Source organism: Drosophila ficusphila, unplaced genomic scaffold, assembly GCF_018152265.1.
Source record: "Drosophila ficusphila isolate 14025-0441.05 unplaced genomic scaffold, ASM1815226v1 contig_128, whole genome shotgun sequence".
Lineage (NCBI taxonomy): Eukaryota > Metazoa > Arthropoda > Insecta > Diptera > Drosophilidae > Drosophila > Drosophila ficusphila.
The window spans coordinates 672174-744262 of NW_025064017.1; the positions used below are offsets into that span (position 1 = coordinate 672174).

Below are 72089 nucleotides of genomic sequence, written 5' to 3' on the forward strand. Positions count from 1 at the left end.
GACTCCCAAATGCATACTACACTTTTTTTTAAAGCGTAACTGACAAAAATTATCAGGCAGGCTCCGGTTTTCACTTTCACAAGATTCTCTCGTTTTCGTTTTTGAAAACGAGAATTGGTGCTCCCGTTTTCACTTTCACAAGACTTTTTCGTTTTCAAAAACGGGCAAGTTTTTTTTGTCGAAATGAAAAGTAAATGCCTTTTTCTACATTAAATCGGTTCTTAATTGCAAAAGGAAAAAAATAGTTGACTCCTTGGTCTATTGATGTTCATTTCACATCATCAGTAGGTCAATCTAATTCGTATTTATTTTTTAAATAATTATTTTCTGACCCCACCTTGATTTCATACATAAAATTTTTGCCGTCGGCAACAACAAATTTCGTTTTGCTAAAGGCTCGATAAATCTATTGCCAAAGTTATCGTTAATGCTGCCGTACTTGTAGTGGAACGAAACAACCACTTAAATTGAAAACGAAGAAAAAATATTTGTAAAGAATAGTTAAATAAGCTTCTTATAAATAGATATGATTAATTTCTTAAATGGTAAAAGTGCAGTAAAAAGTTGTTAAGAATAGTGGAATGAAAACTGCAAAAAGGTGGCAGCCCCTTATTATGGAAAACAGCTGATTTCTGATGGTGGCTTATTTGAAATTTTTGAAAATGTAAGTAAGACAACTTAATTTACCGATCGTCAGACATATTAAAAACACATGTGTTGCATCTAAGATGTCTCGATTTTCTTAAATAAATCAATTTCTGCCTTCTTTTGGCTTCAAAACAGGCAATTGAAAATATAAAAGTCATTTTTTCGCGTTGTTTACTTTTGACCAAAAAAAGTCAGCTGTTTAAACAATTCCGATAACGAAACGATGACAAAAAGTTTGTGAAAACCGGAGCACCAAAAACGAAAACGTACGTTTTCGCCCAAAAACGAAAACGAGAAAAAAAAGTGAAAACCGGAGCCTGCCTGTATATTTATTAAACACTTAATTTTGGTTAAAAAATTAACAAAAGATAACAAAAAACGATGATTAACATAAATTTAAAGTAATATAAAAGTAATAAAAAATAAATTTTTCAATATATATTAGAAATGGTTACTCTAGAAAATCAAAAACTGATGAAAAAGAAACGAGGTACTCGTCTTCTTTAACAGATTCTGAACGGATTCGCAGCTATTCGCAGCTGATTTTCACAGATAATACTAATTAAATATTGATTAATATTTTTAAAAAAATTTCATTATTGAGCAGTTTTGGGAACACAACTTTTACCTTTGCAGAATATTGATGTTTAGTTCTGCAAAACTTGTAAAATTGCGGTGGATAAACAATTATTTTCACAGTCACATATAGCATGCAAAATTAATAAAAAATTATAAAACCACAACCTACAAACCTTCAACTTTAATATTCATTTCACTTTCGGATATTAAACGATTGTTTTATATTTTTTTTAAATTATTAACTTAACGCTTTCAAAAGACATGCGCACGCTTTTGAGTTGATCGCTGGGTTTGCGCGCTCACTTTGCGCCCCAATTTCTCCGCAAATATGTGGAGCAAGAGAAAACTAATACTTGCTTTTAAAGCCTTGTTCTATTGATAAACAGATGCGCCAAACTTGAAATCAAAATTCCAAAATTGATTTTTTGATTTTTGGCTATGGGACCGACCACTGTGCGTTTTGTCGTCAATTATTAACCTCTTTGTTAACGTACTCTTCTGGCACTCACTATACTACGACCGGTGCCGGCGTTAGCCAACGCGAGGCCTTCGTGATTGAGAATAAGTTTCAGCTCAATGTTTCACCTCTAGTAACATTTGGGAAGAATTTTTGTAGTAATACTGCGATTTCTATAAATGATTATCAATTTAATAGTGCTGTTATTGTATTTCACAATCTATTCTCTATTAAATGGTCCAACATTAAACACCAAAGGAAGCAGGCGAAGCACCTACTGGTTACTTACCCGATAATATAAATCTAAAAAAAAATGAGTTAAACAATTGCATTGCATTTATTTATTTACAAGATATATTTATTACATCATGTTTTAAAAGTAAAATATTATCAGAAAGTTAATTAAAAGAAGGTAATGATTATGTTTGAAGTGTATCATCTAATTCTTCTTCTTTTATAATAGGCTGAGGCGCTACACGTTTTAAAACTTTTGTTACTACGTCGTTCAATGAGTCTCTGGCGCCAGACTCTAAAAGGTCTAAAACTTTTGAAAAAGTTGCGTCGTCAGATCTTAACCTTAAAATAGAAATTAATGCTAACTCGGAGTTTGATTTTACATATCCATTTTTTTCCTTAGTGCCATTCACTAACATCGGAACCAAATACTTCAAAACATCAAGATCAATTTGATCAGCCGTCAAACTTTTAGAAAGGTGGGTACAGCTTTTTGCGACCAGTTGTTTGACATCATTGCTAGAATGATTCATAGACCTTGCAAGTGGAATTATGACATTGAAAGGAAGTTCGTAATTATTAACAAGGTAGTGCTCCAAGAGATAAGTTGCGGCCCTTATGGCATTGCATGCAATTGGCACTTTGTCTGATAACATGTTGGTTAAAATAAAAGATGTAATTTTGTCATGCAGATTTGTGGTTAGTACTTCGTGGGGACATTCTTTCAAGGCAACAAATAGAATGACCGTGTGTCCATGCTTTAATGCTAAATCGTCTATGTTATCTGTAAGAATTAAATTATTAAATAAATCATCGACTTGACCAGCCGCCATGTACTTTAACATGGCTCCTACGCATCCGCCAACCGATTTTCGAGTGACATCTTCTGGGTGCGCGATTAAACCTAATAACGTAACATAAATTTGTTTTTTTATAGGTTCAGACATTTTATCTCCAGATCGGGTAACAATACTACGAAGAGCGTGAAGCATTGTTTCTCTAACAGAGGAATCATCTGCATTTTTTATTCCATTATGAATTTCATTAAATAATGGATCTGCTCTTGAGTGAATTGCAACTAATTCTGAAAGAGCTTTTCCGGCTTTCATCCTTACACTTCTGTTTTGATCATGCAGCGCTTTAAGAAATGTGGTCTGAAGTTGTGGTAAGAACTGTTTTAATAAAACACCAACTTTATGAAGCAAAATTGACAAAGTTTCCAATACAGCAGCCTTAACCGCTGAATTAAAACGGTCGCCCAAAATTCGTATTAATGGACCAGTTATGTGGACTACAGAAGGCTGCAAAGATTGTGCGCTAGTAAGAAAAATAACTTCACCAAGTCCTTGTGCTGCGTTTTCTTTCTCCTCTGGCAGCCCATTTAAAATAGCTTCTCGAAAAACGGGTAATAGAGGAGTTATTCCTTTTGGCAAACAAAATCCTGGAAGCTCCGGACTTTTCAACTCGCTTGCTGCAAACCTAACTGCTTGGCGGACATCAGAAACGTGAGAGATTTGCTGAGTGGCATTCAGGCCTTTAATTACAGCATTGAGAGCTTCCCATGATTTCTGCAAAATATCTTTATCGTTATCAACTAACAGTTTAAGTAGGCATCTTAAAAGCTGAGGTATGTATTGTGAATAATTTCCTGGTGAATGAATACAAAATGCAGAAAGCAGACTTGCTGAGGACTTTCGAGTGCATAGGTCAGAGGAATTTGCTGAAATAAGTAAAGTATCCATTATCGTTCTAACTCCAGTTTCATCTGTTACTGACAATATAACAGTTTGGCAATATTCAATCTCCTGCAGTTCATTCGGAGATCCATGAGCGTCTGATAAAGCCTCCAATAACGCAGCTAATATTTTTGGCAAATATTTTGTTAAAGCTTCACCAGCAACAGAAACGAGAATAGACAATGCTTTTGTATTTACTGGTGGAGAAGTTAATTGGGGCACAAGATACGGCAGCACCACTCTCGATTTAATAGACATTACTTGTCTAAGTCCGTCCAATGTATTTTCAGCGATAGATGGGTCCGGGTCTGACAGACCTTCAAGCATAAAAGGAAGAATATCATCCAAAGCTCGAGAGCCTACTGTGCTATGCAAAGACTCAAAAGTTTTTGCTGCTGCTTCTCGAACTTCAGGCAAGGGATCGCACAATGCCTTGCGGACTGTGGGAACTAGACTATGTACAAACGTTAGAACCATTTCTTTTGATGTTGACGCCATTATTTCAGATAAGCCTATGCAGACTCCTTGACGTTGATCGGGATGATCAGAGTTTAATCCATTTTCCAGGATAGGAATAATTTCTGGTAAGACTCTTTCCCCTAGTTTTCTTACCAAATCTCCTAAAGTTCGGGCAGCCACTTGTCTTTTATCATAACTAGTGCTTGCTAAACATCCTAGAAGTAAACCAAATAATGTCGGAAGGATTTCGCGTAAAGTCCTGGGAGTATTTGTCACAACGACCTTCCATACATGCAATGCTGCCTGACGAACCATTAAGGATACATCGCTTCGTCCCATGTAAAGTCCGGATAAAACTCTGTTTCGACGTTCATCGCCTAAAAAGCGAATAATGGCTGCATGTGAATGTTCGGTACCAAAATTATCGTCTTCACTAGCTGTTTCCGTAGTCATCTTCCCAGAAACTCCAGATATACGATATAACAAATCTCCTAGTAATTGAACTGAACTATATCTTATCCTCCAATTATCATCAAACAGTCCTTTTTCAAGCTCGGGAAGTAAGAGTGCCACAGCAGTTTCTGCATATAAATTAACAATTCGCTGACCTGCCTTTAAGGCAGTATCACGAACATATTCGCTTTCATCTGCTAAAGCTTTTAAAATCGGATTAATAATTTGGCCGATGTATGGTGTAAATTCTTCTGGAAATGCTCCAGGCATGTATATAAACATCATTATGTATCCATCCTTTACGTGTGGTGCAATATCAACTCTTTCAGCAGTTAAAATAATTTCAGGCATAAGTTTATGCATTTTTTCGACACCAAGTCCACCTACTACCTCGGAGAGTCCTTGTGCTGCTCCACTGCGATCCACACTGCTTGACTCAGAAGTTAAAGTTTCCATTAACCATGGTAACAAATTTTCAAATGAACTTTCACCCATACCCTTCACCATTGCACCGAGCGCTCGAGCTGATACAGCACGCACTTCAGGAACTGGATCTAATAAAGATGATTTAAGGCCAGGAATTATGCTTGGTAAATATGGCGCTAAATCCTTCTGGTCTGTTAATGAATACATATTACCTATTATTTGTGCCGCCATTTTTCTAGTTTCTGTTGATCGGTCCATAAAGGCACGTTGGACTACTGGCATTATTAAGGCCAATGAAGGGGCATCAATAAAATGAACAAACTTTGTTCTAAGTAGGCTTTGAAGACAATTTGAAGTATTGTTTGAGGGATCTTCCAATGCAGCCAAAAGCACAGGCACTATTGCCTGAATTTCCGGATTTTTAATCACAGATCCTATTACTTTAAGAGCTTCTGCACCCGATTCTTGAACTTTAGTGTGAGAGTCTCCCAAAACTTCAATTAGTTTTGGAACTATACTAGGTAGGCAGGATGAAAGCTGTTTTGGTGCACAAAATGCCATTGCACCTAATAATTCAACAGATGCCGTTTTTGTTCTCCAAGAATCTTCATCAAGAGCTTCTAAAAGGGATGGAAGCACAAGTTTAACTCCATGTGCCGACAATTTACCCATGACTACTTTTGCTGTGTCATCGGCTGCCTGTCTGACATATTGAGAAGGATCACCAAAGCACTGTAACAAATGTGGCAGTACATGAACTATGTAGGGTTCAAATAGTCGACCAAGAGTTGTACATAAAACTTCAAATGCAAACAAAGCTCCTTCTCTGGATCTATAATTTTTTTTTTCTTGAATATATGTTGTCAGTTTTGACATTATGTCTAGTTGTTTCAAAGATAAAATACCAAGACCTTTGACTATTCCAGCGATACCATAAGCAGCTCCACGTCTTTCACCATATTTGTCTGACTTAGCCAGTGAATGTAAAAGCTTTTTTATCATTGCAGGGGCCTCATCTTTTACAGATGGCATAAGATGAGGTAAACAGTTTGATACAGCTTCCTGAACTTGTTGGGACGGAGTAGACAGTGCTGTTAATAGTCTTCTTACAATTGGATCAATTCGCTTGTCTTCTTTTTCTAAATGTCGTGCTAACGAACCCATTAAAATAACAACAGCTTGCCGAATGTTGTCATAACTTTGAGATTTTGGTGCTTTATCGAGAAAATCCTCAAACACAGGTAACAAATTAACTATGGTTTTATTACCGTGTAAATCGACTATTTTTAATGCAGCTGCTAACATTTCTTTGTGTACGATATCCTCTCGATCTCCAAGTCCTTGTGATACCATAAAATTCATGATAACATTAATATCTTCAATAGATAATAAAGGGGCAATAGTGGAGAAAGCAATAGCCACACCCCTTCGTGGTTTCCATTGATCGGTGGCCGGTTTAACTTCCCGGTCGAATTGATCCAACACAGCTGGTATTAGCGACAACTTTTCAGTGTAAATAGAAAACAATTTCTTTATTACACTCTTTATTAAGGTTTCATTATCAGCTATAAGAGGCATTAAAGATTCAGCAGCTGATTTTTGAATACATAGTTCGGGATGCATCACATCATAAATTATGTCGTCAAACACAGGGTAAGGTAGGTTTGCCTTATTCCAAATAAAGACAGCCAATTCTCTGTTTTTTTCTTCTACATCATATTTGGCTATCCAAAATCGTTTTACAATACTTTTTTCGAGGTAATTATCAATTTTTATATGATCTACAATTCCATTTACCATTAATTTTAACGATTGTAAAGAAACGTTTCTTACGGTATCAATATTGTGTTGTAAGGCTTCTAGAAATAGGGTTATAATTTTGTTGTCTGGGCTTGCACAAGAAACACCCCCACTTGAAGATTTTGCAACTTCTAAGATAGCATCAAAAATTTGTGCTTCCAGTATTGGTTTGTTTCTAAAAAGATGCAATAAAATTTCAAATATACCAAATCTGGGCATCAACTTTGGATTGCAATTAATTGTTGCGCTTGTATGCATTGCAATTATTTGTATGCCTTTCGAAATGAGTTCTTCATTTGGACCGTTATTTAACAATATTAACGCTCGCTTAAGAAACTCAAAAGCATAAGAAAATGATGGAGAGTCAAGTAAGTTTGAATTAACATAACTTTCAAGATCATTAATAATATTTTCTATAGCTTTGTCAATATTTATAGCATCAAATTCAATTTTTGAAATGTACGAAGGGTTCTGAAGCTTTATTGTCACAAGTCCAATGTCACGCCCAAGGTTTGGCTGAGAAATAAAGCACAGATGATGCAAAAATAAATAAAGGTCTGTAAGAACCTCTGCAGTTAGAGGGCTTCTTGAAGCTTGCAAAATATCGTCCAATAAATTGTAAAAATGTTCGGCAATTTTTTCTCCATTGCCGGAACATGATGCTTTCAGCAAGCTTATTTTACAAATCAGTGTTTGGTAAAGCGTGTGCATTCTTAATTTAACTTGTAGTTCCTTTTCCATTTGATTTTTTATCTGTTCTTCTTGTTTTTGAGTATACTTTATAGTTTTAATTTTTCCTTCCCTTTCCCTTTTTTCATCAATTTCACGACGAAGTTGAATCTCTTCTAATTGTTCCTTGTAGCTGTATACTTTGTTCTCTCTTTTAATACGAACTGTTTCATATTGAGAGTCTATATGCGGTATAACACTTTTATCAAACAACTCTCCTTCAGGAGTCAAATATGTTAAATATTCCTCATCAGAAGCATGATAATTGGAAGTGTCACAAAGGTAGTTTTTTAAATGTGCTACAACTAATGAAACTATAGGATTGGGACAAATTCGAACCAGTGCTGATATGGTGTTTTCGTATTGGGCACTTGCTTTAAAATTTTCAATGTATTCAATAACTATTTCATTTTTTTTACCTAATATTAAATGTTTTGGATCTAAATTGAAATTTTGCTGGATGGTCTTTTCCCAAAAATATGCATCATTAAACACGATTGCCGGATGATGTGAAATAAGCAATATATCCATAGCAACATCTACAGATTCTTCACATGTAATATCGCCTAAATTTGTCAAAGTTAATAATGCGTCTACATACGCTAGAGTAGGAGTTCCAAATTGATCAATACAAATGTCTCCCTCATGTTGAATGTTTACCAAATTAATACGTTTTCCAAATTCAAATAAAGCTAACTTTACGAATTCTATTCCTTTCGAAGCACTTAATATTTTTTTGACCTCTTTGGATGTATGCTTTCGAACTTTTACTGAACTACTACATAAGTTATAAACTAACGTTCGAACTAAAGGTTCTAGCTCCCCTTTAATTTTATCAGGATATAAAATAAGTAAAAATCTTGCCATCATCGATAAGTTGCATAGTGTCTCAGCCGATGCTATTGCCGTAAACTTTTCATTAAAGAAATAATTTTTGGTCATATCAAAAACTGAAGACCAAAAAAAGTTGTAGTCTTCTGACGGCTTTTCTAACGTAAGCATTATACAGGCAATGCAGGCTGCCTCGGATAAATTAGACAATTGTGATGAATTTTGCAATGCTTTTGTGTAAAACGAAACAAGATCAGGTAGAATAGCGATGTGGTTATTAGTTTTGGTATTTTGAATTGATAAAAGAAACCATTCAAGATAACTTTGCCGAATTATTTGGTTTGTGTTTTTCAACTGGATGCCAGATTTAAAAATAGTAATAATTACACTTGGTAACTCATTACTAAATTTTTGAGTCCACAAAGCAAACATGTCCAAGGTACAGCATATTACTTTCTCCTGGGTCTCGCATTCCAATGATTTCGAAAATAGGGCGACGGCTTGATCCAAAATGTTGGGCAAATCGTTTTGGCTTAAGTTGCTCAAGCTCAAATATCCAGCTCCCTGAAAAAGAAACACATAAGAATCACTGAATTTTTATATATAAAAAATTCTATAAATTTTTATATATAAAAAATTCTATATAGCAATCGTTTGATTTTTGGTAGTAAAAAAAAGTTAAATTCAAAACCGCTTTAATAACACAAATCTTTAGTAACTAGATTTTTTTCTATTGTTTTCTATTTTGAGTTTGAATTTTTAGTGCGAGTTTGCCATTATTTTCAAATCTTTTCAAATTGATAGACTAGTTTTAATAGAAACAGAGAGACGGTCGGACGTACATGGCTAGGTCGATTTAGATGGTGATGATGAAAAAGAATACATATACTGTATGGTGTCTACGCTGTCCTCAGTGCGTTGCAAACAACTGACTTAATATAATTATTATTGTAAATTAGTATTAGAGAATTACTCAATAAGCCCGTGACAACTTATACACATTAAAAAATTAATGATTTTTCCATGTCTCTGAGTTCAATCAGAACTTACCATGCAGCACAAAACAATTAAGGACCATAAAAATCCTTTACAGAAAAATAAAAAATAAGAAATGGCTTTTGCCTAGGGTCAACGTTTTGCAAACTTCTTATATATTATACTATACTCGTATACCGTGCAGCAATAGATCGCCTTGGAACTATTTTAATTCCTATATTACTCCTAATTTTCACACCACTATGGAGGTAGAGGTTTCTTTATAAACGACATGTTTGCTGACGGCATAACTTTCAAACAGGCAATGTTACTGATCATGAGAACCAAAAAGGAAGCTAGCTTCGGTAAGCCAAAGCTTATATACCCTTGCAGACATCAAATATGTCGAACAAAATACATAAAGGCTAAACAGCATCGATGCTATGACGATTTTTCTATTAATTTTCCATATTGTTCATATGACAGCTATATGATATAGTCGTCTGATTTTGATGAAATTTAATTTGTAACTCAAGACTCATTAGAAAACTCTATATTCCAAAAATCATGATTGTCTTTTTTTTATTTCCGTTATTTCATATAGATGTTTCGATCTTTCCTATGGCAGCTATATGATATAGTACTCCGAAAATTAAGCCCACAAGCAGCAAAAATAAACAAATGCATCAAAAGTTACGAAGAAAGTACCAAACAATGCACAACAAGAAATCGATTTTCTGTTCTGAGTGACCCAAAAGAAGATAATACCGTTCAAAAACCTCAAAAACCACCAGCAATTTTTGTATGTCAGGCAAATGTTCCGAATTGGTAAAAAAAAAAAAAAAAACTAACCAAATTGGAGAAAACCATTTTTATGTTATATCCTTAAAAAAGAGTAATATAAACGAAACAAAAATACAATACACCTTGGTAACGGAAAAATAAGTTACTATTAAAGAAATCGAACCATTCTGCTTAAAAATGTAGTCATTGTTGGGGAAACCCCACTGCAAATTACAGGAGTTGTCCTGTCTATAAAGAGTTGAAAAGTCGACTAGGCCAATACATAACTGCAGCTCGAAATCCTGGAACCCGAAACATTTCTCCATTTATACGACCACGATCCCGGGAGTCTTTTTTGCACAGTAACAACAACGAGACGAACGCCTCAGTATCTAAGCAGACAGGTTAGCAAACCACTGCTGATACAGTGCGGCAACAAACATTGAACCAGATTCCAGAAACTACTGATCAACATTCCAATGCAAACACACAATTGCCTAATGGCGTAGAAGCAATGCTGGCAACTATAGCCAACACAATGGTTGCAATACAGGGCCTGTAACTTTTGTAATATTTCAAATTTAGATCTGAAATTTTTTGAGAACATTTTTGGAACATATATCTATACGATAAGCCAAAAAAAAATCAATTTTTTTTTGCCACAAGGTGAGAACCTGCCTTAAGATCTAACCAAATATGTCCTACAAACCTGATATCGAAAACTTAATTAAACAATTTACGGAGCCAATGTACACTACTGTCTGAAGAAACACACGCCTAAATAGGCAGATTGAGTCGCCTACAGGAATTGCGCCTAATGGCAAGTCCACCGGTCTCCGGCTTCCGAAGAAAGACTTATATCAGCGTCCCATATATTAAGGGGTTATATACCTTTTTCACCAGAGAAATACAGGGTTTTTATTTATTTTTTTTTAGCATGTTACCATTGTTTTATTTAAATACAATATAAATTTTATCAACGTACGTGTCCTTAAGTAAATTCGTATAAAATTTCGACTGAAACTATTCATAATTGTGGAAGTTATAGTCCTTGCCGCAGAAGTCCTTTTTTCAGTAGTGGCTCACGGTGAGCATGAAAACAAGGAAACGGCTCAACAGAAAAAAAAAATAAAAAAACTACGTTAGTTTATAGTGTTACCTAGTTCGTGAACGAAGGATTTTACGAAAAAAAATTTTTTACAGTTACAGTGATTATTTTTTCAAAAAAACTGATTTTTTGAGGTCTAATAATTTAGTTTTTCGCCCCAAAAAAATAGAAAAATTTGTCGAAAATAAAATTCCTTCGTTCACGAACTAGCTATTGTATCTACAAACAATCCCCAAAAATTTCAAATCGATCGATGTAGTGGTTACCGAGATATCGTGCTCACCGCAATGACCTTTTCTCAAAAATGCGATTCCGAGATAATCGCGTTTAAAGTTTTAGCTGGACATTAGGTAGTCGTGTACACCGTGCGCTATGAACGGCTGTATCTTGGGTTCTAGTGCCCCGATCTCTAAAAAATTTTGCAGAAAAATTGTTGAAGGTATGTACATAAAAAAAAATCATAAAATTTTTTTCGATTTTTTGATTTTGAAAAAGGTATATAACCCCTTAAGGGGCACAACTAGTGTGACGGCCTAAAAAAAAGGTGATTTTTGGGAATTTTTATAAATAAAACTACTTGATCAAATAATTCAAAATGACAAATTCTCGTTAAACTAGATGATATTGTCTATACCATGAACTACGATAAAAAAAAAATAAAAAAAAATGGACAAAATGGAGGCGTTTTAAAAAAATATCGAATTTTACCCAAAATTTTGGTCGTTTTTGCCTGCCAAAATTCGATTCTTTATCGGATCAAAAAACCGGTAGTTCATGGTACAGAACTATATATAGAACATGTAAAAAAAATTTGATAGTGATCGGATCATTAGTTTTTGAGTAATCACTGCAGCAAATTCGGAAAATGCTGTTTCGAGAAAAACGCGTTTTAAGATAAAATGATCGTTTGCATTGTTCTGAAAGCGGGTGCTCTTTAAATTGTTAACTTAAAAACTATTTGGATATCGATTTTAAATTTTAATATGTTATTTTTAAAAGTGTAATCTACCGAAATATGAAAAAATTTTTTTTTGATTTTTTTAAAACTACACTAGTTGTGCCCCTTATCATAGACTTTTAAAAAACAAATAATCTAAGATCAACGTGCCTACATAGAAAAATTTCTCCCACCTGCAACAAATTTCCGCTCTGGGAGCTCTCCTTGACTTACAGCCACCAGTCGAAGCCGGTATGTCTTTAAGGGGGTCTTCCTATGTGATGAGTTGAAAAAATCGATTTTTTTTTTTTTCATAAATTGCTCCCTTAACATGTCTAGAATACGGTAGTAAAGCGATTTTAGAAAATTCGAAGTCGTTTTAAAGATACAGCAGGTAAAAAGAAAGAGCGGTTCGGAGCGCTGAGTTGGCAGTTAGAAACTTTAAACGCGTTTTTCTCAAAACTGTGTTTTTCAAACTTTCCTCCATTGTATCTCAGAAACGGCTGGACCGAATTACTTGAAATTTACAGGGCACACTCAATATATGTAAACGCATGGAATGAACTATTATCAATCGAAAATTTTCAAAACTTCGATTTTTTTATAAAAAAAAAAAAAAAAAAAAAACGCCAAATTTGCAACTTTTTTTTCAAATGTCTATCAAAAATCCAATTTTTTTATATTCATTTGATTGTAGTTCATTCCGTGCATTTAAGCCTACAAATTAAAACGCCGTTAAGTTTTTTTTTATCAGATCAGCCGATCAGCCGGAATCGTGGAGGAAGTGGGAGATCTTTTTTTCGAGGCGGGGGTGTTCAGAGCGCTGTAACTCTAGTTTGACCGAATATTTTTTGCTGAAATTTTTTATTTATACTGTCCAAATATGTGTTAATAAATGATAAAAAACTTGAAGCTCTAAATATTTACTGGTCGTAGAAAAAAATCCTAAAATAACCCTAAAAAACAGGCCGTCACATAGGAAGACCCCCTTAAGATCCCAAACAGGTGCATGGAGGCGCATCGACGAAGAAAAGTCAAAATCTTTGCCTCTCACCTACAAAACGTCTTTAAACCCCATACTCCAATAAATCAATTCACTATCCCGAACGTCACAACCCTAGAGCCCTCTTCCCCGACTTTCTTACACCATCAAAAAACAGCTGATCCCAAAAAAAAAAATCCTGGCTATGACTAATTTCGCCCAAGATGATAATTGAATTAACTCATTGTGCACTTATTTGCAATATGTACTTCCATATTTAATTCAATACTAAAATGGGGCTACTTCCCTCGCCAATGGAAAAAGTCAGTCATAAAGATGATTTCTAAGCCAATCAAATATAAATCTCAACCGTCTTCCTACAGACCCATCAGTCTACTGCCTTGTCTATCAAAGTTGGTTGAAACACTTCTACTATATACCTACGAACATTCCTTGATAGAAACAGTTTGATACCCTCGCACCAGTTTGGATTCAAAGAAAATCATAGAACTATAGAGCAAGTAAGCCGCATAACATCTGAAATTTTTACACTCAACCGAGACTTGTCCACCACTAACCCTAAATAATACATAAATTCCACAAGTGGACAAAGTCACCTACCTTGGTATCCACTTAGACAGGCGACTTACCTGGAGGAAATACATAGGAGCAAAGCATACCTGCTAAAACTTAGGGCCAGCAGTTTCCATTGGCAAATTAACTACCGCTCGCCTCTCCAACTACTACTTTATAACTCCTTTCCAAAACCAATCTGGACCTACGGCTCCAAACTTTGGGCCAACGCAAGTAGTAGCAACATAGTAATCATCCAACGTGCGCAATCGAAAATTCTCAGAATAATCACAGAGGCCCCTTGGTACATTCCCAATGTCAAAATCCATAAAACCCGTTAACGAAGAAACTGAGAGCAAAAAAAATTAACTACATAACAAGATCAATATCACACCCAAATCTACTAGCGAGACAGCTCAACAGGAAACGACCTTGCCCCTACTCCACCTTGGCCGTTGATATAATTAAATTAGTCTCTTAATCACGTAGAGAAGACCCAATAAATAAACAAATTGTTAATTATTAATAGTTTAAAAAAAAAATCAAAGCTAATTTTATCTTTGTTCTTTAAGCTATGACATCCAAGATAACATCAACTTAAGTTTACACAGTTCTTTTTTGCTTTTCCGTTATTTTTTCATTCAACATCTTCATAGCACACAGGTAACCCAACATAACTTTAACATACGAATTTACACCTTGTAGTTTGCCAAACTGACTGTATAAATTGTGTCTAAGCGACTTGACCGGTTTGACAAACTACGAACTGTGGGCTAAACTAGTAGGGTTCAATGGTTCTTATGTTTAAGTTATATTGGGATTACCCGTGTAATAGTGAAACAAAAGTTTTCCGATTATAATGAAAAAATTTCTTGATTCAATAACCTTTTGAAAGTCGAGATACTAAAAAAAAACCATGCTTGTGTGATAAAACAAAAAAAGATGTTTGTTTGATCAGCCCCTTTAAATTTTAACTTGTCTCTAACAACTTGTCAATACGTAGATTATGTGAAATGATGTCTGTCATATAAAGAACATTCCTACCAAAAATCTAGTTGAAAAATTTGCAAAAAAAAAAAAACACTTCAAGCCAAAGATAAACAGCTGGCAAAGAATGGATCTTGTTGACAATCTGTGCGTCCTCTTGGACACAAAACTTAAATTCATATTTCAAACAATTTAATACAGCCAAGGGGGGTGCTGGAATTTATTAAACACTAATCTTTTATTGTGATCTTATCCAAATATACTGCTTACAATTAACTGGACCTACTTAACTATGCGCAGAAAGATATTTGGTGCTGCCATTATTTATAATACTATACGCGGTGAAATAGACAGTCCTTAAGGGAGGAAATACAATTAGAAGGCCTAAAGTGAGACCTATCTTTGGGAATGGATTGCAAGTAGGGAATTAAATGAATCTTAGCGATTTTTTTTTTTGCATGTTATTAGGAAATTATTGAGCATTAAAAATCAGTCAAGTTTTTTGAAAAATATTGTAATTAAGCCCATTTATGATCAATAATGTGGAGTCGTGTTTTGAGGGATGAACTTTGCGCCGTGCAGTCTCCAGGTCCAGGATCACGACTTAAGGGGTTATATACCTTTTTTATTTTAAAAAAATCGAAAATTTTTTATAGCTTTATCTTAAAGAACAACTCCTTGAGAACATTTTCCCAAATTTTCATGGAGATTCGAGCAGTAGAAAAAAAAGTTAACCGCGCGCCTCGTCGCGGCCCGAAACTGAACTTAAAACTTTAAACGCGAATATCTCGAAATGGTGTTTCTTGAAAAATGACTTTGCGGTGATAAGGATTGCCGGAAAACTACTGAACCGATTTACTTCAAATTTTTTTTCAAAGGTTCGTAATGAAATTATCTTGTGCTTGAACGACCGACTTTTCACGCACAAACTTTTTTCGCCGAAATGAATTTTTTAGTAAAATTTCAAGTTCATTTTTAGCATAAAATGTTCCCGTATGCATACAAGAAAAAAAATCTTAAAACCGATCGTTCAAGCACAAGGAATTACACTAAACTAATGAAATTTTTTTACTTTTATGGTTTCTGTTGACCTGTTCGACCTGGGGAATTATCACCGCAAGGCTCCTTAGGAAAAAGGCCTCTAAGGGAAACAGCCACCCCTTAAAAACTATTTAATATTTTTCCACGAAATTTTGCACAAACATTGTTAATAAAGTGTACTATCAAAAAATTAAAACATCCGTGTAATTAAATAATTGCTACATACCTAAAAAAAATCCGAACTTTCCACTTTTTCTTCGACAAAGAAGGTATATAACCATCTAAACAAAAAACAGCAATTGGACATTAAACTTAAAGGTACAGCGCACACAGCGTTGCCAGTTTTTTTTTTTGCCAAGTCGGGACTTAGGAACTTTTTTAGTGAAAAAAGCGGGACTCTTACGTCGAAAGCGGGACATAATAAAAAACGTATATAATCAGAAGTTTTTAAAATATTTACTGCTTCACTGCACTAAAACAAACGGTAATCGTTATTCTTTCGTTGATAATCGTACGTTTTCGTGAAACAGAAAATTATAAGCAAATGATGAAAATAAGGAAAGAGCGAAGAGAAAGATAGGAAGTCGCAGTCGCACGCGCCTCTCTCACTCCTGAGCGCTTCATCAGCCCGCACGTTCGAATTATCATTAAAAAGCGGGACTGAACCTGTCCCGCGCGGGACATTTAATTTTAATTTAAAAATCGGGACGTCCCGCCAAAATCGGGACGTCTGGCAACGCTGAGCGCACAACATGAATTAATTTGAGGTTAAAAAAAATGTTTAAAAAAACACTTTTTTTCGACTTTGTTCGTAAAAAAACATGTTAGAACAAACAAATATGAAAAACCGGTATATTCATGTTGTGGAGAATTTAATTTCAAACATAATGCAAAAAAACCGCATTCGATTTAAAAAAAACCTCTGACCTATACATTGCACGGCGACTTTGAAAACACGACTTTTCAGTAGAAGCGTTTAAAGTTTACGTTGTGCCATTTCAGCCATTGACACGGACTCACTAAATTGCGTATTACTTTGAAAATAAGTACCGGACGGTTTTATGTATTTACAGGCTTATTCCCAGAAATATTTAGAGTACATTTGGCCAAAACAAAAATTTTCGAAAAAAAAAAATGTTCTAATTGTATTTTCCCCCTTAACTGACCAGCCTACATGCCTAAAAACTCTGGCTAGAAAGTTTTTAAGAAACGAAAACCACTATTATTTTCCTTTTGCAACATGATTCCATGTTTACACAACCAAAATGTTTTAAAACGGTAGTCCTTTCTTTATAGAAATATTTTTCTAATATGTATTAGTGTTACCAATTATGAGCATAACAAAAATTGCGAAGCTTTCATGATAATTCCATTAATTTTCTGGTATTTCTCCGATTATTCCTATGCGTTGAAAACTTTTAACTGAAATTATAATTTCCTACCCTTGCAATTGAATTTAAAATTTTAAGTTAATCTGTTTGCAAAACAAGAAATGCGCAACGTAACTAACGAGATGAAAGTTAAAAGGAATGTTAAAAGCTTACTTAAACGCTCCCTAAAATACAACAATTTAGGAAAGTAGATTACCTGTAATATATTAAGTCTATATTCAATCACATTTATTTTGCCATCGGATCCATTTAACACAGAGAAAATTTGTTCTAGTAGTTCCTTTACAGTAACCCAATCAGAGCATTTTGTGGATATAAGCTTTAGGGATTCAAGTGACTCTCGTCGTGCGATTTCTCCTTTACTGTATAAGTTTTTTATAAGAACATTTCCAACTTTTTGAGCATAACGACTGCAATCGAAATTCAACATATCAAAAATTAATCCAATGCTTTCAAGTGTGTTTTCGGGGCTTCTTAATATTGCCCTTTGCAACGGAGGGTAAATATAAGAATCAAACTCAGATTCGGTAAGTAACTTCAATAATGGCTTGCAGGCTATAATAAGCGATTTGTCAGGTTTGCATTTACTCGAAATCATACTTTTTACAAAATATTCCGATAGCTTTTCTGTATGTTTTTTTGATATCACTTGTGTATTTTTTTTGATTCAAATTCAATCATGGCCATAAACATAATGGTGACGTTGGTAGTAGCTTCCATTTGAAATAACATGTCCAAAGTTTCTATAAAAATTGAAGTATTGTCCCACAGCTCATATAATATTTTTGTTCTCGCCTCTGTAATTCTTTGATTTTGCGTCAATAAAGTTATTTGATAAAATAACGTTTGATATTCAATGAATTTTATTTTTTCAGTTTTGAAGATATTCGAATCACGGTCTGCTTGTTTCTGTATTAAAGAAATCCATCCCAATGCAATTATGGCTGGTTTACAAGATTTTTGAGGGGGAACACCAACAAGTTCTTTGAATAGCAGAGCTTTAAATACGTTAAGCATATGTTCGATTGTTAAATCATGATGAATATTTACAAGATCAACCATAAGTTCTCTAACCAACCGTTGAGAAGCTGGATCTTTATATTTCGTAATCGTAGTTCCAATGACCCTACATATACCTCGGATTATTGATGAATTTATACCTGTAAATAAAAATATTACCAATTTATTTGTAATAATCATTTTAATATTTTAATTCCATAATTTTCTATAAGGTAAGGGGATGTGAGTCGATTGGTCAGGGAAGGCACTTGCTACTTTAAAACGTATATACATATGTTTTGTTTGACAAGGATGCATTGCACAAGTCGATATAGACAATAACTTCGTCTGTCCGTCAGGTATGCAGCACAACGGTTATAAAAAATAAACGATTTGACTTTCCCCACAAAGTTTAAATTGCACACTATTGATTACACAGCCACACAAAAAAAATATTTTTCGGGCCTGGAGGTCAGACCATGTTTACTATATGTTTTCGGGGTCGCTGAATCCGAATCCGAGGTCCAAAAAACCCCAGCACGTCAGGGTTCTGACATAACCTCAAAAAACCTCATACAAAAATATATTCGAGTCCGTGGGTCAGACCATGTTTATTATATGTTTTCAGGGTCGCTGAATCCGAATCTGAGGTCTAAAAAATTCCAGAATGTCAGGGTTACGACATAACATCAAAAAAAACCTGGAGTTTTTTAGACAACGGATTCGGATTCAGCGACCCCAAAAACATATGGTAAACATGGTCTGAGCCCAGAACTCTGAAAATAAAAATTTTATCAAGTTTTTGAGGTTATGTCGTAACCCTGACATTCTGGAGTTTTTTAGACCTCAGATTCGGATTCAGCGACCCTGAAAACATATAATAAACATGGTCTGATCCACGGACTCGAATATAATTTTGTATGAGGTTTTTTGAGGTTATGTCAGAACCCTGACGTGCTGGGGTTTTTTGGACCTCGGATTCGGATTCAGCGACCCCGAAAACATATAGTAAACATGGTCTGACCTCCAGGCCCGAAAAAATATTTTTTTTGTGTGGCTGTGTTATATGCTAATATGCTCGAATAATAATATGTCGAAAAAAATACAAAAATACATTTTTTAGCAGGGTTGGTAAGAACGCTGTAAACCAAGTTCTACACAATATTTTGAGCTTAAAATTTATATTTATACGAGGTGTGTTCAAAAAGTATCTCTAATTTTGTGTTTTTTCAAAAAATATTTATTTATTCATGAATATATATTTTGTCCCCTTCAAAGTAATCCCCATGAGATATTATGCACTTGTGCCAACGGTTTTTCCAATCTTCGAAGCACTTCAAAAAATCATTTTTTTTTAATCTTGTCCAGCTCCTCCTTCGATGCCGTCTTTATCTCGTCAAGCGTAGCGTAACGTCGTCCTTTCATGAGCCTCTTCAGTTTAGGAAAGAAGAAAAAGTTGATTTTGGCCAAAAAGTCGCGCACAAGCAACGATGTGTGAGCATGGGCGTTATCGTGGTGCAAAAGCCAATATTGTTCTTCCGCAAATCTGGGCGTTTTTGGCGGATTGCTTCGCGCAAATTGCGCATAACTTGCAGGTAATATTCCTCATTGACCATTCTTCCCTGTGGCAAGAACTCATGATGCACCACGCCCTATGCATCGAAGAAAACTGTCAGCAAAACTTTCACATTCGACCGAACTTGTCGCGCTTTTTTCGGTCTTGGTTCGTGCGACAGCTTCCATTGAGATGATTGAGCTTTGGTTTCCACGTCGTAACTATAAACCCACGATTGGTCACCAGTTATGACCCTCTGGAGCAAATTTAGGTCGTCGCGGACAGAGTTTAAAAACTCATTAGCAATATTCATGCGCTGCTGTTTTTGGTCGGAATTGAGTAATTTTGGTACGAATTTCGCGGCGACCCGTCTCATGCCCAAATCACTGATAACAAGAAAGAAAGCTAGCTTCGGCAAGCCGAAGCTTATATACCCTTGCAGTCATCAAATATTTCGAACAGAATACACAAAGGTTAAACAACATCGAAGCTATGACGACTTTTCTATTAATTTTCCATATTTTTGACTATTGTTCATATGGCAGCTACATATATGATATAGTCGTCCGATTTTGATGAAATTTTATTTGTTATTCAAGAGTCGTTAGAAAACCAGAGCTCGCAAATAACAGTTGACCGTTTTTCATCTAGTGCTCTGGGTGCGAGCACAACCGAAAAAGTTCATACTGTCTCGCTCTCGCTCTGAGCAAGAGCCCCTTGCTGTCATAATTTGTGTTTTCTGTTGAGCACTTTTCGTTGAGTTTTTTGCATTTCGGTCTTTCAATGAGCAGTGCGTAAGGAGCAGATCGAGAAACGCTCGCACAATGAGAGTCACCAAAAGACCGATTGACCGAAAAACTCAATGCAAACGGTCTTGGCATTTACACACACACGTTCAATTCACGAAGACGATTAATATATTTCGTCCGCAAAACCGATGTTTAACGATTTGCTTGCCTATACGTGCACTGTATACCAATACATATGCAATAGACCTTTTGCTTCACTGAAAACGACAAAACGGTCCTGGAGCAACCAGAACAAAACCGAATAGAAAAAATCGGTTTCGGTCTGAGCGCAACAGAACCCATTTACGAACTCATAAATCGGTCGTTCTCTGAGACTTTTCGTAAAGGGTTAGGAGAATACTGTTATTAGCAGACAACGAGAAACGGTCGACTGTTATTTGCGAGCTCTGTAGAAAACTCTATATTCCAAAAATCATGATTTTCTGAAGAGAAATAACGTTATCATTTTATTTCCGTTAAGGGGGGGGTAAGGTCAAATCATGCGAAAAAAGCCATGTTTTTGTGATTTTTTTCCTGACGACACAGTTAAAATTTATTTATTCAACCAACGGTATATTAAAGTATGACATTAGAAGAATGTTTTATCAAATTTTTACAAAAAAATATTAAAAAATATGGCAATGGTAGCAATTGTCCGGACGTGTCGCCAAAAAAAGTTGAATTGCGGTGCCCCTCATAACTCGGTGCTGGATCATACGAAATCAAAAAATGAAAGTTCATTCGTTAGATAATAGTTCGCCCCAGGTAACGCTGTGAAGGTTTTTTGAAAATTGCAATTTTTTAATTTTTTCGAAGACTTTGAAGTGAAAAACACAATTTTTTGGGAAAAAATCGGTTAATTTGTCATTGCAAAATCAAAATTATGAACAAAAAAAAAAAAAAACTCGACAGCGTTACCTCGTAAAATATGTACAGAAATAGTGTTTAAAATTTCAAAAAGATCGGTGCAGTAGTTTTGTAGTTATGAGGGGCACCGACTTTGAAAATAGCATGTTCGGCAAAATCGATTCAAAGTATTTTTATACGTGAAAATACGCCCAAATACGGTTGTTTAAAACGCTGTAACTCCGTTAGTTTGACTTTAATTGACTCAAAATTTTACACAATGTTCTCGACATATTAATCATTCAGAAAAAAAATAAAAAAAAATATAAAAAAAAAATTTTTAAAACCTTACCTTCCCCTTAATTCTATATAGATTTTTCGATCTTTCCAATGGCAGCTATATGATATAGTTGTCCGATTTTTATGAAATTTTTTTATAAATCAAGGTTAAAATACTTGATACTCAAAAAATCGTAGTCGTGTAATGAAAAACAATGACGTTATTAATTAATTTCCATTAATTCTATATATATTTTTTGATCTCTCCGATGGCAGCTATATGATAGAGTTATCCGATTTTGATAAAATTTAAACCGAAATTTAATAGTTAGAAAACACCATCTGGAAGAAATCAAGTCGATCTAATCAAAAACAACGGAGTGAGAATTTGTATTTCAATCTCTTGTATTGGAGCTGTTCATTATAGTCGCCCGATCCGGCCCGTTCCGACTTATATACTGCGTGCAATAACTACACACCTTTTGGGAAAGTTTCAGCAAGATAGCTTTAAAATAAATATATAAAATATATAAATAAATATAAAAAATTTCATACAAATCGGACAACTATATCATATAGCTGCCATAGGAAAGATCGAAAAATCTATATAGAATTAACGGAAATAAAATGATAAGATCGTTATTTCTTATCAGAAAATCATGATTTTTGGAATATAGAGTTTTCTAACGACTCTTGAATAACAAATAAAATTTCATCAAAATCGGACGACTATATCATATATGTAGCTGCCATATGAACATAAGTCAAAAATATGAAAAATTAATAGAAAAGTCGTCGTTGCTTCGATGTTGTTTAGCCTTTGTGTATTCTGTTCGAAATATTTGATGACTGCAAGGGTATATAAGCTTCGGCTTGCCGAAGCTAACTTCCTTTCTTGTTATTTGTAAAATGGGTAAATAACACTGTGCGACAAAATTTAACGAAATGTTTGTTTAAGTTACTTTTTTGATTGTTTTCGGTTAAGATGCATAAATTATGCACAAAAATATCTATGCCACCTTCTAAGTGATAGGATTTCTTTTTTTATGATAAATTTTATGAAATTATTATTATGAAAATAATTAACACAAAATATTATTATTTTTTTTACTTCCAATAAACTATTATTTTTTTTTAAAGTGAATTTTTTTCCAGATTTTTTTGGCTTTTTCAGAGGTATCCTCGCGTAACAAGTTCCATACAAAGTCGCCCAGAGTATAGAGCTGGGGGAAAAAAATTTTAAAGCATTGTGGTAAAAGCCTAACGGTATATTTGCTTAAGGGGTTATATACCTATTTCAAGCTCAAAAAATCGAAAAAAATTTTATAATTTTTTTTTGATGTACATACTTTCAACAATTTATCTGCAAAATTTTTTAGAGATCGGGGCACTAGAACCTAAGATACATTCGTTCATAGCGCACGGTGTACATGACTACATAATGTCCACCTAAAACTTTAAACGCGATTATCTCGGAATCACATTTTTGAGAAAAGGTCATTGCGGTGAGCATGATATCTCGGTATCCACTACATCGATCGATTTGAAATTTTGGGGGATTGTTTGTATATATAATAGCTAGTTCGTGAACGAAGGAATTTTATTTTCGACAAATTTTTCTATTTTTTTGGGGCAAAAAACTAAATTATTAGACCTCGAAAAATCGGTTTTTTTGAAAAAATAATCACTGTAACTGTAAAAAAATTTTTTCGTAAAATCCTTCGTTCACGAACTAGGTAACTCTATATACTAACGTAGTTTTTTTATTTTTTTTTTCTGTTGAGCCGTTTCCTTGTTTTCATGCTCACCGTGAGCCACTACTGAAAAAAGGACTTCTGCGGCAAGGACTATAACTTCCAAAATTATGAAAAGTTTCACTCGAAATTTTATACGAATTTACTTAAGGACACGTACGTTGATAAAATTTATATTGTATTTCAATAAAATAATGGTAACATGGTAAAAAAAAATAAATAAAAACCCTGTATTTCTCTGGAGAAAAAGGTATATAACCCCTTAAGGGGTTATCCTACCCTGGAGGCCCAAAAAAAGGCATATTTTCGTGAATTTTTATCATAGCTCCTGAGATATTCTTACAATTTTTGTTTATTGAATATGAATATATAATGCTTCAACTATAATCTGTAAAATTTTGAAAAGAAAATATTAAAAAATGAGCGAGTGAGAATGCCTAAAAGTTGACCCCATCAAAAATAGTGCCCTGGCGGTAGTCAAATTTTCTCCGCCAATTTTCATCTGAAATCAAAAATCCAAAATTTTTCTTTAAGTGTATGTGTCTGACTCGTGTTTGAACGAAGGATTTTTTTTTTTTTAATTAAAAATTGAATTTTTTACAACGTTTTTTTATAAAAAATTACGTTTTTTGCATACATTTTGACCATATTTCGTCCTATAAAATAAGTTATATTTGACCAAAAAAAAAATCCTTCGTTCAAATACGAGAAAAACATGTCTAAAAAAAGTGTACAAAAGGAGAAGTCGATCGGTGCAATAGTTTTCGAGAAAATTTGACTACCGACTTTGAAAAAGTCGTTTCGAGAAAAACGCGTTCAAAGTTTCAAACCCTTTGAAACGGCGCTTTAAATTTCCCCCATTCCTACAGTTTTCCTCCGATCGACTTGAAATTTTCGGACAACATTCCTTACACTTTTTACTATTATATAAAATTTTTTGAAAAAAATGAATTTTTTAAAAATTCAGGGGTAGGATAACCCCTTAATACATTTTAATTAATAGATATTGAACTTGCATAAAACGCTTATAACGGTGAAAAAATATTTTCCCAATATGTGATTATAATGCTGTGAAATATGCAAAAACACGCGTTTTTGGGACATTTGAGTGTGCGTAGAAGCTGATTGGCTATTGATATTAACAAATCCAAAAACTTATATTCTTATTTTTACTAGTAGAAGTGAAAAATAAGAAAAAATCAACTTAAACATTTTTTTGTCGCACAGTGTAATGTGATAAATAAATATTTCTTGTCACAATATTTTTTATACCCTTGCAGAGCAAAAGGGTATTATAATTTCAGTCAGAAGTTTGCAACGCAGTGAAGGAGACACCTCAGACCCCTTAAAGTATATATATTCTTGATCAGCATCACGAGTAGAATCAGAATACGTCTGTCCGTCTGTCCGTTTCCGCGCAAACTAGTCTCTCAGTTTTAAAGCTATCTTGCTGAAACTTTCCCAAAAGGTGTTTATGTTAGTTATTGCACGCAGTATATAAGTCGGAACGGGCCTGATCGGCCGACTTATATCGGATAGCTCCATACGAGAGAATGAAATAAAAAATTATCACGCCGTTGTTTTTGATCAGATCGACTTGATTTCTTCAAGATGGCGTTTTCGAACTGTTATTGAATTTCGGATTAAATTTGATCAAAATCGGCTAACTCTATCATATAGCTGCCATAGGAGCGATCAAAAAATATATATAGAATTAATGGAAATAAATTGATAACATCGTTGTTTTTTATCCCACGAGCATGATTTTGTGAATATCAAGTTTTTAAAAACTCTTATATTGAGAACAAAGTTTCATAAAAATCGGAGAACTATATCTTATAGCTGCCATAGGAAAGATCGAAAAATCTATATAGAAACTAGCTGACCCGGCAAACTTTGTTTTGCCACCAGATGACTTTATAATTTCTGTACAAAAATTACTCAGTTCTAGACTTACATATGTATTTATGTATGTATGTTTAAGTTATTGTATTTGCGTCTGGCATAAAATGAATCCAGGTTATTATAATCACAACGTGCATTCACGCGATTGGCAAGTGCGCTTCCGGAATCCTCTCCGCCCATAAAGTAGATTTGTAAGAATTTATGTGGTTCATTTGGCATTGGCAGCAATGAGCCCATTTTATGATAAACTTGGCCTCTAATTTTGAATGTAGAATTGTAATTTCGACCATTTGCATTAGTATTTCGAACTATTTCTATTGCTTCGAACGATGTCATTTGAAAGCATAAATTAAATGATCGAATTGACTTCAGGAACACGTTAGAATCTGTATCCGTGCCGATAAGTAAGCCGTTCAATGGTTCAGGTGGTGTTTCAATTTCTGGTAGTTGCACTTTTCCTGACGCGCAACACATCCCAGCTGGCTCATTTTTAAATTTCATAGCATGACAATGCGGACATTCCTTGTCCATAGCACCGATTACCACTTTTGAGTGAGCATAATACTCAATCTCGAGCTCATACTGGAATGCTAGACGCAGTAATGAATGGTCATTTGTTCTGCCTCTATTGACTGTGACACGGCGTGGTTGTCGTTGTTCTAATCTTCTGACTTCATTGCGTTCAGCTCGTGTAACTTCTGGCTCTTCTCTGACTTCATTGTGTTCAGCTCGTGTATCTTCTGGCTCTTCTAGATGCAATTGCGCTATTCTTTCGGATCTTCTATTTCGCATGTATCGAGTACCCGCTTTGCGTTTTCTTGGCATAGCTCACTGGACAAAACACTCATAAATAGAATTAATGATTTTACTTAATGATTAAGGATTTTTGCCACAGTTTAAATTGATTTAAAATGCTATGGTAGCGTGTTTTTGTCAGTGTGATGAGGTAGAAACTCACTTTATATGCGATTTTTGCTATGTCGAACACGATTTAAGAGGATGAAAAATAGACGTTGGGTAATTGTCAGACTTACTCAATACGCTTACAAAATTTTAAGAGAATCGGTATAGCCGTTTCGGAGGAGTAAGGTCACAAAAACTGTGACACGAGAATTTTATATACAGTCGAGTCCCGATAATTCGAAATGGCAAGGGGATCACTTTTTTTTACGAATTAGACGGAAATTCGATTTATCAAGATTTTTTTCAAGGGATTTTTTTTTTTAGGGAACAGAATTTTTTACGAATTATCGCGATTTTTGATTTATCGGGGTACGAATTATCGGGATTCGACTGTATTAGATAACGGAAATCAAATTGTAACATCGTTGTTTTTCTTCAGACAAGCATGATTTTTGGAATATAGAGTTTTCTAACGACTCTTGAATACCGAATTAAATTTCATCGAAATCGGACGAGTATATCATATAGCCGTCATTTAAACAATAGTCGAAAATATAGAAAATGAATAGAAAAATCGTCTTAGCTTCGATGTTGTTTAGCCGTTATATATTTTTTTCGACATATTTGATGACTGCAAGGGTATAAAAGCTTCGGTTTGCCGAAGCTAGCTTCCTTTCTTGTTTTCTTTTGCGAAAAATCTTTACCTCCATATAAGGGCCTCCAAAAAATTTTTTTATACGGGGCCCCGACAAGGCACGCTACGCCACTGTCCAAAACACATGCAAGCAAAGCAGTTGTCAACAATTAAGTGAACATTCAAAATGGCCGAGCTTGTCGGCATAAGTGAGAGGCACGAGTACCAACATTACGCCACAAAAAAAATCGAAATTCGATAAGAGGTCACCCGCGAAAATTCAAAATTCGCGATACTTTTTGAGCACACCTCGTATTCTATTTATATTTATACTGTCGAAATATATGTTAATAAATTATAATGAAACAATAAATTATAATCGAAGCAACAGTCCCTATATGGGACATTCTTTTACAAACCGTACGGATTCGAGAAAATTTTTTTTTTCATATCTCAGAATTGAATGAAAATTTTTTTATAGCTTCTATGGAAGATTTTATTCGACACGTGTAAAAGGATTTTACTCCAAAATAGTTTTTTATTTATTTTTTCTATATATTAAATATATTATCTCCGCTTCCAGTAGTCATAATAAAAATTTTTTTTTTATTCAATAGGTATTAATGTTGCCTTTCAAGTTTTTTTACTTACAATTTTTTTATTTGTTCAGAAAAAAAAATTATAAACAATTTAATGGTTTCAAAGCTGATCCCCACAACATTTATAATTAGGAAAATTACAATTTAATTCTATACGTCATTCCTAAGAAAAAACACTTGGATTTAGAGTGGGGTCTCTATTAGGTAATAAGATATAAAATAACATTGATCGCGCTGCGGCAGCATGTGGAGCGCGCGCTGCACGAAGAGTCGAAAATTATCTAATTTCTCTTGATCTGATGAAGACCCCACTCTAATTCCTTTTACTGTTTATTAAGCGAAATATAGGGATAATAAATTGATTTTTTTCAATTAAATAAGTTGTGGGGATCGGCATTGAAATGTCGATATAATGATTAATTTGTTACTAATAAATAAATAAAAAATTAAATTAAAAAATAAAATTTTTTTTTGAAAACTGAATTCTTGAACTAAATAATAAAAAAAAAATTGTAACGATACGATTAATAGAACAAGAGATAATTGATTTAACGTGTTCAAGGATAGAGAAAACCATTGATATTGTCAAAAATCATAACTTTGTAAAAAAAAATTTTTTAAGCAAAATACCGATACACGTGTCTTTTTATTTTGCTTCCTACACCTGGAAAAAAATTTTGACAAAAATCGGAATTGTGACGCAAAAAAAGGTGTACGATTTGTAAAAGAATGTCCCATATATGAGATTATGATGGACTAAAAGAAAAGGGCTTTAAGGGGGGAAATACAATTAGAAGACCTGAAATGAGGGCCATCTTTGGGAGTGTATTGCAAGTAGGGTATTAAATGAATCTTAGCGATTCTTTTTGCATGTTATTAGGTAATTATTGAGCAATAAAAATCAGTCAAGTTTTTTGAAAAATATTGTAATTAAGCCCATTTATGAGCAATAATGTGGAGTCGTGTTTTTAGGGAAGGACTTTGCGCCGTGCAGTCTCCAGGTCCAGGATCACGACTTAAACAAAAAACAGCAACTGGGCTTTAAACTTAAAGGTTCAGCACTCACCATGAATAAAAGCAAATTTAAAAAAAATTATTTTTCCATTAAAAAATTTGAGGTTAAAAAAAAATTTAAAAAAAACGCTTTTTTTTTTACTTTGATTGTAAAAAAAACATGTTATAACAAACAAATATGAAAAACCGTTATATTCATGGTGTGGAGAATTTAATTTCAAACATAATGCAAAAAACCGCATTCGATTTAAATAAAATCTCTGACCTGTACATTGCACGGCGATTTTGAAAACACGACTTTTCAGTAGAAGCGTTTGAAGTTTACTTTTGTGCATGTCCGCCATATGACACGCCCTCACTAAATTGCTTATAACTTTGAAAATAAGTACCGGACGGCTTTAAGCTTTTAAAGGCTTATTCCCAGATATATTTAGAGTACATTAAGCCAAAAAAAAATTTTTCGAAAAAAAAAATTTTCTAATTGTATTTCCCCCCTTAATGTCAAACAGTCTATATTAAATGAAAATAAAGCTCCACAGCCAATGTTCAAGGAAGAGTTGGAGCCGGAAAGCATGCATTTGAAAAGTAATGAAGTTCACTTAATACATAAGCTTAAATGTTTATTGCACCGTAGGACTACCGTTAAGGAACCGCATAAGCGAAATTGTCGCGTGCAATGCATGAACTGTCAGGAATATGACCACACGGAGATGCACATTCAACTGAGGGCCGCCCTATCATTAAGGAGAACCATTCTGCCAAATCGACTATATCGGATAGCTCCCATACGAGAGATTGAAAAAATTTGAATGTAAAAACCGGTATGTCATTAGCAAACAACCTAATACTTTTCGATCTTTCCTATGGCAGCTATATGCTAGAGCAGTGTTTCCCAAACTTTTCAGGACCGCGACCCATCTACACAAAAAATTGCAAGATCTATATGACAATTAGTACCACCAAAAATCTACCCGCGACCCACTAGTGGGTTGCGACCCACACTTTGGGAAATACTGTGCTAGAGTCATCCGATTTTGATCAAATTTAATTCGAAATTTGAAAGTAGTTAAAAACACAATCTGAAAGAAATCAAGTCGATATGATCAAAAACAACTTCGTATTAATTTTTTTCAATCTCTCGTATGGCAGCTATCCGATATAGTCGATTGCATGATAGCTTTAAAACTGAGAAACTATTTTACATAGAAACAGCCAAAAGCAAAAACGTACAGACGTATTTCACTTCAAATCGTGATGCTGATCAAGAATATATATTCTTTATGGGGTCTGAGATGTCTCCTTCACAGCGTTGCAAACTTCTGACTGAAATTATAACACTCTCTGCAAGAGTATAAAAAAAATTAAGTTCTCCGTAACACTTGCAATGTTGACAGTGGCATATGGTGAAACTGAGTAAAAAAAAAATTTTCAAGTGGCGCAAACTCTTTCAAGATGTCGGGAAGGTGTCAATGATGTGTCTCGCTCTGAACGCCCAAGCATATCGACAATTGATAAAAAAGTTTAAGCTGTATACAAAATATTTTTGGAAAATCATCGAATCATGAAGTGGTTGAAGATGTCGTTGTATCACTTAAACCGTGCCATTAATTTTTTTCTAAAGTCTTGGGCTTGAGATAGTGTAAGCGGAGTTAGTACAGAATTTGCGAAATTTTGACCAAAGCTGTGTAATGACGACAACAACTACCCAGATATACTCAAACGGGTCATAACTGTTGACGAATCATGAGTACATGATATCGAAACAAGAGCCAAATAGTCCCAACGGAAGCGACCATAAAAGCCAAGGCCGAAAAAAAGCGCCAATTTCGATAAAAATTTGACCATATATGCGAGAAACAATTCATGTTCGAAATATAAAGGGCGAATTTAAGTTTAGGGTCCAATAGGGCGCCAAGATCGTCAACAAGCGTTATGCTTTCAAAGAAATTTTCACTTAGCGAACAGGTGACATTATGCGGATTGACCCGATAAAACGTCACCAGCTTGCACTTGCTTTTTAAATTTAGTAAGTTATATAGTTATCTGATTTTGATAAAAATTAATTACAAATTTAAGCATCGTTAAAAAACTCCAAATTCCAAAAATCATACTGGTTTGATAAAAAAACAACTATAATATAAAAAACAACTATGATATGATTATGATTTTCACCTTTCCGTGAAAATATCGTATGTAGCTTTTTTTCGAAATTGAGATTTTAATGCAAAATTGTTAGGCACCTAATGTCTCACTACCCTGTGCAATATTATAACTGAAAGCCATATAGTTCCGATAAAAATTAAGTTTCAATTTTATCGTATGTTACAATGTGCGCACGAAATTATCGTATGTCCATACAAATTTTTTTTCATTTGCATGGAAATACTGCAATCGGACGAAAATACCGAAACACAAAAATAAAGAAAAAGCATCTCCTGTAAAATTTGATTTTTCAACATACGATACATTCGCGGAAATGCGTCGATATAGTTTTGTTGTTTACATGAGCTTCCACGTTAAAAATTACAGTCGATTGAAATGGAGTTCACAAACGCAGAAATTAGGGCAATTTTGAAATTCTATTTCGCACAGGGAAAACTACTGCGGAATCTCGCAGACAGATTATTGCTGTCTTTGGAGATAACAAACTTTCGATTCAAACCGCCGAACAGTGGTTTAGGCGATTCTGAAGTGGCAATTTTGATACCGAAACACCCAAGCCTTCCGGACGACCAGTGACCGTTGCTACGGATAAAATCATGGAAATAGTGGATCGAGATCGTCATGTGACTATTAGAACCATCGCAAAGGAGCTGCAACTAAGCACGGAAACCGTCCATAGGCATTTAAAGTCGAAAAATTTAACAAAAAATCTCGATGTATGAGTCCCTCATGAGTTATCCCAAAAAAACCTTTTCGGCCGTGTATCAATCTGCGAATCTTTGTTGCACCGTAATAAACTCGACTCATTTCTGGATCGGTTAGTCACTGGTGATGAAAAATGGATCACATATGACAACATAAAGCGTAAAAGATCGTGGTCGAAGCACGGTGAGTCGTCTCTAACGGTGGCAAAGCCAGGACTGACGGCTCAGAAGGTGTTGCTAAGTGTATGGTGGGATATCAGAGGAATTATCCATTATGAAGTGCTGCCCTAAGGCCAAACCATCAATTCTGACCTCTACTGTGAACAACTGGAGCGATTGAAGATTGCACTTGAACAGAAGCGGCCAGCCATGGTGAATCGTAAGGGCGTTGTGTTCCATCATGACAACGCCAGGCCCCTTACATCTTTGGTGACGCATCACAAGCTACGGGAGCTTGGTTGGGAAGTGTTAATGCATCCACCTTATAGTCCGGACATTGCCCCAAGCGTTTACCATCTGTTTTCGGCCATGCAACATTTTTTCGATGGACAAAAATTCAGTTCAAGGGAGGATTGTGAAAATCGAATCGCCGAGTTTTTTGCCAGTAGGGACAAGGACTTCTTTAGAAGAGGCACATACAAGTCACCATCAAAATGGAAGAAAATCATCGAAGACAACGGTACATATAACACTTAAATCGGACAATGCTAACTATGTTAAATTCGTCGTCAACAAGAAAGGAAGCTAGCTTCGGCAATATACCCTTGCAGTCATCAAATATTTCGAACAGAATACACAAAGGCTAAACAACATCGAAGCTATGACGACTTTTCTATTTATTTTCCATATTTTTGACTATTGTTCATATGGCAGCTATATGATATAGTCGTCCGATTTTGATGAAATTTTATTTGTTATTTAAGAGTCGTTAGAAAACTCGATATTCCAAAAATCATCACAACGATGGTTTCATTTTATTTCCGTTAATTCTATATAGATTTTTCGATCTTTCCTATGGCTCCTATAGTAGTCCGATTTTTAAATCAAGGCTAGTTAAAAAATTTGATACTCAAAAAATAATAGTCGTGTGTTGAAAAACAATGACGTTATCAATTAATTTCCATTAATTCTATATATATTTTTTGATCTCTCCTATAGCAGCTATATGATAGAGTTATCCGATTTCGATAAAATTTAAACCGAAATTCAATAGTTAGAAAACGTCATCTGGAAGAAATCAAATCGATCTGATCAAAAACAATTGAGTGAGAATTTTTTTTTTCAAGTCGGCTCGTTCCGTTTTATATATTGCGTGCAATAACTACACAACTTTTCGGAAAGTTTCAGCACGATAGCTTCAAAACTGAGAGACCAGTTTACATAGAAACAGACAGACGGACCGACGGACAGACGTACAGACGGATTTCGATTCAGATCGTGGTGCTGATCAAGAATATATATACTTTATGGGGTCTGAGGTACCTCCTTCATTGCGTTGCAAACTGCTGACTGAAATTATGATACCCTTTGCTCTGCAAGGGTATAAAAATCAAAAAAGAAACCGGTATGTCATTACCAAACAACCTAATATATATATAATAGAATTAACGGAAATAAAATCATATTATAGTTGTTTCTTATCAAAAAGTTACGATTTTTGAAATTTTTTAGTTTTTGAACGATTCTTAAATTTTTAATTAATTTTTATCAAAATCAGATAACTATATAACTTACTAAATTTAAACAGCTTCAAGTGCAAGCTGGTGACGTTTTGTCGGGTTAATCCGCATAATGTCACATATTCGCTAAGTGGAAATTCCTTAGAAAGAATAATTGTTGACGATCTTGGCGCCCTCTTGGACCCTAAACTTAAATTCTTTCTTCATATTTCGAAGATGGTTCATTAAGCTAGGGGAATGCTAGGGTTTATAAAACGATAGTCGAAAGACATTGAGGATCTTTACATTACCAAAACTTTATTCATATCGTTGGTGCGGCCAATCGTTAAGTATGGGGCACTCATTTGGAGTCCTCAACACGGAGTACACGCTGATCGTATAGAATCAGTCCAAAAAAACAATTTTTGCCCTGGAAACCGGAATGCAAACCTATTTCTACCCTCCTATTCTAATAGATTGCTCCTCATTAAGTTGCCCTCCCTTACTAATCGTAGAACGATGCTTGGTACTGTGTTTATTTATAACCTTATACGTGGTGAAATTGACAGTCCTTACTTGTTGAGTAGACTAAATTTCTCGGTTCCAAGTACATTAACTAAAAACTATGTTCCTTTAGTTTTAAAACATTGTAAATCTATTTTTAACGTGCATGAGCCTTTCAGAGTAGTTTGTTCTGAATATAATAGACTGTTTCCTAAAGTATCTAATACTGACTCTCTGCACCTCCTAAAGCAATTAGTACTAACATTTCTGGCACAAATTAAATTTAAAATTTCTTTCGCTTGTAATTTTTTTCTCTTCTTTTAATATCACGTCCAAATTTCAGGGAATTGTGCCGTTCGATACACGGCTGTCGCCCCTTGGACGGATGGGCAGGTGGTAGGCCGTAGCACTACGCGCGAAAAAAAAATATTATATAGCTGCCATAGGAAAGATCGAAAAATCTATATAGAATTAACGGAAATAAAATGAGAACATTGTTGTTTCTCATCAGACAACCATGCTTTTTGGAATCAAGACTTTTTTAAAGTCTCCTGAATTTCGAATTAAATTTTATGAAAATTGGACGACTATTATACATTTAGCTGTCAAATGAACAATCGTTAGAAATATAAAACCTTAATAAAACAAGAAAGAAAGCTAGCTTTGGCAAGCCGATGCTTATATACCCTCGCAGTCATCAAAATTTTGATCATATTTAATTCGAAATTCGATGGAAGTTAAAAAAAACACTATCTATCTATCAATCTCTTGTATGGGAGCTATTTGATATAGGCGCCCGATCCGGCCCGGACTTATATAGGTTAAATAGGAAAAGTTTCAGCAACATAGCTTTAAAACTGAGAGACTTGTTAACATAAAAACAGTCAGGAGGACAGACGTATTTCGTATCGTGATGCTGATTAAGAATATATATACTTTATAGGGTCTTCACTGCGTTGCAAACTTCTGACTGAAATTATAATACCCTTTGCTCTGCAAGGGTATAAAAATCGATACAATTTCAATGTTGTTTGTTTGACATATTTGATAATTGCAAGGGTATATAAGCTTCGGCTTGCCAAAGCTAGCTTCCTTTCTTGTTACAACAAAATTTGATATATGTATTATATATGATGTATATATTTTGATAGCAAAAAAACAACCGAGAATGCAAAACAACTTTAACCTTCACATCTCTCACACCAAAAAAAAATTATTTACTTAAAATTTAATACAGATGTTCAAAACAAAAAAAAAAATCGATTATCGAAAATACGTTGCCCGGAAAATTTAAAAATTCACTTTACTTTTTAAATGTTTCGACCTTGTCCATGCGCGAAACAGGGAAACTCCAAGTTTATTTCACAAAATTTTGATCATCGCCAAGGCCTAGTTTTGGAAATTGTAAGCGTTTAAAACCGAATGGTAATCTGTTGGTATCATTTGTATTTCATTTTATGATTGTTTCCTCAATGACGTTATTCAATCTCCTTTTTAACTAGGGTTGTTGATAATATATCAAAATATCAATATATCGATATTTTTTTTGACAAAAATAAATATTTATATCATGACATTTTTTAACCTGATATATCAAATATCGCTAATTTTTTTTATATATTTTTGATATTTCCTAATTGGTCACTCTGATGTGATTACCCGGAAGCCAAGGAGATGAGCGCGCCAAAAATTTATTTTTATGTGGATTTGTGTGTATTTCCGCGAATTTTTGTGTTTGTACCAGAGCTCGCAAATAACAGTTGACCGTTTTCATCTAGTGCTCTCGGTGCGAGCACAACCGAAAAAGTTCATACTGTCTCGCTCTCGCTCTGAGCAAGAGCCCCTTGCTGTCATCATTTGTGTTTTCTGTTGAGCACTTTTCGTTGAGTTTTTTGCATTTCGGTCTTTTAATGAGCAGTGCGTAAGGAGCAGATCGAGAAACGCTCGCACAATGAGAGTCACCAAAAGACCGATTGACCGAAAAACTCAATGCAAACGGTCTTGGCATTTACACACACACGTTCAATTCACGAAGACGATTAATATATTTCGTCCGCAAAACCGATGTTTAACGATTTGCTTGCCTATACGTGCACTGTATACCAATACATATGCAAAAGACCTTTTGCTTCACTGAAAACGACAAAACGGTCCTGGAGCAACCAGAACAAAACCGAATAGAAAAAAAACGGTTTCGGTCTGAGCGCAACCGAACCCATTCACGCACCCATAAATCGGTCGTTCTCTGAGACTTTTCGTAAAGGGTCAGGAAAAGACTGTTATTAGCAGACAACGAGAAACGGTCGACTGTTATTTGCGAGCTCTGGTTTGTACACGAATTCCGTGTAATTGATCTGATTTGCTCTCGAGTTTTTTCCGCTAATTTCGTGTTAGTGATTTTGTTTTTAATTTTCTATAAATTACTTGTAATAGGAAAAAGGCAAAGTAAAATCAGGATAATATATAAATGTATGTATGTATTTAAAATAAAGCATTGAGCAACTGTGCAGCGAAAATCGTTAAAAAAAAAGAATTTTTGTTAAATTTTGGTTGATTAATAAAAATAAATATGTAAATTAAATAAATATCAAAAATACTTCATATATCGATATTTTTCCGAAATATTTAAAAAAATCACGATGATATTTTTCAAAAGTGGAAATATTATTGATACGATATTTTTGAAATATCATGCAACCCTATTTTTAACAATAAGGAATTTTCGGATCATAATGGAATGCAGCCTTTTTTTATGTCATGTTTGCTGTCGATTTCCTATGTCACTCACTTAATAACGCAATTCTGAAACAGAAATCGGTTAGGACGTGATCCACTAGGACAATCCATTAGGATTGGACTACTTTATCGTATACCTGCCATAGGATAAGGAAATAAATAGAAAACTCAACATGATGAATGCATCGAAAGAACAGCAAACCATAAAAAGAAATCTTGATTCGTTATTAAATAAACAGTCAAAAAACAAAAACAAAATATTTCAAAAGAAACAAAAACAAAACAAAATCTAAGACTATACATGCTTGACATAAAGTTTTTAATCATTTTAATTTAACATAGTTTTATTTTTCTGGGCAAAAGGCCTGCCTTAAGATTGTCCCTTGTGGTAGCCCGCCTGACCGTAGTTGTAATAATCCGATACCAGACGACTGCATTAATTGTCAAATCACTAGCGGAGTATTGCAAATACGGTCAGACGGGCCCAAAATTTGTAGTACCAATCGCATCTTTTATTGCTTATAGCAAAAAGACCTTGCTATATTTTCATTTTCCGCAAACGGATTTCGAAGTTTGGCACGATTTTAGTTTCCTGCGCGCCACGATTTGAGGACATATTTTGGGTCCAAAATAAACACAATAAACAAATTTTTTGAGGTAATTGTTATAAAAAAAAACCAAGCTATAAAGTTTTATAAAAAAAAACACAATTTATGTATTTCATTTTTTACGGTGTTTTGCACATGTAAGTCATTACCCATTTATGATAAACACCGGTTTAAACAATTTTTTTCCATAAACTTTATCTCGGTTTTTAGTAATTTTTATTGTAGTTTATAGTAGTAGTAGTTCAAACACTCGATATTCCAAAAGCATGCTTGTGTGATAAAAAAACAAAGGCGCTTTAATTCGTTTTCCATTAATTTTGTATAGATTTTCCTATGAAGCTATATGTCAATCGGTCCGGTCTGTTCCAACATACATATGTATATAGAAACGGACAGACTTATATGTATGTATATCGATTCAGATGGGGATGCTTAGAAATAACAAATATACATGTACATTTTTTCAGTGTATAAATGTTGCTATCGACAGTCGTATAGAAGTATAAAAGAAATACTGTGGTTTTTTTTTAAACATTCGCTAACACCCACAAATTAAACATTTTTATAAAAACTTACCGGGGTTTTCTAAAACTGCCGAAACATTTCTAAACAAAATTGGTCGATCCTCAACCGGAACATTAAGAACTCTGCCGGGCAAGTCTTTTAAAGCTCCAGATAACTAAATAATAAGAACGTTTACAAAAATAATTTGTCATTGTTTCAAAATATAACCTGTTCGTCCACCATGTTAATAAAACGTGCACCGCATGAAATATAGGAAACTACTGCGTGGCCGATAAATGTCTTTTGAACAAAAAAATCTAAAACACTTTTAATAATGTGCCTCCACCAACGTGAAGGTCTAAATAGCAGCACTGTCTTGACCTCAAAATGTAAATCCAATCCGTCCTTTTACAGTGAATTCTCACAGAGCACTTTTCACCATTGATTTACTGGATAATACACTCTTCCTACATGGTCAATCTGTTGATCAAAAATGAATTAAACATTATGGTCTATGGAGTCCTAATGAAGGGCACGAGGTAATTGTTTACAAGTGCGGTGCACGGTAAATACAGCGTAAAAAATTAAGTAAAATATGGAAACGATGTGTTTTTTTCTAAAACTTCGAAATCCGTTGGCGGAGAGTGAAAATTTTGCACCGTTTTTTGTTATTAACAATTAAAAATTCGATTTGTAGTACAAATTCGGATCTGAGTGACCGTATTTGCATGTGATGTGCCGATTATTGCACTCGTCTGGCGGCGGATTATTGCAAATACGGTCACTCTGATACGAATTTGTACTACAAATCGCATCTTTAATTGTTAATAACAAAAAAACGGTGCAAAATTTTCACACTCCGCCAACGGATTTCGAAGTTTTAGAAAAAACCACATCGTTTCCATATTTTACTTAATTTTTTTACGCTGGATTTACCGTGCACCGCACTTGTAAACATTTACCCAGGGAATGAAATTTTTCGATATATCGCACCGTTAACAAGATATCGAGCCTTAAATATCGGATTATGGTGCGCGAGTTACCACACACGCATCGCAGACTTACAGCTGTGTGCATATACGCCGATCTTAGAAACCTAAAGAAACCTCATCGACAACTACATGAAATCTGCCGACCATGTAAAATTCCATACTCCACTTTAATTTGTCAGCTATGCAGTTCCCATACCCCATTCCATTTCATTCTCATACATTCCTCTTGATTCCATAAGTTAGTTTTTAGTTTACAAAAGAATAAATGACCATTATATTTTTGACTGTGAACGAAGAAGGTTGTTTGAAGGTGAACATCATAACTCGTGAACGGATCATCTTAAAAATAAAAAAGTGATATGCGATATATATTTCTCGAAGTAAGCAGGAAGAACTTTTTTTTTAAAGTTTTTTGTCTATTTTTTGGAGCACTTGAAAGTGTAAAGTGCGATTAGAGCAAAAAAAAGGGCTTTTTTATTTTACATCTATCTCAACGACACAAATAATTTTTAATTTGTACTATCATTGCATAATTAGATTTGAATAAGAATTTGCCACCCTTGTAAATAAATAAAATCACGAGTAGGTTTAATTAATTTACGTATATATTTTGGAGCTGTAACTATTCATTTCGTGTTTTCGCAATATAATATGCGAACAATGTACGTACATATATATAGGCGAGATAATTATTATGCTTGACTGGGGGACAGCCGAAAGCGCGGCTTCTTTATAAAGTAATTTGTAAAAAAAAGCTTGGCTACATAGGTAACATAGCTGATAGATGAGATAACAAAGATAAATGAAAAACAATAAGCGTTTTTATTGCCGAGAAACGAAAAACTTGCGATTGCAGTGATTAATTCTTTTGCGATTGGTTTTATTTAAGTCGAAGACGAAACGAGATCGAGGCGAAAGTTACGCAGTGCGTACGACAGGGAGTTCAATTTTCAACTAACTTTTAATTCAATCAAATTCTCTTACATGCTAACCTACGATACTGAGCGGGAGAGCGGCGGCCGAATTCGCCTGAGCGATAAAGCTTTATTACGCCCCCCTCCCCGCTTTACATAGACAATACGAGAGAAATCTCCAAACACCGCCCCCTCTGAAGGGACGACGTCCTTCAGGACAACGTTGGAAGAAGCGCCAGCCGATGGATGGCTCGCCTGAAGGTTCCCTCTGCCGTCTTGATGTCCGCCACTCGGACCTTCCCGTCAGCGCCGACGTGCACCGCTACTACGCGCCCGATCCTCCACTGCTGGGGCGGCAGATTGTCCTCGCCGACGACGACGAGAGCTCCCACGACGACGTTTTGGACCTCCTGGTTCCACTTTTGCCTCGTCTGCAGGCTGGAGACGTACTCCCGGGACCATCGCTGCCAGAACCTGTGCCTGAGCGACGAGACACTGCGCCATCTTCGCAAGCAGGTCGGGCTGATCTGGTCCGGGAGTGCCGACGGTGGTGGAGCGACCAGCGGGCCGCCGATCAGGAGATGTCCGGGTGTTAGGGCTTCGCCGTCGCTGGGGTCGCTGCTTAGCGCTCCGATGGGCCTCGAGTTTAGCACCGCCTCCACGCTGGCGAGGAGAGTTCCGAGCTCCTCCGCGGTCAAGAGGTCGTGACCGACCGTCCGAAGGAACAGGTGCTTTGCAGACTTCACACCTTCTTCCCATAGACCGCCGAAGTGAGGTGCTCTGGGCGGTATGAACGCAAACTCGCATCCTTTTTTTGACGCGAATGCTTCGATACCGCCCCCCTGCTCCTCCAGACGGGCCCGGAACTCTTTCAGGTGCCGATCCGCGCCGACGAAGAATCCCGCGACGACTCACGAACCTTTGGAAAGCCAATAGAAATGCATCAGTGGTAAGGTCAGACACTAACTCTAAAGCTAGGTACACACGATGCAAACAATTTGCAGCAAGTTGATTGCTGCAACCAAATTTGCTCGTATAAACACGAGTGAAAACATTTTGCTGCAAACAAAGAACTTGCACAGTTTTTTTGCAGCAATATTTTTTGCTTGTCGTCTGTATACATTTTTTTACCGCCATCTTTATTGCATAATTCGCTTGCTTGTTTGCATGTGCTGTTTGCTTTCAATCGCAATATTGCAGCAAGCAAAGCAACATGTTGGATCGCGAGAACACGATTAAATTAATTGAATTATATGAGAATCATTCCGTTTTATGGGATGTCTCTTCTCAAGATTATAAAAACAAGCATAAGAAGCAAAATGCTCTTTGCGAAATTGCTGAAGAGTTAGGCAGAAATGATGACGAAATAAAAACAAAAATTCATAATTTCCGTGCTCAATTAGGGTACACCGGACAACTATACCAGAAAATAGGAGTTTTCCGATGCGCTCAAATTTATAAAAAATTAAATCAAAATAAAAATTAAATTAAAATAAAAAAGTTGTTAACATAGCAACAGCAGCAACTCTCGATTTTAGTGACGACATAATAACTTACACGTCGTTATTCTTTGACTTTTACAAAACAACAGAACTTGCAAATGAGCGCCACTTGCAAGCACTGCAAACAAAAAATAAAAACACGTGTAGACATTAACGCAATATATTGCACGAAATATCCATGCAAAAGTTTGCGTGCAAAATAAAAATTGATTGTAGCAAGAAAATTTCTTACAATATTTGCATAGGTTTAAACATTTGTGCAAACTTTTGCTGCAAATTATTTTCAACTTGCTGCAAATTGTTTGCATCGTGTGTACCTAGCTTAAGTGGACCGCTTTGGACGCAAAACACACAAACAAGGCCACATATGACTTGTACGGTGGTTTACCACGGATGCGATACGTTGTGCTAAATGGCCCACAAAAATCGACGCCACAGATATTAAAAGGACGGAGAGCTCGGAGTCTGTCTGATGGCAAGTTCCCCATAATTTGCGTCAAGAGCTGCGGCTTGCATCGAAAGCAGCGCATGCACGAACGAACTGTTCGGCGACATACGTCTTGAGCATTGACCAACCAGACTTTCTCTCGCAGGAGACTCACAAGAGCTCGAGGACCAGCGTGACAATTCGTAACGTGCAGATACGACACGTAGGTTTTAACAAACTGTGAGCTTTTTGTTAGCAACAACGGAAATTTGGCTTCGTACGGGATAGGAGCATTCAATAACCGACCACCAACTCGCAATAATGTCGAAGAGCACCAATCTGATTTATTTTCCTGCACAAAGGGATTTAGCTTTTGAATTTGCGTTGATACCGGTTTCTTTTTCCGAATTTTGCCTATGTCGTCACTGAATTCGTGAGATTGGATGACTTCTACAATTTTCTCGAACACAAAATTAAATTCTCTTGGCGTAATGCTTTTTTCGAAAGGCTGTAAAACTTTCTTACACCTCCGAATAAATCGGAGAACCCACACGAAAACTCTCAGCAGCTTCAGGTGCGACGAAAAGGACTCTATTTTCTGAAGCAAGTAGTTGGGTTCTGGTGTGACAACAAGAGTTAACGCCGACTTGCGTAACTCACTCGACACAACTTCTGAAGGGGGTTCGAAATGCTGATTTACAGGCCAACTACTTTCTGTGTCGAGTAAAAATGACGGCCCAGCGAACCAAATGGACGTTAAAAGATCTTCAACGTCAAATTGCATTCTCCGACCACTCTTGAATCTCAGCTACTCGGTTTGAGACGAAAACGGACAACGACGAAGGATGAGTTTTGATCCAATGCAGAGTGATCTCAGAGTCGGTCCATAGGACCACCTTTTTGATAGGGCAATTTAGTAATGGCCTTACACGATTAAGAAGATCTGCTAGAAGGTGAGCTGCACACAGCTCAAGGCGAGGCAAAGTTTTCGTCTTGAGGGGAGCTACTTTGGATTTGGCAGTCAGTAATGACACTTTTAAACCTTCAGCAGTTTGAGTGCGAACGTAGATGCACGCTCCATATGCTCGCATGGAAGCGTCAGCGAAACCGTGTATTTCAATCGGGACTTGCGGATCTGTATGAACGAATCGCGATACCTTGACTTTGGGCAGTTGCAGCAGAGTTGCTTTGAAGGCTTCCCACGACGTTTGTAGCTGCATCGGTAGCGACTCGTCCCAATCTAATTTTCGAAGCCACAGCTCCTGTAGAAGCATCTTTGCCTTCGTGACCAAAGGACACAACAGGCCCAGTGGATCGAAAAGTCTCGCAGTCACGGAGAGTATGTTTCGTTTTGTCGGACGAAGATCTTGGAAAGAGTCATCCAACCGAAATTGGAAGTAATCTTTACCAGGTAACCAAACCACTCCAAGGGTTTTAGTCACATCTGAGTCAGCCAATAATGGCATGATAGCGCTGTCAGATGCGGAGATCTCTGGGCAGTTCGAAAACCACTTTGCCAATTCGAAACCTGCCTCTTGCAAAACCTGAGAAACTTCCTCACGAAGGCTTTGCAGGTTCTCAACGCATCCGGCGCCTGTCAACAAATCGTCAACATAAAAATCATTCTGAATGACCTTTGCCATGAAGGGTGCTGGCGATGTTCCGTATGTCACGGTATTTAATCTAAAGGTCTTCAGAGACTCAGAAGGATCTCGTCTCCACACTATGAGCTGATAGTTTCGGTCAGCTTCGTCCACCATCACTTGGCGATACATCTTTTTAATGTCCGCTGCAAGGGCGAACCTCTGCATTCTGAACCGAAGTAGCGTCGAATACAGATCCTCTTGAATAGTGGGGCCGACCATCAAGATATCATTCAACGCAACCTGCGTCGATGTGCGGCTTGAGGCATCGAACACCACTCTCAACTTGGTTGAGGTGCTTTGAGGCCGCAGCACGCATTGGTGCGGAATGAAATAGTGTGGACCATCTGGAATTCTATTATCAGTAGAAGACATATGGCCCATTGACGCATATTCCTCCATGAAATCCAGATACATTTTTTTTTAAGGAAGGATCTTTGGACAATCTCCTTTCCAGCGACAAAAATCTACGTTTCGCAACTTCATACGAAGAACCAAGAGAATTCGGGTCAGATTTGAACGGCAGACGAACCGAAAATCTCCCGGACGACAGTCTTTGAGTATTCTTCTCAAAGTGTTGTTTACAAAGTTGCTGCTCAGGAGTATGGACTTTAGCCTTAGGCGTCAAGTCCTCCACAGACCAAAATTTCTGCAGGGTTGTGTCGATTGACTCCAACGCTTCTTCCTGGCAGCTGAGATGTACCGAATTTTCTGCCTTAATTTTGGTTTCCGAGGTACATCTCCCTGACACTATCCAGCCGAGAACAGTTTTTTGTAAGATGGGAAGTTCAGGCCCCTGCTTTATCTGGCCGACTGACAGAATTTCAAAAAATGAATCTGCGCCGATAAGCATGTCTATTTTTTGGGGCTTGAAGAAGAATGGATCTGCCAAATTAATATTTTCAGGCTGGTGTTCACCGCTTGATCCGGATGATAACCAGAAATATTCTTTAAGATATAAAAATCGGATGACAACTGGCTGCTCCCTACTCGCGACTTCACTATTGTATGTATTTTCTTTGTTGCTTGGGCATTAGTTTGACCAATGCCCCGCAAGCTTATACACACATCCTCTCTTTTAATTTGTAGTCTCTGAGCGAGCTCGTCGGTCACAAAATTTATTTGTGAACCAGAGTCAAGCAACGCTCGAGCCACAACAAATTCGCCATTTTTCGATAATACGCTCACGATAGCTGTGGCAAGAATGACTCTATCCGAAGCAGTCGCATGCAAAACATGTGAAGTGGATGGAGTCTCTTGCATGAGCGTGGGCTGAGGAGGAGGCGGCAACGCGAGATTTGTCTTAGGCGAGTATATGTGCAGCAAAGTGTGGTGTGAAGATTTGCACACCCTGCACCTGTTCGATTTGCATTTCTTGACCGTGTGACCCTTGCGAAGGCAGTAATGCATAAGGGCACTTTCTTGGCAAAATCGAACCTCTGCTGCACTGTTAGAGCTGCGAAAGAAGCGCAGTTTCCTACTTGATGCTCTGCTGATGTGCAAAACACACATAAAGAAGAGTCGTCCCTGGCAGCGATCAACGAAAAACTTTTATTTCCACTCTTCTTCGGAAAAGTCTGGCTTGGCTGAACATTTTTCGGCTTGGAAGCCTCTTCGGCGACCATGTGTTGGTATCGCCTGTCCAGAGCCGACTCACATTCGCTCCAAAGAGGAAGCGAAGTATAGTCCAACTGTTCTTCCCACTTTCTTTTTGTTCCTGCATCGACTTTGCACATGATTAGATGAATGAGGATGGCATTCGTTATACGTTTGTCATCCCCAATGGACAGCAACGAATCGTATAGAGCTCTGACTGTGTCGATCAGGTTCCTCAAGGCTGTAGCTGATGGCTGGGACATTTTTGACAGATTAAAAAGTGTCGATATATTGTCGAAGAAAATCAGACAATCATTATCGTACACCCGGTTCAGGCTAGCCAGGGCCTTGGGATAGTTAGCCGCGGTGACTTGAAATGCCCTGACTGTGCCTAAAGCGTCTCCAGCTAGACACGATATCAAATGGTTAAATTTTTCAATATCGTGCAGAGTGTCGTCTTTATCAACAAACGTTTCAAAAAGGCTTATAAAGTTTTTAAACTCGGAGTGCTTTCCGCTAAATGTTGGAAGAGACACGCTCGGCAGGCGGCATTGGGGAGTGCGCCTTGCCGGTGGAGCGGATTCATCGACGCTCGTACGCCTGCTTTTATTTATTAGAGAAATTAGCAGAGACTTGGCCAATACTGCGGTCTTTTCCAATTCTTCCCGAAACAAATCCTCTGGGTCTCTCGCTTCGATTTGATTCTGAATTGTCGAAGCATTTTCAATGTGCGAACTTAATATTTCCAAACGACATTCTAATTCGACTGGATTCAAAGATAATCTACCCTCTTCCAAATATTGTTGAGTTCGGGATATACTTCGAATAAATCCGTCTCGTTTATTTTTAAGCGCTTCGATTTCTTTGTTGCTCATTGTGATTTATTATTTGATTAAATTTGGTTTGAAATCGAAAGGCTGGGAATTAATTTTTATTCAAATAACAAAAATCAAAATACAAAATTTTAATTTACTTTTTATTATTTAAACAAAAATAAAGAAAAACAAACGAGTGGTATATGCCGAACGTCTACACTGTAGGGGATTTGTCGAATAAATTAACGAAGTCGTTTAGAATAATATTAATTAATTTATTAATTCCGTACGGAACTAATAAACCCCACGCACAGTAGAGGAGCACACGCTCAGCGCAAACACCGAAAACACAGCGATAACACCAAAAACGCTTGCAAGAGTCCAGCAACCGAAAACGAAAAGCGCGAAAGCGAGATCAAAAAACACTGGCAGCGCTGCGTGGGTGAGAGTGCGTGTGTGTGTATGTATGTATTTAGCTGGCGGCTCACTCTTTGGAAATGCCGACTAGCGGATAATGATGCACTGACCGATATATAAGGGCAACGAGTATATAAGCGGGATGCAGAAGCGCGGGAAATGGCGCTAAGGCTTGGGAAAATGGCGGAAAAGCGCGGCAAATTTGGTAATGAAAAATGCGCGCACAGGTTTTTTCCCCAATTTTCTTTGCACAATAGTTCACTGGATGCACTATTAAAATCACTTTATTTTCGGCCTTAATTTTTAACCCTAAATTGGTGCTCACTACGACGAAATTGGTGGAATTAATTTGCACTTATTGGGTCAACGACGAATTGAATTTTATAGGTCCAAAGCGATTCACTTAATTCAATATTTATAGCAATATAAAATATAAAATATAAGCAATATAATATAAATATTTATGAATGTATAATATTCGAATTAAAATTGTTAGTGCATGCGAAATCAAATTTTTTGGTTAGAATGCTCACTATCTACCGATTTTACACGAATGCAAAAAGTTGAAAGATTGGCCGAACACAATTTTAACAAAACGCCACAAATTAACTTTCAACTTTTTACACTCTATACCTGGCTGGCCGATTCGGTCTGATCAGCGACTTCCCTTTTCGGATCCATTGCCTCGACGTAGGGTGTGCAAATTGCGTAATCAGTTCCAGCGGCGACGACGAAAAGGCCTTTGGCAGCAATCAAACAAATCCAGCGGCAACAAAAGGGCTTCTTGGCAGCAACAACAGTCTTCTCCAGCGGCAGCGACGAAAAGGCAGCAACAAGTCCAACGACGACAAATAATTATTTATTGGCACTTTTGCACTTTATTTAAGCCGACGCGGAGAATTGTTTTTGGTTTTTGATTGTTTGTTACACACCAAAAAAAATGCGAAAAAAAGAGAAAAAACCAACTGCTGATCACGTCGGGGTCACCATGAAAAACAATAAGCGTTTTTATTGCCGAGAAACGAAAAACTTGCGATTGCAGTGATTAATTCTTTTGCGATTGGTTTTATTTAAGTCGAAGACGAAACGAGATCGAGGCGAAAGTTACGCAGTGCGTACGACAGGGAGTTCAATTTTCAACTAACTTTTAATTTAATCAAATTCTCTTACATGCTAACCTACGATACTGAGCGGGAGAGCGGCGGCCGAATTCGCCTGAGCGATAAAGCTTTATTACGCCCCGCTCCCCGCTTTACATAGACAATACGAGAGAAATCTCCAAACAGTAAGAGTATTTCGAAGAGCGGATTAGAAATATGTAACTGCAGCGGTACACCTGAGTGCACCAAATAAGGTACTGGCGGTCTGCTCCGAACAATTTCATTAATTTGCATCTCAGCAATTCAAAATTCGACTCTAGTTATTGTCACTATGATTTCCTTCTGAGTAAGAGCATAGTCCCGTCAAAAGCGGCACACGCCATGTTCCAACTTCCGTTTTCACTTGTGCTTGCCCAATAACGCAGTTATCTCAAATCTCAAAAAACCATATATTCAAACCATACGTTTCAATTAAATATTGTCATACATCAACCACGTAATCCTTGCATTGCCACTGTTAATGAGAACATACGTGTTTTTATATCGCTCCGCCGTGTAATTAAAAATACATCGTAAAAAGCCGAATTCCTTTTCGCGAAAAGACGCTGTGGTTACGCATGGGTACATGTACTCATGTTGCCTATGGAATTATTTAAAGTTGTGTTCAAGTTACTAAAAAAAAAACAATAATACAGCTGATCATAAACAAAACCAACGTTTAAGAGCACCAGCTCTGTAACGAAGAGCTGTAATGATCAAGGCTTGGCAACAACAATAAGACGAAAGTCGGCTCTCGTCAATTAGAAACAACACTTACTTCTTCATAAGAGCAGAAGAGTTAGAACCGACAACAACTGCAACATTAAAAGTGAGTACGGAGAGAGAGTCCAAGCCGCGCATCACAAAAACTGTGCCCAATGCCCGTCCCCCGACCCCTACAACATTACAAACGATCTGTTGCCAAACACCTTAACAACGGAAAAATAATTTACTACACCTACCAACTTAAAAGTTGCAAAGGACCATAAGTACTTATTAAAGGTATCAAAGCAATAGTCCCTATATGTGAGATAAGGCTATATTAAATAAAAACAAAGTTCTGCAGCCGATGTTCAATGTAGAGTTGGAGCCGGAAGCTATGAAATTAAAAAACAATGAAGTCCACCCAATATATAAGCTTCAATATCTGCTGCACCGTAGGATCACCATTTAGGAACCCCATAAGCGGAATGGGCTCGTACAATGTATGAATTGTCAGGAGTACGGTCATACAAAAACTCAGCACCCTGCGTGCAGTCTGCGTTGCCTGCGGAGCTGCACACTCAACTGCCCGAAAAACAAGGAGAACCATTCTGCCAAAAAATGTAACAATTATTGGGGGAACCACACTGCAAATTACAGAGGTTATCCAGTCTATAAAGAATTGAAAAGTCGACTAGGCCAACATATAACTGCAGCTCGAAATCCTGTAACCCGAAGCATTTCTTCATTTATACCAACGACCACGATCCCGGGAGTTTCTTTTGCACAGACGTTAAGAAACAACAACGGGACGAACGCCTCAGTATCTAAGTTGACAGGTCAGCAAACCACTGCTGATATAGTGTGGCAACAAATATTGAACCTGAATCCAGATACTACTGGCCAACATGCGAATGCAGACACACAATTGCCTAATGGCGTAGAAGCAATGCTGGCAACTATAGCCAACACAATGATAGCAATACAGCAAACGCTGCAAGAGCTATTAATCAAATAAAAGTCGGCTTAGATGGTTTCCCTAAAAATATGTTTCTGAAATGCGAACTGCATTTCACAGCACAAATACGAGCTCTCGCAGTTCCTAGAACAGGATGACATTGACGTCATGCTTATATCAGAGACTCACCTAACAAACAAGAACTGTTTTCACCTTAATGGCTATACATTTTATAAAACAAACCATCATCAACCACTGGCACACTGATCAAGAAACACATCAGGGATTATGAGTTGGCATCATTCGCAACAGCGTATTTACAAGCTACATCAATACACATCGCTACCCAAAGCGGTTTTTTAAACCTTTCCGCTGTATACTGCCCACCACGCTTTCCCATTTCCGAAGATAAATTTGTTCACTTCGTTGACATATTAGGTGACCGTTTTATAGCGGCGATTCCAATGCGAAACACCCCCGTTGGGGCTCTTGACTCACCAACTCCAAAGGAAGACAGCTGTACAACGCTATAATAACATCAAGAAACAAGCCTGACCCAATCTCTCCAGGTAAGCCTACATAGTGGCTAACAGATCCTAATAATAAGCCTGACCTGATGAATTTTGCCGTCACATGAAGAGTGCCTAGAGGTCCTGTTGATGTGGAACACTTTACAGATATTTTATCGGATCACTCGCCCATTTTATTTCTTCTCTACGACCATCCACAGCTTTCAAAACGAACATATCTTCTTAAATACAGAAAGTATGTAAGTAGGGGTGACCAGGGGGTCGTGAGACACGGGGGGGTCGTGAGACGCGCTTACAGCCCTGCACTAAAAAGCGCGACATCTACCAGCTGACTGCGAAACTTCTTGCTTGTTTCCAATCTTCATATCCACATCACAAATATTCTGCTCATGCCGATTCTTTATGTCTTCCCAAATCGCAACTCCAATTTTGTGACTGAAAGTTTTTTAGACCGTTCGTGTTTGCTGTCTTTTCGCTTTGTTTTACAAGCGATTTGCGAGAGTGCATACATCCGAAACATTCCTTGGTGAGTAGCCTTTTGAAACACGGAACAAATTTTGCATAAACATTTAATGCGTCCGTAAAGCAGTAGCCATGTTTAAAATATAGCTATTGGGGGGTCGTGAGACAACGTTCTCGGGGGGTTATGAGACATTCTATTACCGCGTCATCTAGGAACATAAAATTGTATTTTATAGCCTGATATAGTGTTTCTGTACACAACCAAAACGTTTAATGATAATTTTGATATTTTTTATGGATTCAGTGTTTTTGATGATCGTTTTTTCTTTCTTTAGTCATCATGATGCGTCATAAGAATAGTTAGACTGCCAAATCTGCGATTGATGTCAAAGTTTTTGTGGCTGCTCTAAAAGAGGTTGCTATTTGCCTTTCTATTATCTCCTCGAAATCTTTTCAATTTTAATAAATTGTAGACCACAAAATATGCCTTATTAAAGATTAAAATAAACAATTTTGATAAAATTAAGCCATTTTCATTCTTATTGGGTTGGCAAGAAAGTCATTTTTTTTAGTAATCGTTTTTAATCTAATTTATTTACGACTAATCGAGCACCAGGGTCACACTTTTTAGTATCTTTTTAAAGCTTATTGTCTTAGGTACTATCGACGAAAATTTGGTAATTATTCGATAACATTTGTGGAAGCTATAGCAAATTAAAAATGGAGGACCAAAGTGAGCATTTTCGGCATATTTTGCTTTTTTACTTCCAAAAAGGAAAAAAAGCGGTCGAAGCTCGCGAAAAATTGTGCGAAGTGTATGGTAAAGATGCCATGAGTGATCGCCAATGTCAGCGCTGGTTTGCCAAATTCAGGCTTGGAGATTTTGGAGTTAAAGACTTCCCACGTTCTGGTCGACCATCGGCGTTTTTGACGAACAAATTCAGGCTTTGCAGGATGAAAATCGGCGTTATTCAACGCGGGAGATGTCAGAGAAGCTCAGTGTGTCGCATTCAACGGTTGAAAACCATTTGAAGAAATTTGGCTACGTAAGCAAGCTCGATGTTTGGGTTCCGCATAACTTAAAGGAAATTCACCTAACTAAGCGTATCAACATCTGCTATTCTCTGCTGCAACGGATTAAAAACGATCCTTTTTTGAAGCGGATCATTACTGGCGACGAAAAGTGGGTTGTTTACAATAATGTCCAACGAAAAAGATCATGGAGCAAGAAAGATGAGCCAGCCCAAGCCACATCAAAGGCCGATATCCATCAGAGGAAAGTTATGCTGTCTGTTTGGTGGAATTGGAAGGGTGTAGTGCACTTTGAGCTGCTGGGACGGAATGAAACCATCAATTCAGATGTGAATTATCGCCAGCTATTCAATTTGGCGGAAAAAATTAAAGAAAAGGAGCCGGTACTAGCCAATCGCAAGGGTACCTATAGTCTTTCACCATGACAACGCTAGGCCCCACACATCTTTGGTCACTCGGCAAAAATTATCGGAGCTGAATTGGGAAGTGCTACCACATCCGCCTTATAGTCCGGACTTAGCACCTTCAGATTACCATTTGTTTCGCTCTCTTCAAAGCTCTTTGAATGGTAAAAACTTTGATTCAGATGAGGCTGTCGAAAACCACTTGTCTCGATTCTTTGCTGGAAAAGACCAAAAGTTTTTCGAGCGCGGAATTATGCAGCTGCCCGAAAGATGGTCATTAGTGGTCGAACAAAACGGCCAATACATAATTGATTAAGGCAGTGGTCTGCTTTACAGACTTGAAAAAATCGATTTTTTTTTTTGTCTTAAATCTATTCCAAAACTATCCAAGAATATGTGTTCAAAATTTTAGAGGCCAATTCGACATATTTTCGAAGCTAGATCAGTTTTAGTGGCCGAGCGTCGAGCAAGTTCGTATGATCGGGCAGACTTTACAGCCCGTTTTCTCGAGTTTTTATTTTCACAAGTCTTGGAAAGCGGTGCCGGCCATAGTAAAAAAAATATATGTCCGATCGAAAAAAACCAAAGTGATCTAGCTTCAGTATTGAATTATCTTCTATTTGAACTAAAAAAATGGATAAAAGTACTATTTAAATTATTTGTTTTGCAACTTAAAGTGAACTTTTTTTCCAAAAAAGTGAATTTTTTTTTCAAACTTAGAAAAAATTTGGAATTTCGTCATTTCTTCGGAATTTTTTTAGTTCATATAGAAAAGGAACTTATAAAAAGTAAAAAAAAATTTAGTTCCACTGTTTCAGATGCATCGCACGAACTCCATCACCGGCACCGATTAACAAGTGCACACTCTAGGCGCCCCAGAAAAATCGTTACAACTTCCGCTAATTTCAATTATTTGCAATAATAAAAATTGTTTTTTAAAGTTTAAATACAATATTATATCGTCTCAAAATTTCGTTTACCGCAATCATTTCCTTCCCTTTCAAAAAAATTGTTGAAAAAACGCTCTTTTTTCGGCTCCTAAAGCAGACTACTGCCTTAATTATAAGTCCTGATATAAATAAATCATCTTTGAAAATATTGAAAAAAACGACATGACTTTCTTGCCAACCCAATATAAATTTGTGTCTCACAACCCCCCGAACATTGCGAAAATCCATAAAAAACAACTTTTGAGCAGGCAGGCAAAACTTGAAGGTCAAACTAAAATTTCAACTAATTATACTCTTGTCTGAGTGAAATTACACTGAATCATGATTTAAAAATTTGTACGGGCAGAAAAATGGCTTTTCTATTATATTTTTTGTCAAAAAACAAAACCCGTCTCACAACCCCCGGTCTCCCCTACCCATATTGATGGCTTCCCAAACATGTACCAAAAAGAAGAGATTGACAGCTCAGTTGAAGCACTAGCTGCTTAACCCTCCACACCTATTATATCGGCTTGTAATTTTAATTCTAAATCTAGCAGCAATCGAGATACTGGCAAGCCCACAGATCGCATGTCTTGAAGGAGCGGCTTAAAACAGCCAACTACCTTCTACGCACAGCTCCAAAAGATGAAAATAATCGATCTCAATTATTCTCTTTGCCGAATGTCTCCCCTAACAGCAGACGATATCCACTATGGAAAGCTTAATCGGGTATATGCCCACCAATCGAAAGCGAATCGCCATTACACACACAAACAGGAGAGTGGGCTCGCAGCAATGAAGAGAGGGCGAATGTATTTGCTGCGCATCTGAAAAAAGTCTTCAAACCGCTTCCATCAACAAATAGCTTTGTGCTCCCAACAAACATCACTCCAGAGGATACCCTGCCTATGACATTCGAATCAAGAGAAGTGATAAAAGTAATTAGAAGCTCAGGAAGAAAAAGAAAACGCCAGGTCATGATTTAATTTCCCCTAAAATGGTTATGGAACACCGAACTGTGCAGTAAATCTTCTCACCACGATATTTCACAGCATAATGAAATAGGGCTATTATCCATAACAATGGAAAAAATCTGTCATCACTATGATCCATAAATCTGGAAAGGACAAGTCCCAGCCTTCATCATATAGGCCCATCAGTCTTCTGCCGTGCCTATAAAATATATTTGGATAAGCAGCTTCTGAATCATATAAAGGAACACCTACAGTCCCATAATGCCATCCCAAGCCACCAATTTGGTTTCCGCGAGAAACACGGAGCCATTGAACAAGTTAACCGAATAACCTCCGAGATACGAAATACATTTGAAAGTCGAGAGTACTGTTCCGCAGTCTTTCTTGATGTGCAAAATTCAAAATTTGCTATCACAGAACACCCATCTTGTGCATAGAAGTTTCGCAGTACGGTGTAAAGATTTCCTCTCCGATCACCATCCAATCCCACCAAAACCGCCGCGACTATTGTAACCGCCGCTACAGCAAACACTTAAGCGGCCACCCGATCGCACCCTCAGCAAACACTTAAGTGGACACCAGATCGCAGCCTCAGCAAACACTTAAGTGGCCACCCGATCGTCACGCCGCCTCAGCAAACACTTCAGCGGCCATCCGATCGCCCTATTAATAACCGATGCATCGAATCGCAGACGAATCAAAACAATAGCATCCGCTCCGCTTAGCCACTCTACTAAACTACTCCAATTATACGACCCACTTCAAATCCATAGAGTAAGCACTTTCCGTTAGATCAGCATTTTATGTTAGAATAAGAATCAACAAGCCAACCAAAAGAGAAATACAGAATCAGTCTCAAAGTTGAACTCAAACCATCCGGGCGTTTTATTCAAAATCTTGTGAAGTCAAAGTGTTTCCCAAATCAAGTACAACATTCCCAATTCGAACCTATTATAACTGGCGCAGTCGGTAGTCTTCGCCCACGAACGGATTCTACAAAGGACCTTTGGACAATCAAGGACGAGCAGGATCCGAGACGACGAAGACCGAGAAGGATGATTAGGATCCTAATTATTATTATGTAAGAAAGTGAGTAGAGTGAAGTGTGTGACATGGAGTGAATAGTAAAGTAAAAGTAACAAAAGTAAAAGCAATAATAATGGAGAAGAGAAAGCCTATAATCAGGAAATATATTAAGATCGGTAAAAGGAGTGAAGTACAGCGGGATCGAATCGTACCCTCAGGAAAAAGAAAATTAATAAAGACTAAAACTAGAGGGTATGATATTGAATGCGAGGCGTATTAATATAAAAGAGAGAATATGATAAAAAGGTGGAGAATTATAGTATTGAGCAGTGTGAGTGTGCAAATAATTGATTATAAGTAAACGAAATAATGTTGATGTAGGCGAAAAGTCAAACGAGGTCAAGTTGAATAGCAGAATGCATCGAGCATCGACCTAGTCATGGGTACCAACAGTTTGACGTGAAGTAGGTCGGTGCGATCAACGGTGGGTGTAGGTCAGGCACTTCGATCGGCGTTGGCAGCAGGTCGAGGGTTTGATGCGCACCGAGTGGTCCGGTCGAGCGGCTCGATCGGCGACGTTGTGGTTATAGTTAATACACAATGGGTCGACCGAGCAAGCTCGGGCACCCTGCACAGTAGGAAGTTAACTGAACGAATAAATAATGATGGATGAATACTAGACAAACGGTGCACAATGTCAATAAGAAATACGTTGAACATGGAGAATAATGTTCAGTTGTGAGTGAATAGTTTATTTCGGTTGGACTTTCAGTTGTATTAAATGGCGAACTGTAGAGCACAGAGCGACTGTTTAGCAAGGGAAGTGTTAATTCGAAGTAAAACCGAGTAGGAGGAAAGAAATCCATTGGCATGTATTAGACTGCGCCTTGTAACGCACAGGGCGGTGGTTTAGCATGAAGGTGGAAGGATTAGAACAAGGAAGGAATATATAGCTGAAGACATAAGGTACACGATTTGGTCATTTACACGTAGTAGGTGACACACTGTGGTCACTTAGCGTAGGAATGACCGAAGACAATTATAAGACCAGGAGCGGTGAAAAGGAAATTAAAGAGGAAACTGGCAATGACTGTCCGCAAGTAGTTGTTTAGCTGTAGCTCACAGCTGAACAACTAGCTTCAGCATGCTAGGAGCAGCGAGTGCTCGAAACAATAATGTTAGGGACGAAAACGGCTACTTTACAGATGATAGCAGAATAAATATTAATGGGAAGTCCATTGTTGCTATTGGAAAAAGAAAAAGGAAAATCTTTTTGAAGTTTAACTTACGATAATTAATTACAGAACTCCAAGTCTCCACACGGAAACTCACGAAGCCACTACACTATAACAACAACAGAAGATAGGAATAACATTGAGATAACCAACCAGCAGAATATATAGTAAATAAGAACACACATAATACTTACCTATTAATTATTATTACATCACTAAAAGATTAAGCTAAGTATTATAAGAAAATTACGAATAAGCAAGATAGACTTTGGGAATTCCAAGAAAGTTAAGTCCGAAAGTAATGCAGGTAGAAAAGGAACCCGTAGCAATGGCAACAACAAGCGTACTGGAGGCGATTAAGGTAGTAGACCTAGTGGAGATTATTCCAAAGTATGAGGGGGAGTCTGGAAAATTAAACGGATTTATAGCAGCGGTAGAGCAGGTCCTAGGTCTTATTAAAGGGGAAGAAAGGTCGAGTGTAGGACTAATAGCATTAAGGGCCATTAGGAGCAAGATTGTAGGAGCAGCGGATAGGGCTCTGGATCTAGATGAATCGGAATTGAACTGGGACCGTATCAAGGAAACGCTAATAACACATTTCAAGGACAAGAGGTCGGAGCAAGACCTAATTATGGAGTTAACACACCTGAAGGAAAAGAAATTGGATTTGGACACTTTGTACACGAAGGTTATGGCCTTGAAGAAAGCCCTCGTTAACCAGAACAAGGCCTTGGAACGGGGGATGATACTCAGGGGAGACAAACCCAAATGGTATGAGGAGATAGCGTTGAATGCCTTCATATCAGCGCTGGACGGACCAGTAGGCGTGACCATTAGGAACATGAGTGTGCCAACTATAGCAAAGGCATATGAAATAGGTTGTCGAGAAAGGAACTTAGGAGAGATGGATAAAAAGAACCTGGAGCCAAGGAATCAGGAACTGACCGAGTCGCAAAGGAAGGAGGTTAAAGAGATTCCGAAACAGGAGCACGAGGAGGTGCCGATTCCGATAGCAGAAACGCAAACAGGCACCTGGGCACAGTATCGATGGGGAGACAATGCCCAACCACCATTCCCGATGCCGTTCGCAATGCCAAATATGAATGGATGGCCAGGATTCGGGTTTCCATACCCAATGATGGGCAATTCATTTGGGCCAAACAATTTTGGTCAAGGAGAGACATCCGGGTACCCAAGGCAATATCGCAACTACCAGAATAGGAACGCTAAATGGAATTATGGACAACAAAATCGAGACAGGCAATGGAATAGTAACTATAACTATAATAATGGCAAGCCCAGAGGGGGAAGTCAATTAGAAATCCAGGCACCAAAAGATACGCAAGGAAGTGGGCAATCAAGGATGTCTGGGAATTCAAATTATTCAGGGCAATCATACAACTCCAACAACTCCAGGCAGTCGAATTTTTCGAACAATTCGAAGCGATCATATAACTCGACCAATAGTTCCAATAGAGGAGAAAACAGATCGGCAACTGGGGGGCAGCTACATAACATCCAGGAGGAGGATGGAAATTTTCAGCAGCTAGCCTCGAACAATCAACAGGATATCTAGGGACGAGGAAAGGTCACTCCACTCTACCGTATTTGAAGATCAGAGGCACCTCAGGAATAGTTAAGATATTAATTGATACAGGATCCACCTTTTCTTTTATCCGGCCTGAATTGGTACAAACACAAGACATAAGAGAGTTACGAGAGCCAATAAATATTAAAACAATAACCCAATCTCATGCAATTTTAAGAGAGGCGTTTATTCCAATGTTTGAAGAACTGGGAGGAGTAGGGGAGATGAGAATGCTACTATTCAAATTTCACCAGTTTTTTGAAGGATTAATTGGAATAGATGTGTTACAGCAACTAGGAGCCATTATCGATGTAGAAAAGGGGTGGTTCCACACGGCAAGCGGGAAGTTGAAGATTCATTTCGAGAAATATAGACCAACGGATGTATACACGATAGAAGCAGGAACAAAAAGAGTTGTTTCCGTCCCGGTACAAATGCAGGATGGAGATTTCTTGTTGGGTAGGACGTCAATAAAGGAGGACATGGTTTTCTCGAAAGGTATTTATACAGCGGTAGCCGGACGGAGCCTAGTGGAGGTGACGAATTATGCAGAGGTAGACCAAGAATTGTTTTTGGAGGAACCGTTGAAGGTTACTGAATTTAAATCAGAACAACACTTCGAACTGAACAACATAGAGGAGATAGGAAATGGAAATAAGGATATACCGTTCGACAAGATTAGAACGGAACATTTAAATTGTGAGGAATTGGCTGAACTGAGAAGGATTTGTAAGAAATACCCCAAGGTATTCCACAGAGAAGGGGATAACTTATCGTTTACGAATGCGGTCAAACACCATATAAGAACAAAGGACGACATTCCGATATACGTCAGGCCGTACAGATATGCATTTAAAGAAAAGCAGGAGATCAGGAAACAGTTGGAGAAGCTATTGGACCAGAGGATTATTAGGCATAGCCATTCTCCATGGAGTGCTCCGGTCTGGTTAGTGCCAAAGAAGAAAGACGCATCGGGGGAGAGAAAATGGAGGATGGTAGTGGACTACAGGAAGCTTAACGAAAAAGTAATCAAGGACAGGTATCCACTACCAATAATTAACGATGTGCTAGACAGTTTGGGAAGAGCAAAATACTTCTCAACCCTGGACTTGGCTAGACGTTACCATCAAATTGAAGTAAAGGAGGCAGACATTCCGAAGACAGCCTTCTCGGCAGAAGGCGGTCATTTCGAATACGTAAGGATGCCGTTCGGACTGAACAATGCTCCGGCGACCTTCCAGAGGCTGATGAACAACATTTTCGGAGAATTGCTGGGGAAGTGTTGCCTAATATACATGGACGATATAATGGTATATTCAACATCCCTACAAGAACATATCACGGACCTGGAAAAAGTCTTTAGGAAACTTACAGAAGCCAATTTCAAGCTGCAACTAGACAAGACGGAATTTTTAAGGAAAGAAGTAGAATATTTAGGGCATGTAGTAACCCAACAGGGCATCAAACCGAACCCGGGGAAAATCGAGGCGATAAAGAAATTTGAAATTCCCAAGACTAGAAAACAGATTAAGTCCTTCCTAGGATTACTAGGATATTACAGGAAATTTATAAGGGATTTCGCAGCCATAACAAAACCAATGACAAGGCAATTGAAAGGGAAAAAGGCCGTACAAGTGGACGAAGAGTACAGAGAAACATTTGAGGTGTGCAAAACCTTGTTGTGTAACGACCCGATATTACAATTCCCAGATTTCGAGAAACCGTTCATCCTTACTACAGATGCCAGCAATTATGCAATTGGAGCTGTTTTGTCCCAAGGGAATTTGGGGACAGATAGGCCAATAGCGTATGGGAGTAGAACGTTATCAGGAGCAGAGGTGAATTACGCGACCATAGAGAAAGAAATGCTGGCCATTATTTGGGCGATTAAACACTTTAGACACTACCTGTTTGGTACCAAGTTTAAGATAGTGACGGATCATAGGCCATTAACCTGGCTTATGAGCATCAAAGAACCGGATTCTAAACTAGTAAGATGGAGGCTCCAAATGCTGGAGTACGATTACGAGATAGTGTATAAAAAAGGATCCCTGAATGTGGTGGCAGACGCGTTGAGCAGGATCCAGCCAGAGATGAATGTGTTAGAAAATGTCTCGGAGGTAGCAACGAACGGTGAAACGATCCACTCTGCAGGAGAGGACTTACAGCTTGGGTTTCCTATATCGGAAAAACCATTAAATGAATTTAACATTCAAGTAGTTGTTGAAGAAGGGGGACAATCGAAAATAAAAAGGAAATTCCGTTTAGGAATAAACTAAGAATAACTTGGACAGAAAATACTTTCAATGAGGAAAATATTGCCCGGAGATTAAAGGAATTTTTAAAACCAAAAAGAACAGTAGCGTTATTAATACCAGATAACTTAGTGATAACAATCCAGGACGTATATTGCAAGTACTTTGCATATAGTAAGCTGTATAAAGCAATACGATGTGTAATATTATTACCGGACATTACGGAGAAAATACAACAAGAACAAATTATTAAGGATTATCACGGAAAAAGTAATCATAGGGGAATAGATGAAACTTTAGCCCACCTAAAAAGAAGGGTGTTCTTTCCGCACATGAGACAGGCTATAGCACAAACAATTAATAACTGCGATAGTTGTCAAATACAGAAATACGACAGGAATCCACACAAAATTAAATACAGCATGACGGAAACTCCACAGGGACCCATGGAAGTAGTGCATATAGATTTATATTTTATTAATAAGAAAAATATATTAACCATAATAGATAAGTTCTCAAGATATGCGTGGGGAAAAACGATTCCAGCAAAAGAAAGTATAAACGTGGTAAAGGCGATAAAAAATTTCATGGCTTTGTTCGGGATACCCAAAAAGTTAGTATGTGACCAGGGAGTGGAATTCTCTTCCAACCTGTTTAAGGACTTTTGTAGGCAGTACGAATTAGAACTGCATACAACCTCCTTTCAACAGTCGTCAAGTAATTCCACAATCGAAAGACTGCACTCTACCTTGACAGAAATATATAGATTAATAACCGAGGCAAAGAAAACAAATAAAATGGAAATTAAGCATGAGGAAATATTGGACGAAGCATTCATAACATACAACAATGCTATTCATTCGGCTACAAAGTTAACACCACAGGAATTATTCACGGGTAGAACACATCATTTTCGGAATAACATAGCGTTTAACAACGAGCATGATTATTTGCAGAAAATCAATGCGTTTCAGGCCGAATTATACCCAAAAATCAGGGAGATGGTGGAACAGAGGAAAAATAAACGTATAGAATCAGCAAATACAAACAGAGAGTATCCGAACCCAGTAGAACCAGGGGATACAATATTTAGGAAAGAGAACAGGAGGGACAAACTTACCCCTAGATTTTCAAAACACAAGGTGCTGGAAGACAACGGATTAACACTAACATCTACCAAACCCCAGAAAATCCACAAGGAAAAAATTAGAAGACTAACCAAATCAAACGAACAATAACAATTACAGGTGGTCGGTGACCATGGCCGAAGGAAGGAGTCTCGAGATTCGGGAGTTACAAGGAGACGAGCCGTTAGCACAAATAAACTTAGGCCCTGCAAGAATAATACAAACACATAGGAATTTGATACACATAGTAAGGTTGCAAGAATACCAGGAAGCAATAGAAAACATAGGAAAGACACTCAGAGACATAGCTGACGATGCAGAAACAAGAGACCTCGTGAGAGCATTGCAGAACAAGTTAAATATGATTAAAACAAGACTAGAGACGATATGCCCTAAGAAAAGGAAACCAAGGGGACTAATTAATGGGTTAGGATCAGTTGTTAAGTCCATAACAGGAAATCTAGATGCAGAAGATGCAGAGAAATTAGAACAGGAAATAAGGAAAATACAGAACGAGGAGGAGAGATTACGAGAGGCCGTGTCCGCACAGGAGAAAACAGGTAACAAGTTCGGCATAATGTTTAAAAATTTGACGAAATATATTAATGAAGAACAAAGCAGGGTAGCCACGTTTATTAATAACTATAAGAATGGAATAAGTAAGACGTTTTTAGAGGAGGATAAGAGGATATATAGGTTAGAATACATAGACAGGATTTCAGTAACAATAGATATGCTTGGATTAAATTTAAACGACGTTGCTGAAAGTTTATTGTTGGCAAAAATGGGGTTAATTTCAAAATTTATATTCGAAAAGCAGGAAGCAACTAAATGCATACAGGAGTTAGAGGAACAGGGCGTTCATATAACATCAGAGGAAAACATGTATGAATTTTTAGAATTTAAAGCTATAATGAATGAAACTGACCTAATATTTGCAATAAAATTACCAATTTTTAAAAATGAAACATATTCACTACATAGAATAATAGCACTACCTATGAATAAGACGGAATTTGTAATAACGCCAGAATATGTGGCAATGAATAATGAAGAAATGTACTATTATAAGAATAAATGTCAGCAAGTAAGGAACTTATATATATGTAAGAATGATAAAATTGTAAACCAGGTTAATGAAAATTGTTTAAGAAAACTGATCAGCGGAAAGGAAGCGGATTGTGAGACGAGAGATGCTGGGCTCAAAACAAGGATTTTTGAACCGGAAGAGGGGTACATCGCCGTTTTTAATGGAGAAAATGTGAAACTGCGTACGGACTGTGGTCAAGAAAGAACAATAAATGGATCAGCACTAATCACGTTCGACGAATGCAGAACTATGGTTAACAACGTCCAGTACGAAGCAACGGAGAGGCTTGGCACAGCCAAACTGAACTTGGACATACCACACATCGGAACTATCAACACAAATAGAACAACACAGGAACTGGGAATTCACGAACTAAAGATGGAAGATATAGAAACGAAACTACAAATCAACAGACTACAAATGGGAACCACTATACATACGACAGCAACATACTCGATGTTAATCATAATGTTGATAGTGTTGCTGGCCGTGGCCGTTTGCTCAAAAAGAACGACCACCTTCACACCAACTTCACCAATTGCGACGTTGACACCAACCATTAGTCCGCCTGCCACCTTCACATCAACTATTACTGCACCTGCCACTTTCACACCAACCATCGCTCCGCTATGGTCGGTAGTTCAATCTGAGGAGGGAGGAGTTACCGCCTCAACAATTAGCCTCGGCGGTCCCCCACCAAAACCGCCGCGACTATTGTAACCGCCGCTACAGCAAACACTTAAGCGGCCACCCGATCGCACCCTCAGCAAACACTTAAGTGGACACCAGATCGCAGCCTCAGCAAACACTTAAGTGGCCACCCGATCGTCACGCCGCCTCAGCAAACACTTCAGCGGCCATCCGATCGCCCTATTAATAACCGATGCATCGAATCGCAGACGAATCAAAACAATAGCATCCGCTCCGCTTAGCCACTCTACTAAACTACTCCAATTATACGACCCACTTCAAATCCATAGAGTAAGCACTTTCCGTTAGATCAGCATTTTATGTTAGAATAAGAATCAACAAGCCAACCAAAAGAGAAATACAGAATCAGTCTCAAAGTTGAACTCAAACCATCCGGGCGTTTTATTCAAAATCTTGTGAAGTCAAAGTGTTTCCCAAATCAAGTACAACATTCCCAATTCGAACCTATTATAACTCGTGCTTAAACCAACGCTGTATATAATCTACACAGCTTACAATAACTTCAACATTTGCTGATGATACTGTTATTCTAAGTCGATCTAAGTGCCCCATGAGGGCAACGCAATATCTATTAGCTCATCTCGGGCTTTTGGAGAAATGGTAGATTGACGCATAAAGGTTAACGAGCAAAATGCAAACACGTCACCTTTACCCTTAATAGACAAACTTGCCTCCACCATCTCTGAACAACATCCATATTCCACAAAAAAACGGAAGTAACGTATCTTGGAGTCCACCTTGATAGACGGCTTACCTGGAGAAGTCACATCGACGCCCAGAGAACACAACTTTAATTAAAAGCAAGAAGCCTACACTGGTTAATAAATGCTCGCTCTCCGTTTAAATTGGAGTACAAGGTACCTTTGTACAATGCAGTTTTCAAACCAATTTTCAATTATTCCAAAAAAACTTAGTTTTAATTAATTAATTATATGTATGAGGCTAAGATTTGAATACTCGTTGAGAGAAGGTTCGATAATTAAACATCGTAATTAAAAAAAAAAAAAAATCAACCACGCAAAAGCTTTGCATCCGCCAGTTTATTTCCATTCGAATTCTTAAACACCATTTCTATGGTCTTCCGCCATTCACAAAGATTTGCAAGTCTATTGCAACGCCATTACAACCATTCCATACTATATATGGACACTTCGTCTTCACATAACATATCTTCGTACACGGATATATTATAACATTTTCAACAAGTCTCTGGCGGGTACTCACTGGAAACATATCTATCTGACATCTTTCTTAAATCTTCATGACAATATTTATAAGTTCTCTTATTACGACTTTAAGACTTATCTATCTCTTTCTAGTACTTCACTAACCAAAAATGGTCCTTTAAACTTTGCATCCAATTGAGTTTGATGGCGTTCTTAATTTTTCAGTAAAACAAAATTTCCAATTTTAGGTCTACTACCAGAATCTAATCCCAAAGTATGGAACAAATAAACGAATTTTGTTAAGGCATCAATTTGTACTATCACATATTTTTTAAGATCATTATTCCCACTCAATTTTTCAGTAATGTCGATATGCACTAGACGTCTGCATGATTACATTCATAACATACGTCTAAATGAATACATTCGAATCGAATAGAATGGAGTGAGTGGAATGATGGAAATGAAATGACATTGTATGAGTGCAAGCCTGTGTTCATCTCTTAATTTGAGACGTCAAACGAAATGAGAGTGAATGAACGAAACGAACAGTGAAATGAGAGATTTGGCTATGCCTTGAATACTCGAATCATTCGAGTTCTTGCTTAGGATTTCTGTACATTCCTTTCTTGAGAACTGCAGCACAAAGTCAAAAAATTTTGCATTTCAGCGAGCAGCGCGGCTTAGGAACGTACATTTTCAAACGCAAGAAATTTTTACAGAATAATTACAGAAAGTCGTTGTCAAATAGCCACTAATTCGGAAAATATTAACAAAATAATGTTTTTGCATTCCAATTTAAATTAGTTGTAAGTTATTGTTAATTTAGAAATAAATAAAATAAAAAACCATAAATATAAAGCCTTTTCGGACTCGAAGAAAATTCACTGCATTTAATTTGTTTTTATTTCTTTTTATTTACATTTGCAACTCGAATCATAGAATGCAACGTCTCTGTTTTCAACGTTCTCAATTCACTCAATTCGTTTCCTTCTACCTGCTAGTTGTGCAAATGAGTAAGCGAAAGAGAGTCAACCCTCTCACTCCATGTTGGCTTTGCTCTCAAATTTACTCAACTCATTTTGAGCATTGTGCATTTGAATGTGGGTTTTTTGCCACTCATGCAGATGTCTAATATGCACCGTGTGCCACGGCACTTTCACTTTTGGGATTGGATGTAACTCTGCTTGCACCTTACCCGATGAACCCTTTATCGTTTTACATGTAATGCAGCTATCAAAAAACTTCCTAACATATAATATTTGTTCATCTTTTTCCACCCCAAATGCATGATAGGTTTGTGGGTTTGATTGATTACTGACCATCGAAATTCATTTGGGACTACCGGCAAACAACGGGTACTTTAATTTCTCTGAACTTTACGAAATAAGACACCTTTTTTTATTTCAGAAGTCTGGTTTTCTAGTTTGCTTATGATATCAGTAATTTCAGAATCCTGGCGCTATTCAGAGGCAAGCCAATCACTTGAGATTTCTGCCAATTTTACACGCTTTCAGGGACTAAAAACTTTGCAACCTTGGTGGCTTTTTGGACATGATTTTTAGATAAAAAATCCACATGCGCCATGCGCTTTCTTTCCCTATATTCAATTTTGGAGTCAAACGACTGCAAATACGCCGACCAATGATATACCCTTGATGTTAGATCTTTTCTTGTACGCGATGATTTAAGAGTATTACAATCAGTATACAGCACAAACTGACGGCCAACCAAATAATTTTTAACTGATTCTACTACTGCCAAGGTTTTCAATTCGAATGAATGGTATCTAGTTTTACTAAAACACTTTATTACATAAGGACTACCATTTATTCAGTGCATTAACATAACACCATAACCGTAAGAGCTTGAATCTGTGTGTAACTCTATCATTTGTAGGGATAGCAATAATATTTTTTCAAATTTCTTCCAACTCGGTATTCCAACTGATCACACTTTTACTCGAAGTTAGGGAATATATCGGTTATATAACACTGTGCGACAAAATTTAACAAAATCTTTGTTTAAGTTACTTTTTTGATTGTTTTCGGTTAAGGTGCATAAATTATGCACAAAAATATCTATGCCACCTTTTAAGTGATACGATTTATTTTTTCATGGTAAATTTTATGAAATTATTATTATGAAAATAATTAACACAAAATATTATTTTTTTTTTTTACTTTCAATATACTATTTTTTTTTTAAAAAGGATTTTTTTTTCTTGATTTTTTTTTCGATTTTTCAGAGGTATCCTCCCGTAACAAGTTCCATACGTAGTCGCCCAGAGTATAGAGCTGGGAGAAAATTTTTTTAAAGCATTGTAATAAAAGCCTAACGGTATATTTGCTTAATATATTTTAATTATTAGATATTGAACTTGCATGAACGCTTATAACGGTGAAAAAATATTTTCCCAATATGTGATTATAAGGCTGTAAAATATGCAAAAACGCGCGTTTTTGGGACATTTGAGTGTGCGTAAAAGCTGATTGGCTATTGATATTAACAAATCCACAAACTTATATTCTTATTTTGATTAGTAGAAAAAAATAATAAAAAATCAACTTAAACATTTTGTTGTCGCACAGTGTTATCTGTGAGAACCGAGGCACAAATTTTCGAAAATACGACGCTAATCCAATAAACTGTCTTACGCTACGAACTGTTTTCGGTATTGGCTAGGAATTTAACGCAAGAATTTTTCGCGGATTGGGCCTTAACTCTCCAGCTCGTAGCCCCTAGTACTATACAGTAGTTTAAAAAAATCCACATTTTGATATGTTATGGGGTTATATACCTTTTTCTCCAGAGAAATACAGGGTTTTTATTTATTTTTTTTTTTAGCATGTTACCATTGTTTTATTGAAATACAATACAAATTTTATCAACTCGTATAAAATTTCGAGTGAAAATTTTCATAATTTTGGAAGTTACAGTCCTTGCCGCAGAAGTCCTTTTTTTCAGTAGTGGCTCACGGTGAGCATGAAAACAAGGAAACGGCTCAATTTAAAAAAAGAAAAGAAAAAAAACTACGTTAGTATATAGTGTTACCCAGTTCGTGAACGAAGGATTTGACGAAAAAAAAAATTTTTACAGTTACAGTGATTATTTTTTCAAAAAAACTGATTTTTCAGGGTCTAATAATTTAGCTTTTCGCCCCCAAAAAAATAGAAAAATTGTCGAAAATAAAATTCCTTCGTTCACGAACTAGCTATTGTATCTACAGACAATTCCCCAGAATTTCAAATCGATCGATGTAGTGGTTACCGAGATATCGTGCTCACCGCAATGACCTTTTCTCAAAAATGCGATTCCGAGATAATCGCGTTTAAAGTTTTAGGTGGACATTAGGTAGTCATGTACACCGTGCGCTATGAACGGCTGTATCTTAGGTTCTAGTGCATCGATCTCTAAAAAATTTTGCAGAAAAATCGTTGAAAGTATGTACATTAAAAAAAAATTATAAAATTTTTTTCGATTTTTTGAGCCTGAAAAAGGTATATAACCCCTTAAATGAGAATACAGCTGCAGTCAATACATTCAACACAATGCTCAATCTCTCCATACCTAACTCTATGGTAGATGACGCCACTATTATATCGTCCATACAAAACACAACATAAGAATGTGCAAGATTTCCCAATGCGTTTAAAATGGCTCGCTGAAAAACAGATGGTGCGTTCTTGAGGACAAATGGCATTGCTAGATATTCATAGTGCCCTTCCGGCGTTACAAACGCCGTATATTCAATAGAGTCAGGGTGAATGGCTATCTGATGGTATCCACGTGCCATATCCAGACAAGTAAAGTATTTTGCACCCGCAATTCTAGCAATCTGATCGTTAATAAGTGGCAAGGGATATTTATCAGAAACCGTAATGCTGTTCAGTTCACGGTAGTCAATGCAAAGTCGATCTGATCCGTATTTCTTTTTAACCAGGAGTATAGGGCAAGCATAGGGAGAACAACTAGGTCGAATAATGTTACAGTTTAACAATTCTGTTATCCTTTCACGTACAATTTATTTTTCATTTGGACTAAAACGTTATGGACGTCGCTGCACAGTTTTGTTTGGATCAATTAACCTAATAGTCATTTCACCCGTATTAACCTTTGAGCAAGGGATTCCATCAATTAATGCAGCTGAATAGTCTTTAAGTAATTTAATTAAATATTCTTTGTCATTACCAATCAATTTAGTATCAACTTTAAGTACAGAGGCAGATGGCTCAGATACTTTACTAATATTTACAGATTTTGACTTAACGAATTTAAATTTATCAGGTGTCAATATGATTTCATATCCTTACTAAGGATTTCTGTACCAATTACAATATCATTTGTGAGATGATTATCTGCAACGACGTGAACTAGTATTTCAACAATATTTCCATTAATAATACATTTTGATAGCTTCATCACCAACAAATTTATCAGCAACGCTACTTTGAATTAGCGAACATTCCGCCTCAGAGTCAAAGCAAATCGGTGTGTCAAAACTCTTTCTGGCTTAGACACAAAACATTGATTAAATTTCTTCTCAGTAACTGTTCCAGATTTAGTTGCATTGTTTGTGCGCCGATTCGCAAGGTGCCCAAGTTGTCCACACCGGTAACACGTTACATTCTGCAAATCACGATGCTGTTTGTTTTCCGATCCAGACCGTTGGAATTTACACTCCGCCATTTTATGTCCTGTTTTCTTGCATAAGGGACACACAATTTTAGCTCGATTGCAGTCACCGCTATTACCATCAGTAAATCCAGCATTCCGCTTTATATCAAATGTAAATGCTTTCAGTTCCATTTGTAGTTGACTTCTTGTTTGTACATTTGACTAAAACACCATACGCTGCAAACGGTTGTCAAAATTGGCCATATGCACAAGTACCGATGACACAGCAATTGCTTCGGTGCTCATATTGCGCCATTTTGTGGTCAATGAAGTCGCCATACGGCTTGCGTACACTGCATGACACTCGTTGTGGGCTGGACGGCTATTCAGCAGATTCAAGAACATAGCTGCCGGCGTTTCTTTAATTTCGAAATGCTGTACAAACAGTTCTTTAAACTGCTTTTGTGGACGTCCAGACGCTTGCATGACTTTACACAATTCGACGATTCTGTAATTCCACAATAGCACGCCCCTGGTCTTCAGAAAATGCAGGTGTTGGCACTGCTCCCACTTCTGATGTCGGGTTAAAATTCTCCTTGTCCATGTCTTATTTTAAAGATTTAAAGATAAATAAAGATTCGTGAACGAATATGTGGATATCAAACGCAGATGAACACCGGGACCACGTTAACAAAGGACATTCAACATTTTTTCTTACGGGTTGTGGCCGAAGAAGTGCACATCAAAAGCTGATAAGGCACCGGGACCACAAACCCGAACAGGAAAAAAAAGCTGAGAAACACATATCACATCAAATTAAAATAACTTACTAATTCCATATATTATATATAGGTACATATAACAGTCAACACGAAACACGACACGGGGAAAGAACCACTGGAATAACACCCAACACTTAATAAAGAACTCTACGCAAGTCACAGAAAACAAACATATATATACATACTACATACAAAATATTACACTCAAAAATAAACTAATAATAACTAGATAACAGAAATTACACAAACAAAAAATAAGAAAAGTAATCAGTAAAAACAATAACACCCAGTAAGCTGATTCATTCCAGAATAAACCATTCTACAGTCTTTCTCTTTAGAAATACTCAATGGATCCTTACCTCTCGTATTTATCAATCTGAGAGACGCTCATATAACACAGAACTATAACATTTTAACCCATATCGTAGATATACAGAAAATCAAAGTATGCGTTTCCAAAATAAATTAAAAGCCCTTAGATTAGATCAACCATTAAAATTTCGCTAGAAGTTATACAGGGAAAATTACAATAGTTAGAAGACAGCATAGAGTAAGGAGTAAAAGGGGTTTAATTAATCAATATCAGGAAACCTAGACGATAATGTCCTTTTTAATGATCTAAAAGTGCTGACCCGGCTGCCCATGCATGGTGTTGGGTAGCCGCCGCTGCATCGGAGTGCATTGCCCGCTGATTGCGCAGACCGAAGCTTGAAGCTCATTGTGCAATGTCCGCAGATGTCGCTGGCCTTGCATTATTTATTATGCATGATCAGTTTGGTAACTTCCGTTTTGCTGGGAGACCGTGTTAACTTATATACATATATGATTGTTTTCTGTGACTACTATTTTTTAGACACAGCACAAAACACACTAAACTAAACGAAGATAAAGAAAACATTTACACACTCCAATACAAACAACTCCAATGGAACAAATTAACAAAATACCCTGCAGTTCTGGCTGTCACCTGGTGTCTCGTGGCATTCAAGCAATCAATGTGTAGGAAAGGAAAAGGAACATTCCTAAGTTTCCCCCTCTTTCTCACTGTTCGAATACGATGTCGTTGCTTGGCAACGACGGCGGCCCGACACCAAATTTGTCTTCTATTTTTTCGTTTCTCTCATTGCATTGTTGGCATTGGAATGCATTAACCGTTAGAAACACAAATTTGTGTTTTCGGTGGGAACCACGGCTGAGGCATGCTCGACTTATGTATACTTTTAGGTTTTAAAGTTTTTTAACATTGTTGGCTGATTTCAGCCCTTTACTTAAGTTAGAATACCGTAAGAAAATTAAATCAGAAGAAACTAAATGAAATGTAATGTAATGAAGCAATTAGAAAAAGTATAAGAGAAAATGAAGTACAAACGCTGAATGTGGATCGCGTTAGCTTTAAGCGGGAAGAAGGAAAAGAAGTAGGAGATGAAATAAAGGAAGCCAGTCTCGTTTAGATTCGAATCGTTTTCGCACGCACCCGCTCAAAGTCGTTGTCTATCCGCCGTATACTGTATATAAATACATATACATAAACTTTGTCATATTTCCCGTGTTGAATTCGTGTCATTTTGTTCTTAAATTTGGCAGTGTTAAATAGTCGTCTCACAAAAACTATTGTGAATCTTCATGGCGCCCGAACAGGGACAAATTTAGCCAAATTTAAACAATTGCAAATTACAAGTGAACAGTGGCAACAAATTTAAAACAGTGTTTTGGTTTATAATTTGACAAATAAAGTTAATATTTGTTAAATTAAAATCAGCAAACGGTGACGTGCAAATAAATACATACATACGTACGTAACGGAAAAAGTGGACAAGTGAAGTGCAATACATAACGCACACAAACACACATACATACAGAAATCGGTGGACAAGCGGTAGATTTAAAGCGGAACAAAAAGAGCGGGAATTAACCCTAGAAACCCAAAATAAAATCCTACAAAACTAATTAAACCGCGTCGGCCGGAAAAAAATAATTTAAAAACAACAAAAAATTTGGCAAATGGATAAGCAGCTGGTAAAAAGTGTTATCTCACCCCGTGATAACTTGCAGGTACTCTGTACATTTTTTTGATTATTTAAAATTCGTTTATTACAAGCACATATACATACATATAAATTATTTGGTGCTGAATAAACCATTTTTCGAATTAATACAAGCAAACTTTAGTTAAAATATTGTTCGTGGCTAACATACATATTTTAAAGTTGCGTTTACTAACTACAGTACCTCAAATAAATTTCGCCTCAGCTGGTACTTATTGTATATATAAAGAAAAGTGCTCTTCTACATTTCCTCAGCTTTATTTTGTGAATTCCCAAGAACAGTTGCTCAGTTAATTTTTATTCACTCTCCCATAAAATACTTGGTGAATTGTGTGAAAATAACTTGTGAGGCATTATAAATTATTAAGTGTCCAGTTATTAAAAATTAAAAGTAGCTTTTTTTGAATCTATATTTAAAAAAGAAAATATTGAAATGGCTCCTCCAGCATCAGGGTCCAATGATCTGGAATCATTGCTCAAACGACGAGACAATTTAGTAGCTAGCATTACGCGCATAAAAATATCTATTGAGAAAAACTTAATCTCAAAAGACCAGTGTGAGCTCGAAAGTCGTCTGGAAATGTTAGGAAAATATGTTGAAGATGCATTAACGATTCAAAATAAAATCGAATGACGAAGACGATTATAGAATGGAATTGGAAGAATTGTGCGTAATAACGAAGGCAAAATTAAAATCGCTGTTACCACGCGCTACGAACAGTGTCACAGAACAAAGTAGCACAACAGCGCCTTCTCATTGTAGACTTCCAAAAATGTCTCTTCCAAAATTCGATGGAAAATATTCCGAATTTAAAAATTTTATTGGGCTATTTAATACTTTGGTACACAATAATAGTTCTCTACCAGACATCGAAAAATTTAACCACCTCATATCATGCTTATCTGGAGCTGCATTAGGAACAGTCAAAGCATTCCAAATGTCAGAGGAAAATTACCCTAAAGCTTTAGAAAGTCTCAAACGTGTGTATGATAACGATTGCCTTATATTTTTTGATAATATCGTGACTTTGTTCGATTTAACTCGGGTCTCTCAACCTTCCGCAGCTGCTTTGAGGGAACTTATTGATACAGCATCAGCGGTTTATGACTCTCTATTGTCATTAGGAAATCATGAAGACATCACAAATGCTATTTTTATCCACTTAGTTCTGTCGAAAGTTGACGGTAAGACTCGCTCGAAATGGGAAGAACAGCTTAACTACTCAAAGCTGCCTAGGTGGAGTGACTGTCAATCGGTATTAAATCGAAGATTTCAGCAGTTGTCTGGAGAAGAAGGTAGTAAGTTTAAGCAAAATAAACCAAATCAAGACCGCAGGGCTGACACGAGTAAAAATGTTAAGCATTCTTTTAACTGCGCTGCTGAAAAACGAGACTTACGCAGTTCTAGTTGTCAATTTTGCAATTCTGGAGAACATGAGATAACAGGTTGCCAGCCATATGCAGCTCTTTCGGTTCAGCAACGATTTGAATTTGCAAAAAGTGTTCCCCTTTGTATAAATTGCTTGAAAAGAGGTCATACAGTTTCAAAATGTAAAGTTCCAAAATGTAGGATATGCGGAAAAGGGCATAACGCATTATTGCATCAGTTTTCATCGTCAAGTACTCAGCAATCATCTCAATTAGTGCAAGAAAGCTCATCTACTTCGCATGCTATGCATGCCACAGTACCAGATAAGGTAATACTTGCTACTGCAGTTGTACATGT

General features: G+C 36.9%; 1 protein-coding gene across 1 annotated transcript; it reads right to left on the reverse strand.

The window, feature by feature from the left end:
• Positions 1-2002: 2002 nt before the first annotated feature.
• On the reverse strand, positions 2003-37640 carry LOC108091130 (eIF-2-alpha kinase activator GCN1). Its single transcript, XM_043209488.1, is given in 5 exon segments — positions 2003-8916; positions 17326-17780; positions 17783-18289; positions 37355-37457; positions 37511-37640. Coding segments are annotated over 5 exon segments (7893 nt in total). The 5' UTR covers positions 37526-37640; the 3' UTR covers positions 2003-2103.
• Positions 37641-72089: the final 34449 nt, after the last annotated feature.